Source organism: Oncorhynchus tshawytscha, linkage group LG04, assembly GCF_018296145.1.
Source record: "Oncorhynchus tshawytscha isolate Ot180627B linkage group LG04, Otsh_v2.0, whole genome shotgun sequence".
NCBI classification, from domain to species: domain Eukaryota; kingdom Metazoa; phylum Chordata; class Actinopteri; order Salmoniformes; family Salmonidae; genus Oncorhynchus; species Oncorhynchus tshawytscha.
In genome coordinates this window covers 30,633,033-30,705,121 of record NC_056432.1, presented here as the reverse complement: position 1 = coordinate 30,705,121, position 72,089 = coordinate 30,633,033, and the positions used below count along the sequence as shown (strand labels likewise).

General features: G+C 44.8%; 1 protein-coding gene across 4 annotated transcripts; it reads right to left on the bottom strand.

Annotated features, from left to right (window-relative positions):
• Window positions 1–24,807: 24,807 nt before the first annotated feature.
• Window positions 24,808–62,725, bottom strand: LOC112248501 (transcription factor COE2). Of its 4 annotated transcripts, none has more exons than XM_042320611.1 (16): window positions 62,079–62,725; window positions 58,976–59,132; window positions 56,922–56,985; window positions 55,748–55,803; window positions 55,558–55,631; window positions 53,923–53,991; window positions 34,047–34,128; window positions 32,452–32,593; window positions 32,131–32,261; window positions 31,750–31,876; window positions 31,528–31,616; window positions 29,596–29,661; window positions 27,413–27,587; window positions 27,036–27,221; window positions 26,710–26,877; window positions 24,808–26,514 (listed from the first exon to the last, which is right to left on the bottom strand). In XM_042320611.1, the coding sequence occupies exons 1-16, from the start codon at window positions 62,210–62,212 to the stop codon at window positions 26,489–26,491; spliced, it is 1,746 nt and encodes a 581-aa protein (XP_042176545.1). In that variant the 5' UTR covers window positions 62,213–62,725; the 3' UTR covers window positions 24,808–26,488. The 4 variants fall into 4 exon arrangements, with proteins under 4 accessions (XP_042176545.1, XP_042176543.1, XP_042176544.1 ...); XM_042320609.1 differs by having other exon boundaries at window positions 24,808–26,488; XM_042320610.1 differs by having other exon boundaries at window positions 24,808–26,488; window positions 56,922–56,979.
• Window positions 62,726–72,089: the final 9,364 nt, after the last annotated feature.

Below are 72,089 nucleotides of genomic sequence, written 5' to 3'. Positions count from 1 at the left end.
TCAGATATAGAGTTGAAATGTATTACATTTTGCATCCCAATATTAAACTTTAAATACATCACAGAAAACTGAAATATAACAAAACCTTTTGACATAGAAACAATGGACAATTTTTGTTTTGTTTTATTAATTTTTAAAATTTGTTTAGGTATACCAAACCTTTTTTGATGTACTCAGAGGACTGTTATTTGCATGTTTTAGCCACTACGATAAAATGGTAGATTATCAGACACTCAACAAGGTCTGATTTCATTATTACTGAAACAGAACCCAAGTGGTAAATATAAAGATCCAGTCCATTTAAAGAAATTGGAGGCCCCTTAACTTCAGTGTGTGATGCAAAAATGCAGATATTATTCATCCTAATCAGACAGGTCTTTTACATGGACAATACATGGGAGAGAATAGAACACTATGAAAAAAGAAAGAAAGAAAAAAATACAAAAAAAATACAAAAATAGGCCTGGTATTCATTTCTGATTTTGAAAAGGCTTTTGATACAGTACGACTGGAGTTTATATATAAATGCCTGGAATATTTTGGAGAATCTCTTTTACAATCAGTTAAAGTTATGTACAGTAACGCTAAGTGTAAAATAGTTAATAATGGCTTTAGCTCAGAAAGTATTACTGTCAAGGGGAGTAAAATAAGGTTGTCCACTTTCGGTATATCTATTTATTATGGCCATCAAAGTGTTAGCAATTCTATGATTTATTTGACATGCTATTAGATTGCCAGTGGGGGGGGATTAAAAAAAATATTTATCTGTAAATGTATTGTATGAATCCTATGAATTGAAATAATAAATACTTGAGGTAAAAAAATAAATTTGCTAAATAAATTAGCCTCTTATTGCCAAATTATTGATGCACATTCATGGGTGTAAAGGCCCATTGGTTAAGAGTTCAGAAATGTCCACCGCTGCTTTTTTCCATGTATCCAGAGTGGACACCTTGGCCCTGTGGATCCTGGCCGTGGAGAGTGGACACCTTGGCCCTGTGGATCCTGGCCGTGGAGAGTGGACACCTTGGCCCTGTGGATCCTGGCCGTGGAGAGTGGACACCTTGGCCCTGTGGATCCTGGCCGTGGAGAGTGGACACCTTGGCCCTGTGGATCCTGGCCGTGGAGAGTGGACACCTTGGCCCTGTGGATCCTGGCCGTGGAGAGTGGACACCTTGGCCCTGTGGATCCTGGCCATGGAGAGTGGACACCTTGGCCCTGTGGATCCTGGTCGTGGAGAGTGGACACCTTGGCCCTGTGGATCCTGGCCGTGGAGAGTGGACACCTTGGCCCTGTGGATCCTGGCCGTGGAGAGTGGACACCTTGGCCCTGTGGATCCTGGCCATGGAGAGTGGACACCTTGGCCCTGTGGATCCTGGTCGTGGAGAGTGGACACCTTGGCCCTGTGGATCCTGGCCGTGGAGAGTGGACACCTTGGCCCTGTGGATCCTGGCCGTGGAGAGTGGACACCTTGGCCCTGTGGATCCTGGCCATGGAGAGTGGACACCTTGGCCCTGTGGATCCTGGCCGTGGAGAGTGGACACCTTGGCCCTGTGGATCCTGGCCGTGGAGAGTGGACACCTTGGCCCTGTGGATCCTGGCCGTGGAGAGTGGACACCTTGGCCCTGTGGATCCTGGTCGTGGAGAGTGGACACCTTGGCCCTGTGGATCCTGGCCGTGGAGAGTGGACACCTTGGCCCTGTGGATCCTGGCCGTGGAGAGTGGACACCTTGGCCCTGTGGATCCTGGTCATGGAGAGTGGACACCTTGGCCCTGTGGATCCTGGCCGTGGAGAGTGGACACCTTGGCCCTGTGGATCCTGGCCGTGGAGAGTGGACACCTTGGCCCTGTGGATCCTGGCCGTGGAGAGTGGACACCTTGGCCCTGTGGATCCTGGCCGTGGAGAGTGGACACCTTGGCCCTGTGGATCCTGGCCGTGGAGAGTGGACACCTTGGCCCTGTGGATCCTGGCCGTGGAGAGTGGACACCTTGGCCCTGTGGATCCTGGCCGTGGAGAGTGGACACCTTGGCCCTGTGGATCCTGGCCGTGGAGAGTGGACACCTTGGCCCTGTGGATCCTGGCCGTGGAGAGTGGACACCTTGGCCCTGTGGATCCTGGCCATGGAGAGCTTCACAAGTACAATTTCCTTAAATGTGAGCAGCCATTGTTGCAATGGTAACTGATGAGGTGGAATCCACCTTTGTACAATCATTTTCTCAGCAGCTGTGGTTCCTGCCAACCACACTCTCCGTTGGCGTTCTGACAAGTGCCAATCAGAGTCATCACAGAGCAACATCACTATTGGATCTAATGACGTTATTTTATCTATAAGTACAGAGATGACATTGTTAACTTTCCCCCAGAATTCAACCACCCCCTGGCATTTCCACAGCACATGCTGAAAAGTACCAAGGTCCCCTGTGGTGCAGAACTCACATAATGGCGATGGACTAATGCCCATGTTGTCTTTTTTGAGGTGTTAGATAGGTTCTATGGCAAAGAAATATATTCATTCATTGGTGATTGGGGTTTCTAGATGAGCCACATATATTTTTTCATACTGTCTCCCAATTTATTTGTCTGTCATCAAGTGTAAAATCCATAAAGTGGATAGAGTTAATGGTTTTTGTGCTGCTATAATTAATTGACTACAGTTATCAGAAACAACTATTTTTGAGGGGCGTCTGTCCGTTAGAAGTTTGACCAATGGGTGTACTGCTAGTTCTGCTCCCCAGGGGACCCCATAGGCTTGCATGGATAGGCGGAGTTGAAGGTAAAGACAAAACGATGAACCTGGGACATTAAAACACTTCCTGGAAACTGAGGAGTCCGTTCACATTGAATATGTTGGCTATTAAAATCAGATCCAACAATAATATGAAGGAGCTAGAAATACAGGACCTAGAAACAAAGGTGTCATTCATGTGTTCTTTTAAAACCACAGCCTCATAGAGGATCTAGATGATGTTTCTAACCTCTCTGGATTACAACCAAATTATGATAAGTGTACTGTATAAAGTATTAGATCACGAAGAGATACAACTTTTACATTACTGTGTAGTTTACCAATAAAATGGTCGGACGGTGAAGTGGACATACTCGCTACCATGGAAATAAAAACACCTGTCAATTTGTGAGAAAAAAAATCACCTTGATTAACTATTTAGTCATATCCCAGTTTACATATTTGCTTATGGCCTTGCCTACACCTAGTGACCTGTTTTTTAAATTACATGAGCAAAGATATTACATTTTATTTGGAACGGCAAGCCAGATAAATTTCAAACGAACCTATTTATATAATGAATATGAATTAGAGGGCAGAAATGATTAAATATTAAAGCATTAGACCTCTCACTAAAGGCTTCAGTCATACAAAGGTTATACTTAAATCTGAACTGGTTCTCCAGCAGATTAGTAAAAATGTCTCACCCCATGTTTAAGAATGGCCTTTTTCCCAATATTCACATTACAACCTCACCTTCGGTTATTTGAAAATGAAATAATCTTTAAAAATATTGCTATTTTAAAAACAAGCCATGGAAAGTTGTTTCCACCAGAAAAGACAGAACAAATATTCCATGAACTGGTACACAATGAACTGGTACACAATGAACTGGTACACAATGAACTGGTACACAATGAACTGGTACACAATGAACTGGTACACAATGAACTGACACACAATGAACTGACACACAATGAACTGGTACACAATGAACTGGTACACAATGAACTGGTACACAATGAACTGGTACACAATGAACTGGTACACAATGAACTGACACACAATGAACTGGTACACAATGAACTGGTACACAATGAACTGGTACACAATGAACTGGTACACAATGAACTGGTACACAATGAACTGACACACAAAATAACACTGCATTCAAAACATTCCCAAAAATGATTGCAACCAATAGAATATTGGTATATATATTGGGGATACAACCATACCAGCTCTGCAGATTTCACTGCGAGAATCATTAGATCATTTGTTTTGGTACTGTCCATATGTAGCTTGAATTTGGTCGCAGGTTCAGGAATGGCTGAAGAATTGCAACATTTACCTCAAGCTAACTCCGCATAATAGCACTATTATTTTTTAAATAACAGTAAATGAAAAATATAATAATACTCTTAGCAAAAATGTTTAACTTAAATTTCAAATCTGTAGAAACTATGAAAATAAAGGTTCAGAAGTTTTGTGAAACATCACTGCACAGCAGTTGAAAAATATATAAAATAGAAATCTAAACTGGATGGTGTCAGAGACAGATGGGAGTTTTTATTTTTTACATTTATTTAACTAGGCAAGTCAATTAAGAACAAATTCTTATTTTCAATGACAGCCTAGGAACAGTGGGTTAACTGCCTTGTTCAGGGGCAGAACTTTGTCAGTTCGGGGATTTGATCTTGCAACCTTTCAGTTACGAGTCCAACACTCTAACCACTAGGCTACCTGCCGGCTACCTGCCGGGTTGAGTGGAACTGAAGGGTGGGACTAAAAATAACAACGTCAACAGTGACGTTATATATATATATATATATATATGAAATTAAAAATATTAATAACATTCCACCCATGAGGCCACTTTGGTCATTCGACTGCAGGAAAGGCGTAGATTCATATTTTTTATTGAAGAGACGTTTTGCAATTGCAGCAGTGTCTTGCGTTAATTTCATTGTTGATCACATTAGGAAGGAAAAACAAATGTGGACCAATGGGAGTTTGTGGTTGTGCAAGTCGATTTGGCGCCAGCCGTTTTCTTTGCGACTCCACTAGTAGATAGTTACTCTTTACATTCATGTAACTATGTGCAACTACCAAGTGATCATATTTAAGAATTGAATCTGTATGGTTAAGTGAAATGTAGATCAATTGCTTACCTGTTAATTGTGGAGTGGTTTATCATGATCAGAGTTTGACAGGCCAACAATAGTGTGTTAGCACAATGTAAACTGTGGTTTTACACAACCTGTTGGGGGGAGACGGGATAATTGGTGAACATTGAAATGTACTGTATATAACGGAATGTTCCACGGTAAAATGCATAATTTCTTGTTGTGGCCAGACATGGGAATGTTGGTCTATACTTGTGCTGCTTATGCTAATTGCTATGGTGTTATTGATGCCTGGGTTAGGTCAGTGCTGTGAAATTGATCTCAGTCCAGTTTGTTGCTCCTCGTCCTATTTATTATTTTGAAAATATTGTAAGTACTTTAGCAACCTATTCTTTACTCTCCACGTTGGCAAATAAAAGCCCTCACCTTTGGTAGGAAAATGTACCGTTCTTATCTGCCTCATCACTGCAACATTCACCACAACAACCTACCACACAATGACCTTCGTGCCTTTCCAGCTATGAGAATGCTATGAGAAAGACAGAGAGCTGGCTTAGATAGAGAGGACCTGTGAGTCCACACTTTATTGATGGGGATAGAAACTTAGTGCCATTTTTACACTAATTCATATTCACTCCACAGGGGAAAAGAGACAGAGACAGAGAGAGCATGGGACTTGGGGGAATATCTCATTAACTTACCTAATTTAATCATGTTCTTCATCAAAGGTGATCACATGGCCATAGGGGTCTGTAGAGTATTTTGGGAATAAACACTTTGTTAAGGTCAGAATGAACCAGCCTGATAACAGACGAAACAATAACACCTCTTCCTATCAGTAGCTTCATACATGTTACAGTCTTTGACCTCCTGCACACACTGTATACAGACAGATCAGTGTGATGCGTTTGTTATGCTGCTCATGTGGAGTCCGCCTCACATTTCTATACAGTGTCTCTAGAGTATAGTGGTTGTTCTGGCAGAGGTCCATCAGCCTACAGTACATGGTGCCTGTCATCCTCTCTCTGCACGTTCAGCTGCAGCACTGCTGGATACCACAGTTATTTTTAGGTAGTATTAGTCACCATTAGGCAACCAAAATGTGGCATACAATAGCCCTCGTGTATTTCACAAATACTGACTGACTGAATTGGTTATGAATTGCAGTGAAAACAGCCTTTCATCAAATTATTTCAGTTATGTCCAGTGGATCAAATGATCATAATCCTGCCATTCCTTAGAATAAAATAAATATAGTTGTTCACTGCATTTCCCCTCTCTCCCATTATATTACACTCAGGGACTAACAGTGTGAGCTGTGTAGAGTAACTGGCCCATCTAGTGGTGAGTGTAAGAATTAATGAGACAGGGGGTACAGGACAGAGAGAAGACAGTATTGACAGAGTATACAGTACACCAGCTGACCAGCCCCAACAGAATAAAAGACAGACTGTTTAATGATGCATTTATCTCCATTTGAGTTATCACAGAAAACCTGTAGGCCTACTTCTGATCAAGAAAATATGGCTTTTCAATGAATCTGTGATCTCAGTCTGACTTTGACTGAAAACGTCATTGAAAGAGAAGAGAAAATGTGTGTTGCAGTGGCAGGAGTGTTTTAACCTGCTGTCTGGCTACGACTACTTAACCATTGGCGCCCCCTGTGGACAATACTGGAAGCGTTATCCGATGGTGTATTTTAAACAGCAGGAGGCTCAGCACTGCACTGCACCACACAGCAAACCCAGAGCACAGTTTCAGTAAAGAGCACCGCTTAACCCAGCCAGAAAAATACATACACACCGTGTCCTTCATAAAAACAAACACACAAAGTTCTACTAATCAAACACTATAAAGACAGTACAATATTATGACATTATTAAAACAGAGGTGAAGCCACGCCAGGGCCAGACTGAACACTGGCCCACCAAACTGGGCTGGCTTAAAATATATATTTTTTATAAATAATAAATAAATAATCATTTGATTTGTTGCTTATATTGTCTCTTGACTAATCAGAAATATTGAAATGCCATAGGTTTATGGGATCTAATTGGTCATATCGTAATCATAATCATATGGTACCACTAATCCCCACCACCACACACACAATATGCGCAAATTGTTTTGATCCTCTGCAATTCTTTCCTAATGCAAACTAGCACTAGCTAGCAAGTCACAAGTTATTAAAAAACGAATGACACTTTTCAAAAAGCCACGGATGGATGAAGACACAGCACCTGCTCCACTACCTCTGTCGGCCACCAGAGTCGAGCCACCGGAGTCGAGCCACCGGAGTCGAGCCACCGGAGTCGAGCCACAGGAGTCGAGCCGCCAGAGTCGAGCCACCAGAGTCGAGCCACCAGAGTCGAGCCACCAGAGTCGAGCCACCAGAGTCGAGCCACCAGTCGAGCCACCGGAGTCGAGCCACCGGAGTCGAGCCACCGGAGTCGAGCCACCGGAGTCGAGCCACCGGAGTCGAGCCACCGGAGTCGAGCCACCGGAGTCGAGCCGCCAGAGTCGAGCCACCAGAGTCGAGCCACCAGAGTCGAGCCACCGGAGTCGAGCCGCCGGAGTCGAGCCGCCAGAGTCGAGCCACCAGAGTCGAGCCACCGGAGTCGAGCCACCGGAGTCGAGCCACCGGAGTCGAGCCACAGGAGTCGAGCCGCCAGAGTCGAGCCACCAGAGTCGAGCCACCAGAGTCGAGCCACCAGAGTCGAGCCACCAGAGTCGAGCCACCAGTCGAGCCACCAGAGTCGAGCCACCAGAGTCGAGCCACCAGAGTCGAGCCACCAGAGTCGAGCCACCAGAGTCGAGCCACCAGAGTCGAGCCACCAGAGTCGAGCCACCAGAGTCGAGCCACCAGAGTCGAGCCACCAGAGTCGAGCCACCAGAGTCGAGCCACCAGAGTCGAGCCACCAGAGAGCTCAAGCCACCAGAGATCTCAAGCCACCAGAGTCGTCATCAGCCCATGAGGTGGCTAGCATGTCAGCGGAAGCCCATAGGAGATTAGAATGGCTACTGCTTCGACTTCCACAGCCCAGATCATCACAGTGAGCATGCCATCACGAGTCCACCTGTGGATTTGGCTGCAGTTGCCAAACCACCCACACAATCAAAAATGTGAATGTTCCCCACAAAAGTGATCAATGGAAGTGGTATGGCAGTTTTATTGGCTGGAATACAGTTTGACAGGGGATGATGTTTTCTGTAGAATGTGTAGACATTTCCCCGAGGCCACTATGGAATGTTCATTTGTGAGAGACAGATATAAGGATTGGAAGCACATTCACGAGGCACGCTTCAAACACCAGGATAGCAAACCCCACTCTTTTTTTAGTGGATACTGTACATTTGAAGGATACAGTGCAAGCCATCGTAATCAAAGCCAGGGGTAATATTCTAAATCAACTCAACCGCGAGGACATGGAATATTAATTTGTAGAGAGGAATTGTCAAAGGGGTTCTGGACATTGTTATGCTATGCGCTGAACAGGTCATAGCACTATGTGGAGGCAGGGATAGTGAAGAGGCCCTTAACAAGTGCAACGTTTAGGATTTTTTTTCATTCGTATCCAAATATCATATCCTGACTGAGCTGCACACCCGGTTCCAGGAGGATTAATATGGAAGAATGAGACCAGCAGCGGCCTGTCTTCCTGGATCTAGGACTTTTGAATTGAATTAAACTTGCTTTGGAAAATGGTGTAAGGTCAGGAATTCCCATCCCTTATTGAAATGTTGGATAACTGCAGCCCTGACATTTTCCCTAACATCAATAGACTACTAAGGGCCATCACCCTTCCAATTGACTTCATGTAGTGTTGACAGACACTTCTCCACTACAGTCCATATCATAGCATCCAGACCTTGAATGTTGACTGCACATCTCAACAATCTAACCTGTTGTCCTTTGAAAGCAAACTCAGTGGCTCTTTTGACTATGATGACATAATCTACATCTTCAACACCAAGCCTAGGAGTGGTATTATGTATAATGATTCATGTTTTCATTCCTGAATGCCTATACAGTAGCGTTTGCTTATTCAAGGTGAGCTATTCATTTCATACCCGCCGTACAGTTCAAGATATAGGCCTAAAGCAGTGGTCACGAACCACCCACAACAACATCTGCTAAATATGTGGACGTGAACAGTAAAACTAGATTGGATTTTTCTGAGTCAAGATCACTTTGAGTCAAGATGGGATGGAGACATACTGCTCAGATGTTTTTAAACATGACTTACAAAGCACAAGCCTATACCACATTAACCAATTGTACAATGAGGTTTGTGCAGTAGGACTGGAATATCTGGTCACTTTAATAATGGCTCAATAATGTTTACATACTGTTTTACTATTTCATTATGTATCACTGTAATATTGGCTTTTATGCTTATTTTAATTCTGAATTGTGTGTATGTTGTGATGTTGTTCTTCTGCACTGTTGGAGCTAGGAACACAAGACCATTTAAAAAAAGATGTTTGAGTCAAGATGTATGCTGAGACATACTGCCCAAATTTTTTTAAACATGTAGGTAAAGCAGCTTAACCAATTGTAGAGGTTTGTGCAGTAGGCTATAGGCTCACATGGATCACTATGCTTGAATTGCGCTGTCAATGTTGTTCTTCTCAGACCATTTAAAAAAATGTAAAAACATGTAGGTATGCAGCTAGTGACTGGAACGAGCTGCAAAAAACACTCAAACTGGACCGTTTTATCTCCATCTCTTCTTTCAAAGACTCAATCATGGACACTCTTACTGACAGTTGTGGCTGCTTCACGTGATGTATTGTTCTCTACCTTCTTGCCCTTTGTGCTGTTGTCTGTGCCCAGTAATGTTTGTACCAGGTTTTGTGCTGTTGTCTGTGCCCAGTAATGTTTGTACCAGGTTTTGTGCTGTTGTCTGTGCCCAGTAATGTTTGTACCAGGTTTTGTGCTGTTGTCTGTGTCCAATCATGTTTGTACCAGGTTTTGTGCTGTTGTCTGTGCCCAGTAATGTTTGTACCAGGTTTTGTGCTGTTGTCTGTGTCCAATCATGTTTGTACCAGGTTTTGTGCTGTTGTCTGTGTCCAGTAATGTTTGTACCAGGTTTTGTGCTGTTGTCTGTGTCCAATCATGTTTGTACCAGGTTTTGTGCTGTTGTCTGTGTCCAATCATTTTGTTGTTGTCTGTGTCCAGTCATGTTTGTACCAGGTTTTGTGCTGTTGTCTGTGTCCAATCATGTTTGTACCAGGTTTTGTGCTGTTGTCTGTGTCCAATCATGTTTGTACCAGGTTTTGTGCTGTTGTCTGTGCCCAGTAATGTTTGTACCAGGTTTTGTGCTGTTGTCTGTGCCCAGTAATGTTTGTACCAGGTTTTGTGCTGTTGTCTGTGCCCATGATCACACTGGTAATAGATCATTTGTTGTATTTCTTATGAGGCACGGCTAAGTGAGCATAACAATTAGCTTTTTTTCTGGACTGATGGCCTGCATCTAATGGTCAGTCTGAGGGGATGATGGATAGCAGCGGTTAGGCTGCCTCTCACCCGACTCACCATCGCTCCACTCTCCCTCATTCTGCTGAGAAAAGGGAACGCAGTCTTCCAGCTGATGGCGCAACTCAAGTAACACTGCATTATTTATGCCTCATGCACCAATTCATGTTGTTACTTGTATGAACAGAGAAAGGGAAATATTCATCGACATTAAAAATTGCACAACCCGATAATAATAACTTAACTTAAGCTTATCGGAACACTTTGCTATACTCATTCATTGTAGCTGGTTGTAGAGTGCGTAGAAGAGAATACCAATGTATGGCTTATCAAAGTGTTGACAGTGCTGAATAACAACTTAAACATGAACTTACTCATAAAAACAGCATCTCATTGCTCTATTCGTTGAGTCTCTCTCTAGTCATGGTTTTGAAATCTCACAGTATGCTGTGTTTTCAAGGTTTCTTTTTTACAGTCTATGGCTCTGAAACTACAGACGCGGGTGATCTGAGCTATCTGATTGGCTAGCGGTAGGCCAATAGATGCACTTGATTTGCACTCTGGGCCTGACGGGTAGGCGGAGTTCTACCTTCAGACAGATGAAATGGTTCAAAATGGGAACACTTTGCCTTTCCGGCGCCAGATCTGCTGAATCAAGTGCACCTACAGTCAACAATTTGCAAATCAAACTTCTTTCTGTGAAAACAGTCAGCTACTTATTTTTATTCATATCTTTCATATTAGAAAACTAGACCATTTAATACCCATACAGCCCCTCTGACATGTATTTCCTTTTCTAAAAGCATCTCTGACATTTGTCTGTTTCATGACGGAGCAATCCTGGAGCTCATAGCCTCAGAACCTTGGAGTGTCTCCTCTAGTGAGGCTGGCAGTGCTGGGCAGCCTGGGCCTGGCATAGCATCAATAGAGGGGACTGATTGGGAATGCCATATGGTGGATAACAAACCAAGGGCAGGCTTCGCATCCATGCTCTCACATGGCCCAGGCACTCTGCCATGTAATCTAAAAGGCTGATCAGTCACTAACACGGCAATGCGTGTGTGCGTGTACGAGTATGCTGACCAGTGGCCAGCGCGGGCAGGCCTAAGGGTGTTATGATAACCACAGGATCAGTGGTGGGCATCGTCGCATCACACCAGCTGGGAATGATAACAGCCTGGGGCAGCTTGGCAACAACCACTGTTCTGTTTCATGCCTCTTATGACTGTGGCCTGAGTACCAGTACAGTATGTGGTGCTGCTAAGTGGTGGAGAGAAATATATATCAATAGAGGGTGGGGCTCTACAGGCTTGGGTTGTTACGGCCAGGGCTATTCTACTGCTCTGCCCTCGAGACGCAGTAAGTGCTGCTTAACTCACAATGCCAGAGAAAAATGCCTTATCTCACTATAAACACATGTCCATTTTCTGGTCAAAACAAACAGCTTTATAACATGGTTAGCCTTTGTACATTTTGTTTTAAGCTTAGGGAATGAGTACAAACAAGCTGAGAAATGTTCAATAAAACAGAACTGCTCAATGATTGGTAATGAATGGAAAGATCCAGCTTGGCTTTAGTGAAGAGCTGTAATTGGAGAGCTGAAGCAGTTTGTCTAAACATTCTCTAATCAAGAAGCTTCAGTCGTGTAATAGAGATCTCTGGGGAGATGTTGTTTCCAACACCACTCAAAAACAGACAGTTACAAAGTGATCTGAGACTCTCCGGAGTGCCAGCTATTGACACTAAGGGACAAACGTTGCTATGCAAAAGCCCTGTCTACTAGGCGTTTGCTCCACATTTCGGCCTCTATGTTTGTTCCACCATCAGAATACACTCCATTACCAGCTGACCAATTATAAATGACCAGGGAAAAGGAGAATAAGGCTGATTGGATGAGAGGAAGATCTAGTGGTAGATTTGAGCTCTGATTCTAGAAATGGTAAAGGAGTGTGACAGCAGGGGAAAATGCAGAGCTGAGCTGGTATGGATAAAGATACATCAGCTTGCTCCTGCCACCTAGTGGTATTGCATTGCATGGGTTTAAGTAATGTACTGTAAGACGTCATAGGGGGTAGCAGAGTGGTGCTACTTGTCTCAGAGACTTAGTAAGACTATGTAGACCTCGTGCCCAGGCTCTGTCGTAACCGGCCGCGACCGGGAGGTCCGTGGGGCGACGCACAATTGGCCTAGCGTCGTCCAGGTTAGGGAGGGTTTGGCTGGTAGGGATATCCTTGTTTCATCGCGCACCAGCGACTCCCGTGACGGGCCGGGCGCAGTGCGCGCTAACCAAGGTTGCCAGGTGCACGGTGTTTCCTGCCACATTGGTGCGGCTGGCTTTCGGGTTGGATGCGCGCTGTGTTAAGAAGCAGTGCGGATTGGTTGGGTTGTGTATCGGAGGACGCATGACTTTCAACCTTCGTCTCTCCCGAGCACGGGAGTTGTAGCGATGAGACAAGATAGTAGCTACTAAACAATTGGATACCACGAAATTGGGGAGAACAAAGGGGTAAAAAAAAGACTATGTATTCCCTTCAACTAGCAGAGGCTTCACACAGCATCAACTGCATCACACACAGGAACCTACCCTCCATATTCACACAGGAGTGCCTTACATTGGAAAATATAATTGGTTGTTTTTACAGAGTCATTTCCTTTGGTAGAGGGCATGGCTGTCTGGCGATGTTGAAGAGACCGTGTTGGACGATTCCAAGGAAAAGTCAACCTGAGCATGCCCAAATGAAGTTAGTAACTTCCAAATGAAACCACGCTCATGATTATCCTCAAGGTCAATATGTTGGAGTTCAGGCTTTATTTGAAAAGTAGAAAATTGCATGTATTTTAGCCATTTCAGAGTAGGAGGCAATGGTCTCAACATCCAAAAAGTTCATTTCATGGCTTTATGAACGAGCTCACATAGCTTGTTTCTCCACTCACAGCTGTCCCCCAGGGTTCGTTTTGAAGATGAGATGTTAATGAAGCAATACAAACCAAATGGAAGTGTATTGCGTTTTGTTTGCATGTTCTATAGTTTGTAAATATAGAAGGGTGACTGGGACATGCGATGTACCATCCATAACGTTGTTTTTTTAAACATGCACCTTATACATTGGATCATCTTGAAACGTTCTCTGTAAAAGCTTTCTTTGATCAAGGTTTCATATAGTCTAGGATATGATACCCGTAGCATCCATAATGGTTGTGGATGGGACGGATATTTATGTATCATATTTTAGCTCCAGAAGCTTGTGCATTCGCAACATTTTGTGTGCTTGTTCTGATATGTATTTCTCAGACTTTTACCGAAGCAAATTGCTGTTATCTTGAAATGATGTGCTAAGATTATCGTAGAGAATATATGCTGAAATGCATTTCTCATACATGATAGTACTGTTTTTTTTAGATAGGTAGAAATATGAGAAGAGTGTTTATAAACAATCTGTGAATTGTCCTGGGGTGTCTTTTTCAAATGAAAGCCCCCCGAAATATACCGACTTCATCCAGTGACCAGAAAAGTGGATTGGCAGTATAGGCACATGTGTATTGTCACATTTGCATCTTAAACGGAACTTGTGACAGCAAACGTCCCACTTTAATTCTTATAAGAATGATTTCTGACTTATAGTTATTATTATTTAGAACGCTATTCCTCGGACACTGTTTAAGGTAGAAACGGCATTCAGTATTTAAAACGTGCAGACCTTGTCTGGGATAGTGTGCTATTATACAACTTTTTGGTCAAATTGATATCTTTTAAACAAAAAATCTGAACAGGAACCAATTCTGCCAATCAAGAGGTAGAGCTGTTTTAATAACAGCATCAACTGCTTTTATTAAAGTAACTTCCCACCCTCATGTCATTTCGTTGGTGACACTTCCCTGATTCCAATAGCAACATTTGGTATCGCTGTGTATTAATAGCCCTCTATCTCAATATGTTTTAAGTGCCACAATTATCCTTTTCTACAGGTAAGAAGTCACAAACACTTTGAAACCAGTACACACACATACACTTCTTCCAATGTCATAGTTTAAAGGCACCGAACCGCTCGTCGTCTGTGGCTACATCAACGAGGATCTGCGGTTGAGCAAGCCCATCTTGTTGTTGTTTCACGAGAGAGGACACGTGCAGTTGATACAAGCTGCCTCCACAGAAAATAATACGCTGCTGGATGCAGTGTTCATTTCTCGACCACAACGTTGCATCCATTCAGGTGTGCTACCGACGTACGACAGCTATCACAACCCAGTGTACTGTACATTTTTTTACTTCAGACATCTCTCAGGTATGAATCTTGACCAAAACATTGGTATCACATTTTACTGCTTGCATTAGTTCTGTCTTCATGTTAGTGTAACAAAACAAAAAAACAGACGTGAAAATACGTTGTGAAAGCAGAATAAATGTTAAACATGCTCAGGTAAAAAAAAAAAAATGCATTTCAAATAATGAATATCAGATGTATGCTATGCTCAGTTAACTTATGTGTCCCCCTGGGGGCAGAGGTGCGCCGGGGGAAGGGGTTCCCACTTTCCCGCCAGTGTGTTCCTCTTTCCACTGATCCCCCTCCAGCTCAGAGAGGACTTCATGAACATTCCGCTGTCATCCAAATATGTTGTGGAATAAATATCATTTTTTATTTATTTAAAACTTCAACAATGCCTCATCATCTTCTCTGTCTTATTATTCGTTTGCATATACTACAGTATTCTAGTAGGAGAGTTTTTAGAAGTGTAGTAGTCCGAGTATAGTTATTTCTGATGAAATGTGTGATCTGACTGCCCCACAATTCGAAGTAGTAAGGTGGATATAGTAGTATATCAAAGTAATCAGACCAATTATTTTACTACATTTAACTTAGACTATATTTAAGTGCTTTGTTTAAGTTAAACTTTTCAAACTCCTCAACTACCACAAAATACTTTAAAAGAGGTAAATTTCCAATTTTACTTCATGCACAATTACCATCTAATATTTCAGAAAAGTTGTGACACAAAAACATGTTATATTTGTGTCTGCGTTCCACTGGTAAAGGTACATTTTTACATAAATAAAGTGAAAAAAATGTAATGGTAGGGTATGGTGACTGGCCTGTAATTATTCAATCATCCATAACGGTTGTGTTTTTCCTCTCTAAAGTAATAATTGAAATGACAAACAAAATGGCTATTCGTATTTTGACCTAAGATTTACAAACTCACAGACCTTTTGCTATTATGTTATGTGTCCCCAAAAAGCTTGTCCATTTCATGTAACATCCATAACGCTTCTAATTTGCTTTATTTCTGCAACATGACAATATTTAAAAGTCTGCTTTCTTGGATATACACTCCCCCAAGACACACACATCAACATTTGAATGTATATTTTGTTTGTCCATTCTGTGAGACATTAAAGTAGTGATTTTGCATGCAAATGTAATGTCCATAATGCCGAAATCGCCCTGTTAGTGCTGCTGTGGTTCACTCTGAGGTCCAACTGTAGCTCCTGGCTGCAGACCAGAGCAGAGGGTGCGAGGGTGATTTACGGACCGGGGAAGGTCCGTAAATAAAACAATTAAAAAAGCACAGTTAGGCACACAGGGAGAAGGCCAGAGGATGTCAACGCCCCAGGAGGTTGTCCAGTCAGGGCAAGGGATCAGAACTCCTACAGGTGTGTATATGTGAGGGTGTTTGTGTGTCTATATTGTTGTATAGGTCAGGGCAAGGGATCAGAACTCCTACAGGTGTGTATATGTGAGGGTGTTTGTGTGTCTATATTGTTGTATAAGTCAGGGCAAGAGATCAGAACTCCTACAGGTGTGTATATGTGAGGGTGTTTGTGTGTCTATATTGTTGTATAAGTCAGGGCAAGGGATCAGAACTCCTACAGGTGTGTATATGTGAGGGTGTTTGTGTGTCTATATTGTTGTATAAGTCAGGGCAAGGGATCAGAACTCCTACAGGTGTGTATATGTGAGGGTGTTTGTGTGTCTATATTGTTGTATAAGTCAGGGCAAGGGATCAGAACTCCTACAGGTGTGTATATGTGAGGGTGTTTGTGTGTCTATATTGTTGTATAAGTCAGGGAATGCGTTTAAATTAGTGGGAGTGTATGTTGAGGACAAAACAGAGGGATATGGTTTGTGTCCAGAGAATGAGAACGATAAAGAGGGAGAAAAGGGGTAGCAAAGGAGTGAAAACAGAGAAAGTGGAACAGGAAAGAACAGAGGAAGAGGCCGGAGGTAGGTGCCACTCTGAGGCCCCGTGCAGCTGAGACATGTCCCCCAGAGTCCCATTTCCAAAATGCCCTCCCTCCTTCCCCCTTGTCCCGCTCCCTTTCCTCACCTCCTCTCCTCCACTGCCTCTTTTCCTCTGGGTGTTTTTCTTTCTGCGCTTCCTTCTTCCCCCATCAGAAAATATTCCATCCTTCTCCTGTACCCACCCCCTCTATTCTTTCCCTCCAGGTGGCCATCCTACCCTCTAACCCCTTCCTCTCTACAACCTGGTCAGAACTACCATGCTCCACTGCCCAAACTGACATCTTTGGTCAATTCACTTTTTCATAGATCAGATATTTGAATACATGGAAATGACAACCACTGCCTCTGGTGAGTACAAAACTCTGCAGTGTGGTAAAAAAAAAGTTAACTGATATAAGGTTTACTTCATGATACATGTGGAATACATTCGGAAAATGTAATGAGAACTGTCATTTCAATTGACAGCTAACATAATAATACTCAGTAAAGCTTCAGGAAAGCCCTCAACAGGACATTTTCTGTGACCAGTAAGAGAGAGGATTTATTTTGCTGCATTGTGTGATCCAAGCCATTATAACACCAGCAACAACACACACAATACCACCTGATGCCCCGTGTTCTCACTCTGCCCCAACCTTTTCCTTAAGATTTGCCAGCCCTCCTCTCTCCACCTGTCCCTTTTTCTTCCTTTCTAATCAGGCATCACTGCTAATCAATAGAATTGCTGTAAAAACATCTCCTGCTCCACCCCCATCCACTGAAAAACAACAGCAAAAAAAAATGATGTAATTCTGACAGCTCAGATTGATGAGGGAGAGTCCTGTCAAAGACCTGAGATGAGATTAGGACTGGAACACACCGACACACACACACACACACAAACACACACACACAAACAACATTGAGGTAGCAGGTGCTCCTGGTTAAACCTTAATTACATGATCTCTGATTTCTCTAATTGATATGGTAATGACTATGTAATTAATGCAAAGGAAGAAATACCAGCGGCTCTGTTAATGAATGGATTTGTTTGATTAGATATCCTGCTGCATATTTATACATGTTGGCATTCAGTTGGTGGAGCGGAGATGCACTTGTTGTTTGTGCCACACACAGATGGACACAGACCAAATCATTACTATACACTGAGTGTACCAAACATTAGGAACACCTTTTGCCCTCAGAACAGCCTCAATTCATCGGAGCATGGACTGGTAGACCATTCTTGATACACACGGGAAATTGTTGAGTGTTAAAAAACTTGACACAGTCAAACCGATGTGCCTGGCACCAACTACCATACACCGTTTAAAAGCACTTAAATATTTTGTTTTGCCCATTCACCCTCTGAATGGCACACATACACAATCCTTTTTCTCGATAGACTACCACAGTATTATTCATAATACCCATAAAACCTAGTGGTCTAACAAGGAAATGCTTCCAATCATTTTTTATTTTTCCCATAGAGTATTTTAGAAACACTTAAAATAAGGGCTGTGTTTCGTGCAGGTACACCCTGGCATGACGTTTTGATAACTATGTAAATCTCTCTCGAACAAGGTGACTTTTATCAATATATTTGCCTGTATTTACCCCACAAAAACGAAATGCTAATTAGCTGCTAATGTGCCTATCACAAATAACTACAAATGCCATGATGAGCTGGATGAGACCAAATCGAGCCAAAGGTAAAACTCTCTGGATTAACAATCTAATGTTAGCTGCATTTAGTAATTAATACATTGGCTACATTTCTTTAAATGAACAATTCTGTGAACTGTCTTGTGCAAGGTGTCATATAGAGATGGCGTGCAGGAGCTTGCAGGGATTTGTAGTCTTGCATGATGTCTACTTTGATGCTAATTAGCATTTTCAAATCTGAAAGTAAATAGAGCCAATTTATTGATAAAAGTCACCTTGTCTGAGTGAGATTTACATGGTTATCTAAACGTCACGCCTACACAAAACATAGCCCTTACTTTAGGTTCTAAAATTCCCTATGGGAAAAATGAATGGTGGAAAAAACGATTGGAACCATTTCCCTGTTTGACTGCTAGGTTTTATGGGTATTATGACACCTCCGCTGTGGGGCTCTATTGTCTCAAGGCTTAAAATTCCTTCTTTCACCTGTCTCCTCCCCTTCATCTACACTGATGTGACATCAATAAGGGATCATACCTTCCACCTTGATTCACCTGGTCACTCTATGTCTTGGAAGGAGCAGGTGTTCCTAATATGTTGTACACTCAGAGTATCTTTGACGAGAGAACAAGAAAAACGTTGAACATTTAGCGAGATTGTTTTCTTTTACCAGAAGGTGGCACTCTACTGCTTCTTTGAACAACTTAAAACTACATCAGCATATACATTTTAAACTGTGCAGTGCTGTCCCTTCCTTCAGGCTCTGAATGGCACAGCAGCATAACCCCAGCTCCCACAGTTCAGACTGCCTGCTAGATACCATAGAACAAATGTAGATTGCGAGAATCTTATCATCTATTACCCAGGCCCATTACACCCTCATCGCACTAGTGCTGGCTGTCCAAACATTGCTACAGAAGAGATCTGCTGTGTGTCCACAACACAGATTCCATACAGTAATTTGCGGCCCACTATTAAACATATAGAATATTCAAAGACAGACAGACCGAGACATATAATCTCATTGAACAAGAAGACCTATCTGTATCTACTCCAACTGCTCTCGCTGTGTGCCTCTGTAAACACTGAGCCAGCGTTCTCGGTGGGAGAGAAAGTGGTTATTTTGGGAGAGTTTCTGGTATGGCTGACATACCCTTTGGGGATGAGAAATAATTTGTCCTGCTCAACCCACGGCTCACCATCTCCAATATATCTCTCCCCTCCTCTCCCTTCTTTTCGCTGACTGTCCCTCCGTTTCCTGAGGAGCAAAGCGAAACCACATGTGGGTCCTGACCAGACCAGGTGTGAAGGAGAGAGAACGCAGGCCCTTCCATCTCTCCCTGTCTATCTGCTCTCCTCACCCAGACAGACACATACCGCTCTGCACTGCTGGGATCTTCGACCCTACTGTTGCCTACTATGTACTAAGGACAGGGAGGGAATGATTAAAATCGACAAAAGACTGAAAAGTACAAAGCCAACCAGGCCTCTGATGCAGTATCATTGTATTCACATCAACAGTATGACATGACCTGAGGGGCCCAACTGACTGTAAAAACAGTAACACCTCTTTAATATTTTAGGTTGATTGGAAAATGAATAACAGTTTATGAGGCTTTCTAATGGAAGGTTATAAATACATGTAACCTACTGGGGCTACAAAGGTGTGCACCACTGGGATTCACATAAACCACAATTCCATTTAACTCAAGGCCCCGTTTTACAAAACATTTAACCCAAGGCCCCGTTTTACAAAACATTTAACCCAGGGCCCCGTTTTACAAAACATTTAACCCAGGGCCCCGTTTTACAAAACATTTAACCCAGGACCCGTTTTACAAAACATTTAACCCAGGGCCCCGTTTTACAAAACATTTAACCCAGGGCCCCGTTTTACAAAACATTTAACCCAGGGCTCCGTTTTACAAAACATTGAACCCAGGGCCCCGTTTTACAAAACATTGAACCCAGGGCTCCGTTTTACAAAACATTTAACCCAGGGCTCCGTTTTACAAAACATTGAACCCAGGCCTCCGTTTTACAAAACATTTAACCCAGGGCTCCATATTACAAAACATTGAACCCAGGCCTCCGTTTTACAAAACATTTAACATTTAACCAGGGCTCCGTTTTACAAAACATTTAACCCAGGCCTCCGTTTTACAAAACATTTAACCCAGGGCTCCGTTTTACAAAACATTTAACCCAGGGCTCCGTTTTACAAAACATTTAACCCAGGGCTCCGTTTTACAAAACATTTAACCCAGGGCTCCGTTTTACAAAACATTTAACCCAGGGCCCCGTTTTACAAAACATTTAACCCAGGGCTCCGTTTTACAAAACATTTAACCCAGGACCCCGTTTTACAAAACATTTAACCCAGGGCCCCGTTTTACAAAACATTTAACCCAAGGAGAACTGAGGTAAAAACAGCAAACAGCTTGATAGGCAGAAAGGAATATTTTTAAATGATAGACTATGAATCATCTCATTAGTTAATGCTTGGCTGATGAACAGTGATAGGTAGATATTGAAGGTGTGTAACGGGACTAACAATTGAGCCAAGGAAAACTCCTGTAAACGCAAATAAATGGAAGATGTTTTCGACCGAGAAACTCATGTGTATCCAAACACACTGTTACTGGACCATAGAGAATGATAGAGGACTCTTCTTTGTATCTGTCCATTATGGCATTTTTGAGCGCACGGGCAGTGCCATTGATGCCATTTCCATTTTTAAGTAGTACATTTTCTTCTTCTACTACTCCTATATGAGTTGGTAAGCAAACTGAAAGGGTGCATACTGCCACCTGGAGTGTGTTGTTTGAACAGGTATAAAGCCGACTGCCACCTGTATGTATGGAATGTTTGCTCATGAGCATAATTCATTAGCTGATCCCTCCCGATGACCAGGGTGAAATTATGTGATCCTTCCTTAACCCATAGGAAGTTCCACCCAGGTGACTACTTCAAAATGGTGAAAGTCCTCAATGGAGGGGGGTTATGTCTATTAGCCTACTTAGAATATGCATTCACATTTTGACACTTCCCAGTACACAACATTTCTTTGGGCAAACAACCCAACACAATTTTGTCTAACTAGCCACGTCCATGGAGGAGAAGCACACACACGAGAAAAGCTAATACCATTAATGAAAGGTGGAGCAATAGTTGGTTAACTAACTTATCCCTGAATAATGTGTTTCTTACGGGGGCACTTGGGCCACGGGTGATGGATGGCCTAACAGAAGCCGGGTCAATTAGCCAGGGTGGTTTCCCTCCGTGTCGGTTGGAGGCACCACGTTGAGAGATCCCACCACTGTCACCTGACGTGGGTGTAATTAATCACCGGTACAGGGCCTTCTCACCTCCTCAAACCTCGGCTCTGCAAAAACAGCCAATATGCACAGTTAGGCCAGATTAGATCCTCACTGATTCTACTACACTTTTGCCAATATTAGAATTAGACAGAGTTAAAAATGTTATATTTTTCATAAATGCAAAGTTTGTCCTGTAGGCTAGGCCACCTTGAGGCACCACCTGATGTGGCTCAAAATGTAATAAAATCCTCAACACCATAATTTGTATTTATTTATTTTTATTGAACCTTTATTTAACTAGGCATGTCAGTTAAGAACAAATTCGTATTTACAATGACGGCCTACCCCAGTGAAACCCGGTCGATGCTGGGCCAATTGTGCGCCACCCTATGTGATTCCCAATCACGGCCGAATGTGATACAGCCTGGTTTCGAACCAGGGACTGTAGTGACGCCTCTTGCAGTGAGATGCAGTGCCTTAGACCTCTGCGCCACTCTTAGAAAAGAAGGTGCTATCTAGAAGGGGTGTCCCCATAGGAGAACCCTTTGAAGAGCTCTTTTAAGGTCCAGGTAGAACCTTTTTGGTTCCAAGTAGAACCCTTTTGGGAGAGTTCTACCTAGAACCAAAAAGGGTTCTACCTGGAGCTAAAAAGGGATCTTCAAAGGGTTCTCCTATGGGGACAGCCGAAGAACCCTTTCGGATCCCTTTTTTCTAAGAGTGTATATTTGTATCTGTTGCCAGTATTCACAACTGTCGTTTTCTACTCAGGCTGCAATTACATGTTTGAATGTTTGCCCTAAAAATAACATTTTGTGTCCACACTTTAAACCAACTGTGCATCTTCCCATGTGTTTTTAGGTCAGACATAGTTTCTGAGGTGGCCCGACATAGAACCTGCACATCTGGGTCCTCCACACAGTAGCCACACATCATGAACATCAGAATGAGGTACCATATGGCACCGTGTGTACATGAATTAAGAACATGCAGTTCTGAATATAATGATTGAGTACATCTGGCTTCATCCGAGCATCGTTCACCCCACACTAATACTCTGCAAGTGTCATTCAACACACACACACGCACATACACACAAATTGAGACAGAGGGGCAGAGTCGTCCCTCTGTGTTCACAGAGCGCACTTTTCCAAAGTGAACAAAAGCATAGGACAGACAGATGAGGTCTGTGTCTGTGGAGGAGGGTAGTTTGGGGGGGTTGTCTTATGGGCCAGCTATCTGTCTATCCCATCTGTCACCCCACTCTACTGACACCCAAGGGAATGGGGATGGGGGGGATCATTTTGGAAAACGAAAGGGGTTTCAGTAGTCTAATGCAGGGTTTCCCAAACTCGGTTCTGCCCCCCCCAGCACCCCCTCGGTGCATGTTTAGTTTTTTTGCCCTAGCACTACACAGCTGATTCAAATAATCAAAGCTTGATGTTGAGTTGGTTATTTGAATCAGCTGTGTAGTGCTAGGGCAAAAAAATGAAACATGCACCGAGGGGGGGCCCCAGGACTGGGTTTGGGAAACCCTTGTCTAATGGGCAACAATATAGGATTTGGTGATTGATTGGCCAAAGGCTGCAGATATTGAATGGGTGGGGTGGGTTGGGGTGGGGTGGGGTCGAGCCAATCTACACATCTATTTGACCAAACAATCAGCCTCTCAAGTCCCATTATAGACTGCCTTTAGCTGGTCATCATCTAAGATTCAAATGAGAAGGGGATGAACACACACACACACTGCACAAACTGCACACACTCTGGGATAATGTCAGCTTAATGCCGGGCCATGCTGTGGCCCGAGGGCTAATTGGGTAAATAAACACAAACACGTCCCTTGAAAGGGGGGTGGATGGACTTTTGTCTTATACTCCCTACTTTTCTTTGTCTCATATTTTGTTCTATGCTACCTTGCTACACGACAAGCAAATTCATATTAAAATATCATCCATTTATTTACATTTACATGTAAGGCTTTTGACATGAAAATGGTGACGCTCCTTAAAATAAGAGATTGTGTTAATCTGTGAGAAGTGCTCGATGGCAGGTGGTGTAACATCCTTCCTTAATTGAATGTGTGATCAGAAGACAGTGAAATGGCACCTGTGATACAGCAGCCAAAACAATAACAACTAAACAGTCCTGAGGAAGACGAGCATATGGCTCCTGCACCACTGGGCAGAAGGAGCACTCATTGGGATGAATGCTGAGGTTCTGACAACAAAGCTGACTTAAACTTGTCAAATTAGCAGCATGTTTACAGTGAGAGAGGGAGAGAGAAACAGGGGCAGAGAGTGAGAGACGGTTAGCAGCTTTGACAAGTGCCACTTGATCGTGACAAAGAAATCAAACAAAAGCTAAGACTAAATGGGGGCCAGCGGGTCCTCTCACAGAGCAGCTCTGCCTTTTGTGTTCAAAACCGCTATTACTCCATCCTTGAGCATATTTATCTAAATACCCTACTGTAGTGTACAATCAGACTGTAGAACACAACCACACACATTGACACACACATGGATATGAATACACTCAGCGCTGCCCCACCCCTCCACTGCTTTGAGCGTTGTGTTAATGAAACAGTTGCTGTTTCCTGGCATAACATTAATTACCCCATCAAAAAAAGAGCTGGTAATTAACTGCCCTCCTTTACCAGTGCTAATTACATTAACAGAGAGAAGCCATTACAGAGGGAGAGAGGGAGCAGGAGAGAAAGAATGAAGGGATGAAAGGGGATTGAAACAAAGACTGACAGAAAGAATGGCAGGGTAGCGGAGAGAGAGGGGGAGATGGGAAAGAAAGAGGGCACACGCCAGAGAGAGAGAGGAGGAGAGGCTCATGTGGTTCTCAGTGGGGCCCCCAGAGGCCTGGTCCTTAGAGGAATAAGCAAGGTTGCCGCTGGAGAGGAGAGTGATGGGGGGATGTTGTTTATCTTTAGAGGCAGTAGCTACACAGTCTGCAACACACACTCCACAATTAAGATGCTGCGCCTCATCAGCTATGTATACAAAGCAGTGTCAAAATACACAAGCATACAGGTGAGTCAAAAACTTGTCCTGGTGTATTCCTGAATTATAGTCCCATAATGCTGTAAGTAGCAAAACCTCACTTGCCTAAATAGTTTTTAATTGGTCATATTATGGATATCTGTACATTTTTATTGATGTCTAATTGGCAGAGATGCAAACACAAAGTCAGGTGCACACACACAAAAATAGACCTTGTTTCTTCAACCTTCCTCATGTTTCAGTTATGGATACCAACAGTGAGCTCTTACTGTGATTTTTGCTTTATTTGGGAGGACAAAATATAATTACACCTTATGATATACAAACCACAATTTCAGACAATCATGTTATTCTGTACCATTAAAAAAAAAAGATGGCTTTTGAACAAAAGAAAATGTGTGACCTTACATTTTACTAACTGTTATCAAATAAATAAAACCAGTCAAACACTGGAAACAACTTTGAATAGATGTCAGCTAAAAAACAATAAATGTATTCTGCGTTTTCTAATCCTGAGCATGATGTGTGTATTGTGCTGCAACAGTGAGTAAGAACACTGTTGTATTGGTTTATGACAAATCCCCAATATAACCCTTTGATCTCAGTTTGTGCTTGCTACTGTACTGCATAGTGACCAGAGACTGTGGAATGAAACACATCAAATCAATCAACAATGAAAATCATAATGTTCGACATACAATTTCAAATTGGCCACATGAATGAAATAATACGAGGGAATCAGTGTTGAAATAACATGCATAAAAATGAATAATAATATATGCTAACTAGTTTTCCTTTATAGAGAACAGCAAGGTCATTTGCTTTCTTTGACATTGGACATAATGGTTCCATTTTGTTATGTGACAAACCAGGAAAAGAGTATTGGCCAAGGAATTTATTTCAAATAAACATTGGAGTACTACTTCATTCTCTCTTACATATTAATCAACAGTCATGTCTAATAAAACCCTCAAAGATTTCAATAAAAACAAGAATAATGACAAGATAGAGATAATCATGTATATAACAATTGCAAAAAAAGGAATTAAAACACGTTTATATTATTCCCTAAACTAAATGTAATAATAAGTTAAATTGCTTGTTTTTTTCTTCTTAAATAAATCAATATATGAATTACTTTTTTACTTTTTATAACCAACACTGGAGGACAAAGAATTTGCCCTTGTAAAATCGTGGAGATGAGAACAAAAAATAAAGGGTCTATCATTCTGGAATGTAAATCACCTTCAAAAAGTCTATGACAAAAACCTTGGAGTCTTCAGATGCCTTTGACAGTGTCCTTAGAGACAAATATCACCCTGGTTCATTGAGTTTCGGCACATAGTATCAGAGTTTTCCATTGTCCATTCAGTTCAGTGCTCTAACAACAAATCATCAACAGACATATTCTTCTACCACATCTCCGCTAGCCAAGAGGTTGATCAGTTTGGGGTAGGTGTTGTTGGAAGAACCAAACGCTGCATAAGGCTGTAGCGTTGGGTGGTATGAGTGCTTTTGAAGCTTGTGAAGGCATCTTGACGCTGACTTCTGCTTTCCTTTCAAAATACAGAGACACCCATAGTGCACCCTATAGGGCTCCACTGTGTTGTGCTGTGGCCCAAGAAAGTCTCATGTCTTTGCAGCTACTACAGACGAAGAGGTCTTCTGTCTGCATCTGGAGTGACTGGCTGGTCTTTGGACTCTTTCTGTCCCATCCCTTTCATCCAGATGAATGATACATGGACTCAACTAGTGGCAGGGCATCAGTGAGGATAGTTGTGGGTGGTTGAGAAATCAGTGTGTGTTCCATCATCATCCCTGCCCTGTCAGTGCCTGCAGGGGGGTGGCAGTGTTGGAGCAGTGGTCTGGTCTGGTCTGGTTTGTAGATGGTGGATGGGAGTTGGTGGAGTACTGCTACATCGGGGGAACTACCAGGCCGGTCATCGCTATAGAGAAAGAGAATAGTAATAATCTAATATGTTTTAGATACAAACTTATTTTTGAAAATAGCAATCATTATTATAACCCAAATAACAGCCAGACATATTTGTATTGTCATGCATGCCTAGCCTATGTGCATGTGGGTATGGATTTGCTTTTATACAGAAAAATGTTTGGGGGGGGTTACACAGAAAGGGGTGTTTCTAAGATTGTAGTTTGGTTCTACCTCTGAAGCTGTTGCCTCCTGAGGCGGGGCAGGCAGGAGAGGAGGATCCCTGGGGCCGGAGAACGGGAGCAAAGGCACTCTTCTGTTTGGCTGAGGACGGGAAGGAGGAGAACGGCAGGAGGGAGGAGGAGGAGCTGGAACCCGGGATGGTGGGACTAGATGGCATTACTGTGGAGGAGAGAGAGAGAATAGTTGTTGTTACTTTATAACAGAAGGATTCTATGCACTGGTCAACCTTTGTCAATGGTGGACAATGATGTTTTATTGTAGCAGGGACAGGAAGAAAACACAGGACAGAGTGATTGAGTCAGAGGAGACACACTCACTGCCATAGGGAGAACCAGTGGGGGAGGCACTGCTAAAACCAGGGGATCCTGGCACCCCCAGACTAGTCATGGGCACTGCCCCATACCCGCCACTCATGCCTCCACCTCCCCCATAGCCCGACTGCTGAGGGGTGGAGGCAGAGGGGTATCCCCGTGGGGACAAACTGCTGGAGTTACGAATATAACCTGGAGAGAGAGAGAGAGAAACAAAGAGAGAGACCGATAGAGTGTTAGAACAAAAAAGAGGTAAGGAAAACACAGGATGAAAAGTGATTTTCCCACTGGGGATATCACAGCACCACCTAGAAGAAAATCGCAAAGGGACAGACTCTTGTGAATATCACTATAAATCACATAGTAAGTCAAGTACTGCTCACCCTGGCTGGTTTGTCCTGGCTCTCCAATGCTGACCCCCAGCTGGGAGGGGTATGAGCCTAGGCCCATGACACTGCCGTGGGCTGGGGAACTAGGCAGGGCCTGCAGCTGGTTGTGGGGACGGGGAACACTGTACAGGGCCTCAGCAATGTCCGCTGCACGCTTCAGCAACATGTCCTAAAGAGACAGACAATACAAACTGTTAGCCAGACATCAGAGATTTATAGTAGTTATTGATAAGAGTAACAGTAAAACAGACAAGAACAGCAGAGTTGTTTACTTCAGACTTTAGTCACAAATTTGATGACTTGAGACTTGACTTTGACTTGGAGCCTCATGACTCGGGACTACCCTCTTACTTGAGACTGATGACTTGAAATGATCTGGCTAGGTTTTGTCATGTTTTGTCATGTTTTGTCACTCATTTTGTGGCACAGAGAAGCCATAGACAGTAGCCGCAGCATCGCCCTTGCAACAACAAAAAATGTGCAACAGATTGGCTAGTGAAACGCACACTTGGCCCTCTGATTGGACCAGAAAACTGTCAATCAACACCAGTCAGGTGAGCTAGCCAACAGATTGCTGATTTACTGTACAGCCATAGGATCGGGTGCAGCGCAAACGTCAAATTGTAGGGAGAGAGGACAGCCATAATAAATAAACATGCAGCTCCAAAAATAGTTTGGTGATCAAGAATATTAACTGTTTTCTTTTGCAAGCTCGGCAGCAATGGGGCATCAAGCGACAGTTAGACTACTAGCATAGGCTTACTGGTCTTTTGGCATGCTAAAATGGCTTGACATTTATAATTTACTTATACTTGCATTTGGAATTTGTTGTTAAAATGAATTATTACTGTGGCGAGGATCCCCCACAGGGGCTCTCCAACTCCTTCCAGTGGAGAGCCGCTTTGTTCAACTCTTTAAATATCTGCTGTTGTTTTCACACATTTAAATGCATATGTGGTAAGTCTATATTCCATCTAATCCTCCAATAATTACTAGTGTTTCGTCATTCCATCACCATACCATTTATTGCAACACTTTCTATTTCATGTTTCATATGATACATTTTCATTTAGCCCGGGCGCTGTGTTTATTGTGCACATGAACATTCACAAGACTCATGAGGTAGAAGTTTTGTTCATTTAATTCAATGTATGGTTTTGGGTTATGTCGGAGTTCTGTGTGTCCTATGTCTCTCTCATTCTGGATGTGCGTCAGTGCGCATAGAAATAGGGAATGGGAAAGGGGGATACCTGGTCAGTCGTCCAACTGAATGTATTCAACTAAAATGTGTCTTCCGCATTTAACCCAACCCCTCTGAACCAGAGAGGTGGGGGGGGCTGTGGGGGGCTGCTTTAATCAACATCCACGTCTTTGGCGCCCGGTTAACAGTGGGTTAACTGCCTTGCTCAGGGGCAAAACTATAGATTTTCACCTTGTCAGCTCTGGGATTCGATCCAGCAACCTTGCAGTTACTGGCCCAACGTTCTAAATATAGCAATGTGGCCTGCGTGCCACGCTTTGGAATCAGTATGTTGAATAAGAAGAAATTATTGTTCTATGTATGAATGGTGATGAAATATCGTTAATAATCATTAAGTCTGATTAAGACAAATGTACCAATGGATTTGGAAATTGCCATTTAAATATAGAACCAGTTTGTTTATTGGTTGTAATTGCCAATTGGGTAATTGTATGGTCCTGGGAGGGACTCCTGTTAGACAGATTCCATTTGGCTTCTCAAGGGGAGGATGTGCAGTCTTGCCCTCTACCTGTGTCTGTTCAGATAGGACAGGTTGAGCCTGATACAGAGGCTATGTATTTTGGACCTTCTATATTTATTTGGTCAACCTATTTTGTATGATATGGCCCTTTAACATTGGATCACCAAGACCTGTAAATAAATCAACAAACTGAGCACATCAACCTGCCTTGCCTGCTGCTGATGTCATGACCTCACGACTGCTACAAGGTCATTATTTTACAATGACATCATCAAAATGTGTTGCAGACAAAATAAAGAAAAGGGCTGTCTGGTAGCTTCAATAAATAGACAAAGATTTGAACAAGTTATTGCATGTATAGATTCATGTTTTCCTCGACTTGAGACTTGACTTGAAAACTTGTGACTCGATTTGACTTGTGACTCGGTGCCACCTCTGCTGAACAGCGCTGGTTACCTGATTACTGTGTGGGTTTCCATACAAGGCCTCTACCAGATCAGCTGCTCTCTTCAGTAGCATCTCCTACACACAGACAGAGAGACATGAATTAGCCTCTGGTGTTACATCGTGTGTACTGTATGTAAAGTGGGGTGTGATGACAGAAGTCACCATGTGTGCTGTGGTCTGGTGTGGTGTAATGTTGTGTGGTGTTGTGTGGTGTAGTGTGGTGTGGTGTGGTGTAGTGTAATGTAGTGTGGTGTGGTGTGCTGTGGTCTGGTGTGGTGTAATGTAGTGTGGTGTTGTGTAGTGTGGTGTTGTGTGGTGTAGTGTGGTGTGGTGTAGTGTAATGTAATGTAGTGTGGTGTAGTGTGGTGTAGTGTGATGTAATGTAGTGTGGTGTAATGTAGTGTGGTGTGGTGTAGTGTGGTGTAATGTAATGTAGTTTGGTGTGGTCTGGTGAAGTGTAATGTAGTGTGGTGTAATGTAGTGTGATGTAATGTAGTGTGGTGTAATGTAGTATAGTGTGGTGTAGTGTGGTCTGGTGTAGTGTAATGTAGTGTGGTGTGGTGTAATGTAGTATAGTGTGGTATAGTGTGGTCTGGTGTAATGTAGTATGGTGTGGTGTGGTGTAGTGTGGTGTGGTGTGGTGTGGTATAGTGTGGTGTGGTGTGGTGTAGTGTGGTGTGGTGTCGTGTGGTGTAATGTAGTATAGTGTGGTATAGTGTGGTCTGGTGTAGTGTAGTGTGGTCTGGTGTAGAATGGTCTGGTGTAATGTAGTGTAGTGTAGTGTGGTGTGGTGTAGTGTGGTCTGGTGTAGTGTAATATATTGTGGTGTGGTGTAGTGGTGTGGTGTGGTGTGGTGTGGTGTAGTGTGGTCTGGTGTAGTGTGGTGTAGTGTGGTCTGGTGTAGAGTGGTGTGGTGTAGAGTGGTGTGGTGTAGTGTGGTCTGGTGTAGTGTGGTGTGGTGTGTTGTAGTGTGGTGTGGTGTAGTGTAGTGTGGTCTGGTGTAATGTATTGTGGTGTAGTGTGGTGTGGTGTGTGGTCTGGTGTAGTGTAATGTTGTGTGGTGTAGTGTGGTCTGGTATAGTGTGGTGTGGTGTAATGTAATGTTGTGTGGTGTAGTGTGGTCTGGTATAGTGTGGTCTGGTGTAATGCAATGTTGTGTGGTGTAGTGTGGTCTGGTATAGTGTGGTCTGGTGTAATGTAATGTTGTGTGGTGTAGTGTGGTCTGGTATAGTGTGGTCTGGTGTAATGCAATGTTGTGTGGTGTAGTGTGGTCTGGTGTAATGTAATGTTGTGTGGTGTAATGTGGTCTGGTATAGTGTGGTCTGGTGTAATGTAATGTTGTGTGGTATAGTGTGGTCTGGTATAGTGTGGTCTGGTGTAATGTAGTGTGGTGTAGTGTGATATAGTGTGGTGTGGTGTAGTGTGGTGTGGTGTGGTGTGGTGTGGTCTGGTATAGTGTGGTCTGGTGTAATGTAATGTTGTGTGGTATAGTGTGGTCTGGTATAGTGTGGTCTGGTGTGGTGTAGAGTGGTCTGGTGTAGTGTAATGTAGTGTGGTGTGGTGTAGTGTGGTCTGGTGTAGTGTAATGTAGTGCGGTGTAGTGTAGCGTGGTATAGTGTGGTCTGATGTAGTGTAATGTAGTGTGGTGTGGTGTAGTGTGGTGTAGTGTGGTCTGGTGTGGTGTAGAGTGGTCTGGTGTAGTGTAATGTAGTGTGGTGTGGTGTAGTGTGGTCTGGTGTAGTGTAATGTAGTGCGGTGTAGTGTAGCGTGGTGTAGTGTGGTCTGATGTAGTGTAATGTAGTGTGGTGTAGTGTAGTGTAATGTAGTGTGGTGTAGTGTGGTCTGGTGTAGTGTGGTCTTGTGTAGTGCAATGTAGTGTGGTCTGGTCCAGTGTGGTGTGGTCTGGTGTAGTGTAGTGTAGTGTAGTGTGTTCTCACTCACCTTAGCCAGTTTGTCAGGGTCACCAGGGTGTCTAGGGATGACCTTCTGAAGTCTCTGGAAACCGTAGTCTATGGTGGGCTCATTCAGCGCTAAACACAAACACAGATACATCAGCACTAGGTCCTGACTCATCACATGTAATGTTTCTGTTTGATATGTTGTTGGTGAATGGCTGCTGGCTGGGGTAGGTGTGGCTGTGAGATAAATAAGAGGTGTGTTTACCTGTGTAGATGAAGCGCCCAGGTGTCCCCTTGCAGAACTGTTTGGATTTGTAGGACAGCGTGACCTCCACGACCCCTGGGATGTGGCGAGGGGGCGTCTGGACACGGATGGCGTGGGGCGTGATCAACTAAGAGAAAGAGGGAGAAACAGAGACAAGACAGAAAATTAGCAACAAACAAGACTATTTGATCATCTACAGTATCTGATAGAATAATACAGTCTGCTCTCATAATGCCAACATGTAACAGGCAGCCAACAAATGACTGTGCTAATGAGACAATCCATATGCGTTTGCTAGCTTGTCCCTTATGTTTTCAATCAGTAACAGTCTCGTTAATGAGTTGTTTTAAAGAGACAGTTACAGTGAAGCCACATAGCTACCTCGCTCCACACCAGCATGCTGCCGAACACCACCTGCAGCCCGTCAAAGAAGTTCTCCCCGATCACAATGACCATGGCCCCGCCTGTGGTCCAGCCCTCACTGGGGCTGATGGCTTTGATACAGGGGGTGGCTGTAGAAGAAGAGCAATAAGGTAATTTTAATTGAACTCATTCCACATCCTGGCAATGTATTTAGTGTCTGTTTTAGGGGGTCAGCCCTAGACCTTGAGGTTAGCCATTGTGGAGCACAGTGAAGTGGATAACATGAGTAAGCTACAGTATGCATCAGTACATCAGGGTAGGTAGTGGTGTGTGTCTTACCGTATTCCATGCCGTTCTCCACTGACTCTCCCGGCTCCAGCCTGCGGGCTCTCCGGCCGTGTTTGGAGTTGTTGTGGACAAACATGTTGTCAGACACAGCTAAGACATGTCCGTCTACACTCACAGTGCTGGACAGGACCACCTGAAAGACAGGGGAGGTCAGGAAAGAGGAAAAGATCAACTCACGGTGTATCTGGGTACCTAAAGACATGTTACGTCACTTTATGTGAGATTTGGTTTCCTGCTAAAATAAATCCCTTGGCTACAATCAATTTCAGCATCCAGTTCATATAAATATTTCTCAACGGGTAATGTGACGACCCTACTAGATCATATTTTTACATCACCGACCCTCTCTCTGTGGCCTCTCTCCCTCCTATCCCCTCCTGAGGCTGTGGTTGGAGTTTCAGGCCTCATCCCTCACTGACACCAGACATATGGACTGAATCTCCTCTTTTTACTGGGAGTTCGAGTATGATAAATGGTGGCCATAATTTGATTTCTGGCCAACAGCATGTGTGTCCCTTCCTCTCCACAAAGTACACATGTTCACCATGGAGGACATGCAATCAAAATATGTGGATGTTCTTGTGTGCTTTTGCCTTGGGTCTTCGTGTTTAAGAGTGTCCATGTGTCTATATGTGTACATGCAGGAAGGGGTGGCGGTAGTTCCGTGGTGACTATGAAATGCTGATGGACATTCATTTCTAGATATTTGGAAATAGGCTTTGTCATACGAAAGTGGAGTGTTAAGGACTTATCGGTATTGCAGAGCTGCATATGTAGAGACTGGAGCACAGACGCACAGAAAGAAAGAGAGAGAGAGAGGGAGAGAAAGCAGATGTTCTTGTAGATGGTTGACTAGGAGAGGAAAGTAATCTGAAGGAAAATAACAGTAAATTATCGATCAAGCAGCAGCAACGGGCTCCTGTCCCGCTCTGATCGTCTTTTAACCTGGAGGTGAGGGCCTTGGAGCGGCCACCCGCTCATAACGTCTCAGCATGTGTCACCGCGCGGGAGTTAAAACAAACATGGTGGAAAACAGGGAGAGAGAGAGAGAGAGAGAGAGAGAGAGAGAGAGAGAGAGAGAGAGAGAGAGAGAATAGAGAGAGAGAGAGAGAATGCCAGACAGGGGCTCCGGTGCTGAAAGACAGCAGAGGAAGTGAAGCGGGAGTGTCCCCTGTGACCACTTCCTGGGTCACGGAGCATGACCTCCCCCATCTGGAGCCAATCACTCAATTCTTGACAACTTCCTGAAACACCTCAGCCTATTTCCTGCCTGCCTCCCCCCTTGTGTCTCCCACCCCACTACCCCCTTCCCTTTCTCTTTCCATCTATCCCTCTTTGTTTCTCTATTGATTTTTAACTTTCCCCTCCATTCCAGTGCTTGAGGTTCTGATATGGAGAAATGTGGTCTCACCTATACCTGGGCAGATCCTGGATAACGAAATACCCTCTTTGTGAAAGTAGAGTGGAAAGAAATGCATGTTTTAAAAATCTATGTTTTAGATAACCCCTCCCTCCCTCCCTCCCACACATGGGCCTACATGAATACACACAAACACCCCTCTCTCTCTATCTCCTACACTCCATACCTGAAATCTCCTCATGTCCCTTGGGTTCCCTGCTGTCTTCAGGCAATTTTGGTTACACTTCAGGAAAAACTTCAAGAAGAATCTGCAGGGGAAAAAGAAAAATAGGACATCAATAACTCAATAGACAGGAATATATCACATGGTAGAACAACACATTCATTATTTGTTGGCCTTATTTAGTGGCATTAATCATTTTAAATCAGTCAAGAAGACGCTGATTGGTGTTCTGGTCATAGAGATGCATTATGAACATTGAGTGTGTGCGTGCCTACACGTGTGTGAGTCTGCGTGTGTGTGTTTGCATGTGCGTGTGTGGTTAATGCTGCTTCGTGATATCTGCCCTTGCATTAATCACTGCTGTTTAGTTTAGCATTAGAGTCAATGTTATTACACTTTAAATCAAATGATGAAAATTTGTAATGCAGTCCAGTGAAAACTGCGGCTGTGTTTCAAAGTGAACAGGAGCCCGTGATATATGCCAGGGGACTCTGGGGACCCCATGGTATCCCACTATGCTGCATCTGAACCTACACATGGGAACAGTGGAGGATAAGAGAAAGGCAACTAGAGAGAAAGTGAAAGGAGGACAGAGACAGAGTGTTTGTATGTACGTTTGCATGAGGTTTGTGTGTGTATTTTCTCATGGATGTGTCTCATTAACGTTGTGTGTGTGGGGGGGGGATCAGAGCGTGGAAAGAGAGAGACGGGGTGCTGATAGCCTCCACTAGAGCAGAGAAGAGGAGAGAGATGGAGAGACTGAGATGAAGATGTGGAAAGGAGGGAGAGACTCCAAATCCCAGGTGTACACAGTTCGGCAACATAGCCCGCTGCCATGGCAACGCGGCTCTGCCGCAATCCCAAAGTCCCCACGCTGAGAGGGAAAGACAGAGACGGGAAAGAGAAGGCAACCACAAGGAACACACATTCCATCACAGAGAGCGAGGGAGAGAGGAGGGGGGAGGAAGCGATAGAAAGGGGATAGGCAGGGGAGATAGTTGAGGGAGTAATGAAATGGTCTGAAGAGAAAAAGAGAATTAGAGTGAAATGGGCGTGGTGTAGAGATCAGGACTACTAACTAAACAAACAACAACAGTGATGAGGAGAAATGAGAAAGAGGCAGGAGCTGGGCGGCTAGCTATCCGATCCCACCCACATTGAGCTCACTGCAGATATAAGTCATATTAATGGAGAGACTTTGTTTGGAGAGGGACTTCATATTGGCCCCGCAGCCCAGAACCCTCCCATTCAATGGTAATTTCTCCTTCCCTCTCTCAGCCTCTTTCTCGCTCTTCTTCCATCACTCCCTCCCCACGTCCCTTGTGAACAGGCCCTGGCTCAGAACTAGCGCTTGGTTCCAAGACAGTGTCCAATATTTCTTGATTTGAGCTATTTCAGCGGAGGACAATCAATATTGTTGTTGGCGGAGGGTGATTCTGATTTATCAGTGAGAGCTGGGACCTCCAACCTCACAGCTCCGCTACAGTTGGGCCCGGGGTGGATGTGTGCAAATGGCCACATCGCCTCTCCCTCCCTTTAACCACTTCCTCCTCTTTATATCACTATCCCCATCTCTCTCTCTCCCTCTCTCCATCCTTCCCTCCCTCACTCCCTCTCTCCGTCCTTCCCTCCCTCACTACCTCTCTCCGTCCTTCCCTCCCTCACTCCCTCTCTCCGTCCTTCCCTCCCTCACTCCCTCTCTCCATCCTTCCCTCCATCACTCCCTCTCTCTGTCCTTCCCTCCATCACTCCCTCTCTCTCTTCCGTCCTTCCCTCCCTTCCCTCCACTCCCTCTCTCCATCCTTCCCTCCATCACCTCCCTCTCTCCGTCCTTCCCTCCCTCCTTCCCTCCCTCCCTCTCTCCATCCTTCCCTCCCTCCCTCCCTCCCTCCCTCTGTCCTTCCCTCCATCACTCCCTCTCTCCGTCCTTCCCTCCCTCTCTCCCATCCTTCCCTCCCCTCCCTCCCTCTCTCTCTCTGTCCTTCCCTCCATCACTCCCTCTCTCCGTCCTTCCCTCCCTCCACTCCCTTCCCTCTCCATCCATCACTCCCTCTCTCCGTCCTTCCTCCCTCATCTCCCTCTCTGTCCTTCCCTCCATCACTCCCTCTCTCCGTCCTTCCCTCCCTCCCTCCCTCTCTCCATCCTCCCCCTCCCTCCCTCCGTCCTCCCCCCTCCATCCTTCCCTCCCTCCCTCTCTCCTTCCCTCCATCACTCCTTCCCCTCCATCCATCACTCCCTCTCTCCGTCCTTCCCTCCCTCACTCCCTCCCTGTCCTTCCCTCATCACGTCCTTCCCTCCCTCATCCCTCTCTCCGTCCTCCCCTCCATCACTCCCTCTCTCCGTCCTTCCTTCCCCTCATCCATCCCTCTCTCCGTCCTTCCCCCCTCCCCCTCACCTCCCTCCATCACTCCCTCTCCGTCCTCCCTCCATCACTCCCTCTCTCCCCTCCTTCCCTCCCTCACTCCCTCTCTCCGTCCTCCCCTCCATCACTCCCTCTCTCCGTCCTTCCCTCCATCACTCCCTCTCTCCGTCCTTCCCTCTCTGGTCTCTCTGTATTGTATCCATCATGCTGTCATGATTTATATTTTCTTAGTAGTTTATGCTGTGTTTGAATCCAGTTTGCCTCATAGCCACCGATGAGAGATATATTGGATAATCTTCTGCTGTTTTCATATACTTCTTTTAAACAGTGCACTTGAAGATCCTTCAGTATGTGATTTCTACTCTGGTATATGATGGGGAACATTCTATTAATTTGCTTCAAATTCATGTGGGATCCCCCATAAAGAGACATGGCAGAGTCATTTATAACATTACTGCGGGCTCCTTTGTTGGGCTAAATGACCGTGGCCATGGCCCTGCTCTGTCCCAGACACAGACACGCTCCTTTCCCTGCCCAGCCACCTGCTCTCTGGATCTCTGGCCACTTCAAGTGCACCCAGCCAACAATGACCGCTCACTCCACCCAGTCACATTGGTGACTTCACAGCAGGGATGCGTGACATCCCTTTAAAGACACACTCCAGATGTAGCGACGACCCTCCAGGTTCTAGGCCGACATCCCCATTGGACAGTGTGCATTGGCCTTCCCCTTTCCTCTGACTTTCATTCATCATTCCCTCACTGTGTTTGTTTGTGTGACATTATAAACACTCATACACACTTCCATACAACCCCCCCCACCCCACCCCACCCCACCTCTGTCCTCCCCAAAACCCATTCAGTCAACTTTCAGCCCCCTCAGTTCGGACGCACACAGCTGCAAATGCTGAAATTAAAGCGAGACATTGGTGCATATATTAGCATACATTAGCCGCTTCCCCCTGCCCACTTAACATGCAAATCTCCCAGCCCCGTCGCCTCGCACCTTCTGCCACACATTCATTTGCTGAATTATAATTAGACTAATCTTGCATAATTAATAAGAAGTCGAGGACCCTCTGTTTTTCCCCCGCCTCTGTTGTGGTCGTAAAAGTTTAATATCGGGGTTGTTTGTTTTTGTTTTGGTAATGCAATACGCCCACACACCTCCCCACCCACAGGCTAGAGAGGAGGTGGACTTGTTAAGCATTGGAGGTGATCTGGATGTCAGAAGGAAACTGTGTGGAGAGGAATGTCCATTTTCAAAGGAGAACTCCTTTAGCTACACTGTGGCTTAGAGGTGTGCATTTGCAGCTTTGCCTCTCATATTCAAAGTGGTTATTCCATAATCAACTGTCACTGGAATTCATATTTACCCCACTAATTCAATTAGGAAATTAATTTGGGGGGAGGGGTAACTTTTTGTGACAAGTTGAGATGCAAGTGTAATATTTTATGAGTTGTCCAGTTGTCATTAATGTAAATCATGAAATATCTATGACCCCTCCAACTGGCGTTCCCCACGACCCTCCTCAAAGACCTGATTAGGAAACACAAACAAAAGGTAGGCCCAAGTCTTAAGCCTTGGGATCAATTTCCACACTGGCTCCATGGGGAGTCTGTTTTTTCCCCTCTGTATCTCTGTCAAGGCCTCCAAATCCCCTTTGTCTGCATCTGCTTCAGTTCCCAAGACTAAACACAGGCCTCACAGCATGGGGAGAGCAATCCGCAGTGACAACTTGCTTAACTAAAACTAGTTCAGAAAAAAACGAGAGTAAGTCATGACACTGCAATAACAGCAAAGTTACAAACTTAACTCCATAATTGTTTCATTCTTCCATGTTCACCTAGGCATTGACTGTCAGACAGACCACGTTTAGCCTCAGTCAGTCCTATCTGAGGCAACTGTTAAACATAGCTGAGCCATTACATATGGCCTTAATCATAGTGCTAGCACATAAGCTGCACAGGACCCCTAACAATAACTTTCATTGGCATTTATCAACCTTCATTTCAACTGGCTTAAATTGCCATGTCACAGAGACACAGGACATATCACTATCTATATGCTGATTAGACAGCTGTATCAGTGTCTGTATCCGTCTATTAGATCTGCTATAGTGCATGGATTTAGCTACAATACACACAACTGGACTAGTTCCTGCAGCCTTGTCTTCCTGTGGGACAGTCCCTTTATATCATGTGAGCCTGGTCCTCTGTTTGGGACAGCTGCATTGATGACAATCATCTTTCAATAAAAGACTTGGGAGGGATTTGAACCGTGAGAGACAGAGAGAGGACTAAAATGGAGAGCATTTAGTTTGGCAGGGTGGGAGAGGCTCTGTTCTCTATCTAGGAACACCAACAGACAGAGGAGAGAGAGAGAGAGAGAGAGAGAGAGAGAGAGAGAGAGAGAGAGAGAGAGAGAGAGAGAGAGAGAGAGAGAGAGAGAGAGAGAGAGAGAGAGAGAGAGAGAGAGAGAGAGAGAGAGAGAGAGAGAGAGAGAGAGAGAGAGAGAGAGAGAGAGAGAGAGAGAGAGAGAGAGAGAGAGAGAGAGAGAGAGAGAGAGAGAGAGAGAGAGAGAGAGAGAGAGAGAGAGAGAGAGAGAGAGATTTGGAGTGACAGGTCAGAAGTATTTAGAAGACAGGCAGAGAGAATGAAGGAAGAAGAGAAGGGTGGGGAAGAAAAGGCTGAAAGAGCGAGAGAAGAGAGGGAGAGACAAAAAGAGGAGGGGGAATGTTGACGTCCTGTATTCAGGGCCATCACTCATCAGACATCCCCCCCATCGCCCCCCACCCTGGAAAAACAAAACAGTGTCCTGACATGGTGGGGGGGTAGGGGAAGACAATTAGGAAACCAGATGTGAGGCATTAAAACATACTGACATGCTGAGGACCTTCCTCTGCCACACTCACACACTGAGAACATTAACTTATACACACACACACACATGCACGAAACACAAACATTACATACACCCAACAAACTCTATAATAAAAGTACACATTCAAATAGAAAATCAAATGCATGTAAACGCAACTTGAAATACATGCACAAAATATGAGTATTGGGTCAAGTTTCAAGGCTCCTGTCTATTGGCCGAGTTCTGCATAGGCCAGAGTTGACCTATGAATATGTTACACCGATGCAGAAATCTACAGATGGGTCGTCATGCATCAATGTATGGATATGCATCCAATTAGTATATGGAGTGGGTTGTGGTGAGGGATGGGGGTGTTTTGTTTTCCTCCATGGGGAGATTTGGGGAGGGATGAGGAGGACGGGGAGGAGGGGAACTGGGGAGGAGGTAATAAATACCCCTGGATCCCAGGGTCCCCTGGCAGACTGGAAGCTAGACTGGTCACCAGGGTTAACACCCGGGGCACCTGACCTTTGACACTGCTAATGGGGCATAGAGAACCCTCCACGAACTGATACCCCCTCTGTAGCATACCACCGCGGGACCATTCACACCAGCCTACTAACTTGGACTAGTACTATTTCTGTACTAAAATACATCTCTCACCTTTACTTAACATAATTTATATAACCCTAACCCTCTCTCACTCCCCCTCTCTCTCCAAACTGCCTTGCATGTTTAAAAGTCATCGACAAACCAACCCTTAGCAACTTGTTTTAGCAGGGGTTTCACTTATTTTAGATTTGTTTTATTGGGTGCACAGCTATGGGGGCGGCAGGTAGCTTAGTGTTTAGCACGTTGGGTCAGTAACCGAGAGGTTGCTGGATCAAATCCCTGAGCTGACAAGGTAAAAAATCTGTCGTTCTGCCCCTGAACAAGACAGTTAACCCACTGTTCCCCGGTAGGCTGTCATTGTAAATAAGAATTTGTCCTTAACTGACTTGCCTAGTTAATAAAAATGCACCTCTGTCCTCTCAAATTTCTAGCTCCCCCACCTTTCTTAATCCCACTCTGTCATAATCTATAATATGGCCCATGTTAGTCTCTCATTGATGGCTGTTTTGATCCAGGGATTAATCCTGTCTTCATGGTCTGACAGTCACACTAACAACCACACACTGACAGACAAGACCACTGAGTGATGGTGGAGATAGGTACACCAAATCAATGGAAAGAGAAATTGGTGCGCTTAGCTCAAATGTTTGTAGAGACAAAAGATCTTTGGGTGCTGGCTTCAAAAGGCATAAACGGGAAGGAAAAACCTGCACTTAGTGAAATATTCTTTGTTTTAATGTATCTTTTGAGCAGCAGAGGTCAGAACAAACGGCCACATTTTGGCGGCAGCATTCGTCAGCGTTGGTGGAAGGGAAGCACTCACAGATAGTCCTGTGGTATCAAAAATAGCGGCTAGATTCTTTGGAGAGGTGCCACACAGACTGAAACAGAGGGGAACGAGGACTCCTTTTAAAGTTTGACCGCTGGATTGGATTTGCCCCCATGGCCCCTTCTCCATTTCAGCCCAGCCTCACCCCTGCAGCCCCAGACCAAAACCCAGCCCACCCGTCTCTAAACTTGACAACTGTGTCAAAGCCAAACATTTAAACCACTAGTGCTGATTTATAGAGCTTGGTAGCGCTGTACAACCATCAGGCGCAAAAGTGCCTCAGCTGCGGCGGGGCAGTGAGGTGAGAGAGGGGTGAGAAGGGGGGACAGGGTAATAGAGGGACATGGATGGGGGTTGATGGACCCTTCTGATAAGTGTGAACGTGGACTTTTTGAACATTGCAATACATTGGTCTTAAAATGACCAAACAACATCACTGCTGGCATGATGGTATCGGTTTAATCTTTAAAATAGTTGAATGTTGTTCCAGCGTCCAGCACTTTGCACAATAAGAAAAGCGGGAGAGATAGAAAGAGAGAGAGATGTAGGTATATTTAGTTATATGGATCTATGGCTGGACAGACTGACAGAGACATACACCGAGAGATCCAGGCTGGAGAGAACGTGAATGTTCATCCAGGATAGGGAATAGACCTCCCATCAGTAGCCTGACCTTTCCCAGCATGCTTTGTGAGTCCTATGGGATGAAGATTCTAAATACTCTCTCCAAACTGTCACACTGGAGTCGTTGACCAGCCCATTGTGTATGGGAAGGTCTCATACATACCAATAAGAACCTTTACAATCCCCACACAACACCGATGACCCAAAACTGGTCATTCTAACTGAAGCAGCATGAATAATGTCAAAATGCTCAAATGTACATCAGAAATGTATCAGGTGCTCCCTCCAATACACATAACGATGATTCCTAGATACTGTCCTCCTAACACTGTCAAAACCAATAGGCTTCCATGAGCCGATAATCACCTTTGAGTATTAAATACCCACATACCACAGCACATCCCAAACCCGCCTCAGAGAAGAACAAAGACAGAGAGATGGACGTCAGAGAGAGGAGAGAAACAACAACAGCATGAGAAGAGATGTCTTCTTAATTAGCCAGTAATGATAAGATCTGACAAACAACATCTGTTTCCAGAGAGAGGGAAGGAGAGGGGGAGGGAGGTAGAAAGGAGAGGTGGGAGAGAGTGATCGAAGGGAGGAACAGAGAGGGGCGGCGTGTAAAAGAAAGAATGCTGTGTAGCGTGACACCATAGAAGAACGAAGGAAGGAGTGAAGTAAAATGAAAAAGAGAGAGACAGAGAGACAGGGGGAGAGAATTCTGACAGGGTTGAGGGAATCTAGGAACCAGGACGGAAATGACAGATAGAAGGGAGAAAAACAGATCAGACTGAAGACAGACAGACAGACAGACAGACAGACAGACAGACAGACAGACAGACAGACAGACAGACAGACAGACAGACAGACAGACAGACAGACAGACAGACAGACAGACAGACAGACAGACAGACAGACAGAGCCAGAGAGAGAAACAGACAGACAGACAGACAAAGAGAGAGAGACAGAGGGTAGAACTGGATAATGGCACAAGGGAGAGAAGGAGGGAGGGAGAGGTGGAACGTGTGTAGAGATCGGTATGGAATCACTCAGAGGTCCAGGGTGCTGTAATTTACTGTCCGTAGCTAATCCACAGCAAATGTGTGGAGCCATAGAGAGGAGCGGGAGCGAGTGGGAGGGAGGGCAGGAGGGAATAAGAGAGAGGAAAGGGTTGGAGGGGGATAGAGGAAGGGCAGGGGGACTGTTGGGCGCACAGCATGCCTGCTGGGAGGCTGTCAGCGGCCACATCACCCCCTGCCCTCAGCCCTGACAGATTCATCAAGAATATTTACACACACACACACGCACACACACACACACACACACACACACACACACACACGCGACCATAAAACATCAAAAACGATATCAGGAGAATGCATATACAGACGTGTGTTGCTCTAAGGGCTACTAGATATTTTAGAAACAGCTGCCTCTAACGCACCCATTTCAATAACAGGTTGCTATAATTACTCTATGACCATACTGTAGCATGGCATGCACGTCTAATATTCCATCTCTCTAAATACTTTTATATGCATGTTTTCAGGGTAAATAGGGCTATAGGCCTAATTTAAATGTGGTGCTTTGAGGCGGTAAGGGGGAGTATGTTGAGGACGACTGGGGGGATACAAGGAAAATCTGAGTCCTCCCTGGGAAATCAATTCTGTCCAGATTCCTGACAAACAGACAAACAAACAAACAAACTGGGTCCGGGCCAGCGCCAGGGGGCATCGTTAAATCCTTAGTGAAATTTAAGACCTTTATATGGGGGCTGACTGACCCCCTATCCACCCCCCACACCTCTTTGCCCCACCCCTACGCACCAGCATCCAGCCAAAGATAACAGCCCCTGTTCCTAAATACCACTGCTAACTGGCCTCTGACTCTGGCCTTTGACACACATGCCTGCCTGCTTGGAGTCTCCACACACACATCCATGTACACACAAACTCTGATACACACACATCCATGTACAACACAAACTCTGATACACACACATCCATGTACACACAAACTCTGATACACACACATCCATGTACACACAAACTCTGATACACACACATCCACGTACACACAAACTCTGATACACACACACATCCATGTACAACACAAACTCTGATACACACACATCCATGTACCATGATACACACAATGTACACACAAACTCTGATACACACACATCCATGTACACACAAACTCTGATACACACACATCCATGTACACACAAACTCTGATACACACACATCCATGTACACACAAACTCTGATACACACACATCCATGTACACACAAACTCTGATACACACACATCCATGTACACACAAACTCTGATACACTCACATCCATCCATGTACACACAATGTACACACAAACTCTGATACACACACATCCATGTACACACAAACTCTGATACACACACATCCATGTACACATTAACACACACATCCATGTACACACAAACATACACACACATCCATGTACACACAAACTCTGATACACACACATCCATGTACACATTAACTCTGATACACATCCATGTACACACAAACTCTGATACACACACATCCATGTACACACAAACTCTGATACACACACATCCATGTACACACAAACTCTGATACACACACATCCATGTGCACACAAACTCTGATACACACAAACTCTGATACACACACATCCATGTACACACAAACTCTGATACACACACATCCATGTACACACAAACTCTGATACACACACATCCATGTACACACAAACTCTGATACACACACATCCATGTACACACTAACTCTGATACACACACATCCATGTACACACAAACTCTGATACACACACATCCATGTACACACAAACTCTGATACACACAAACTCTGATACACACACATCCATGTACACACAAACTCTGATACACACACATCCATGTACACACAAACTCTGATACACACACATCCATGTACACACAAACTCTGATACACACACATCCATGTACACACAAACTCTGATACACACACATCCATGTACACACAAACTCTGATACACACACATGCATGTACATGTACACACAAACTCTGATACACACACATCCATGTACACACAAACTCTGATACACACACATCCATGTACACACAAACTCTGATACACACACATCCATGTACACACAAACTCTGATACACACACATCCATGTACACACAAACTCTGATACACACACATCCATGTACACACAAACTCTGATACACACACACATCCATGTACACACAAACTCTGATACACACACACATCCATGTACACACAAACTCTGATACACACACATCCATGTACACATTAACTCTGATACACACACATCCATGTACACACAAACTCTGATACACACACATCCATGTACACACAAACTCTGATACACACACATCCATGTACACACAAACTCTGATACACACACATCCATGTACACACAAACTCTGATACACACACATCCATGTACACACAAACTCTGATACACACACATCCATTTACTCACAAACTCTGATACACACACAGCCATGTACACGCAAACTCTGATACACACACATCCATGTGCACACAAATTTTGATACAAACTCTGATACACACACATCCATGTGCACACAAATTCTGATACACACAAACTCTGATACACACACATCCATGTACACACAAATTATCTCAAGTACTCTAAAATAAATCATGCTAATCTGGCCTCCTGAGAGTGCTGCCCTACCAAAGGTGAAACCCATTAGTGGCCAGACAAATGGGAAGCTGCTTTCCCCTCTCCCTGTCCCAGTAACACAGCACCCAGTCCCAGCCACTCGTGGAGAGTGTGGCCATTTTCAGTGCTATGAGCCCCCTTCCAAACCCCATGTTTACCCCCCTCCCTAAATCACCCACATTAGCCCATTTGCAGTCCATTCCCATTTCCTGTCAAAACATTTCTCTGCTGCGCTCCGTTTCCGACTTCCCCCTCTGTGCGCTCTCCTTAAGAAAACAACATATGCTTGTTCTGAGTGTTAGGGTTCAAGCCACGACACCCAACCCAACGCAGTCCAACGCAGCAAAAGGTGACAGCACAATCCAGTCATCTAATCTGCCACTCATGGTTCACTTCCTTTCTGTATTTGAGTCGTGAGTCTTCCTGGTTCACATGAGACCACATCACAAAATGAATTCTGACTCCTGACTCTGAATAGTGTTCTCTCTCTGTGTTTCTTACAAGCAGTACCTGTCAGTGAGTATTTGATAATTCAGACAGTGGCACCCTCTCCCTCTGTCTGTCTGTCTGTCTGTCATTCTCCTCTTCTCATTGCCTCCTGGGAGGAGATGCCCCCCACTCCTGTGCCAGCTGCTCAGACTGGCCCAGCCTGTGGTGTTGTGTGCAGTGGAGCTGCTGGGCCCCGTCTCTGTCTCCACTCACTGCCAGTCCCCTGTCTGAAGGGCTCCTGACAGAGGTCTGGGGGGACTGGACACTACCAGCCACCAGGGAGACGAGGTGCCTGTGACAGGGAAGTGAAGGGACTGGGGGAGTGAAGGGACTGTGTGTGTGTGTGTGTGTGTGTGTGTGTGTGTGTGTGTGTGTGTGTGTGTGTGTGTGTGTGTGTGTGTGTGTGTGTGTGTGTGTGTGTGTGTGTGTGTGTGTGTGTGTGTGTCTTTAAAGACATTACAGATGTGTAGCTGTAATAATGAGAACGTATAGGATCAGCATGTAGGTAGATTGTGCCTGTAGCTATAGCTGGCTCAGTGAGTGCCTGTGAGGGGGATGTATATGTTTTGGCTAGAAGACATGGCACACTACCAGAGGTAGTGGAGATGAGCCTGTATGGACGGCTTGTCATGCCATTGATCTGTGTATTTCAGATGCAGGATTCCTCCTCCTTCCCCTAAAATCAGGGCTCTCTGGGACATGTAAAAAATGGGTCTGGGAAGGAACCACCATTGTGGAAAGGGTGTCCAGACTACACAGGGGTGGTGGTGGTGTTGGAGGTGGTGGTGGTGGAGTTGGAGGTGGTGGTGGAGGTGCAGGAGGTGGAGGTGGTGGTGGAGGTGGTGGAGGTCTTGGTGGTGGAGGTGGAGGAGGTGGTGGAGGTCTTGGTGGTGGTGGTGGAGGTGGTGGTGGTGGAGGTCTTGGTGGTGGAGGTGGAGGTGGAGGTGGTGGTGGTGGAGGTGGAGGTGGTGGAGGTCTTGGTGGTGGAGGTGGAGGAGGTGGTGGAGGTCTTGGTGGTGGAGGTGGTGGTGGAGGTAGTGGTGGTAGAAGGGGCCAATAGGTCTGTTAACTAGGATCTCCACTCTGACATGCACTGCTGCTGGAGACCATGTCATCCTACTCTGAGCTCCAAGGCTAAAGGAGTTACAGATTCTGTGATCGTGAGAAACAATCTCTAAAACTGACACTGTTCACATCTCCAAGAGGACAAATGATGAGGTAACAGGGCCATTTGGCTTCTACTAGGCATCTGGGAGAGGTGAGGAATTTGACCCCCTGACACAGTCAAAAATGGTTGCTGTTTCCATTTTTTTGGCCAGTTGTTTAATGTTCCTTTCCAAAAGCTCTGCTCCCTGCATGTTCCCGGGGGCTCTGTTGAGAGGGGCGGGTGATGTTCCCCTCCATTAAAATTACAGTGAGAGGCTAAGAGGCAAGCTCGCACAGGGAGCAGGGACCTGCCAACACAGATGTACAGGAGCTCAGAACGCAACAGAGGCAACACACAGAGGCAGCACACAGAGGCAGCACACCGAGGCAGCATAACTAACACACAGATATATCTTACGTATAGGGGAAATGAGAGAGAGAAAGGGATAGAAGGAAGGAAAGAAAGAAAGAAAGAAAGAAAGAAAGAAGGGAGAGACAGGCTGACAGTTAGTCAGTCAGACAGACAGACAGACAGACAGACAGACAGACAGACAGACAGACAGACAGACAGACAGACAGACAGACAGACAGACAGACAGACAGACAGACAGACAGACAGACAGACAGACAGACAGACAGACAGACAGACAGACAGACAGACAGACAGACAGAAAATAAGATCCAGACAGATTGTCAAACAGTCCCTTAGAGATGTGGTTGTTGAAGATTCAGACAGATTGTCAAATAGTCCCTGACATGCTGACCACACTGCTCACGTCACAAAATACATTTACACATACATGTTATTCAGTCATTGCACCCACAATGCTGGTGTGCGTCAATGAGCGTCTGCGTTGCCAGGCGCTAAAATAGATGTGGCTTCTATTTGTGACGTAGAATGCGATGCAAGTCCTGCCTCTCCCATCTCCTCATTGGCTTTTAGAAGCATATACCCACGTGCCATCTCCTCATTGGTTATACCCACGTGGGTGATTGAAAGATGAACTGAGCGGTTGTGGTAATACACCTTATTATGAAAGTTAGTTGCCAATCGACATATAAAGTCCAAAGAAAAAAAAGCCTGGAAGGAGGAGAGATGACTAGACAAATTAGCTAGCAACTGCATGCTAGCTAGCTAAATTGCCATAAATGTTTAACGCTTTTCAAACTGTCCCCAAATTAATATAATTGGTTCAGAGTTTGTTTTGATATTGCAACCTGCGTATCGTGATCGTATTTGGTGTGGGGGGGGACAAAATAATTTTGCGCACGATGGCGCACGCGGAAGCACGAGAAAGCACGCGGAAGCACGCGGAAGCACGCGAAAGCACGCGGAAGCACGCGGAAGCACGCGGAAGCACGCGGAAGCACGCGCGCGTCCGGTTTGGGCATGGTGATAGAGATGTGGTTGTTGAAGAAAGGCATTCAGATACAAATGAACAAATGATATCTGAATGCTATATTGTCAAACTGTCCAGAGGAATCCGTGTGGATTCCAACAGATAGCACGTGCAAAACTTTCACTGAAATAATCCTCATCCAAATGAAGACATTAGAAATTGACCCAAATGATTTTCTAGAAGTAAAAGCAATTTAGTGGAAATTGATTTAAAAGCAACCGTGTGCACACTTTCATTCGCTGCTATGTGGTGGCCAGATAAAACAACCAAACGTGCACATAACTAGAATCAGGGGTAGAAGATCAATACGGCCCATAATACAAGATGAAGAGCAACGGATTCCTCTTAGGGTCAACTAGTCTTCGCAAGGGAGCTCTAATCACATTTCTAAAAGTGGGCTTGACCACAACCATTACTGCTGCCTATAATAAGTCTTTTTTATCATTTAACACATAGGAAAGGATTTATCTGGTCTAATTGATGAGAAGAAAAAAGCTTGCTGAGGAGGATTTTGTATGTTCTCATTGACAGAAAGGAAAACAAATGTATCTCTCTCTTGCATCCAGGCTTTGTGAAATGGCTTGTCGTTTTGAAAAGGGGAAGGGAAAAGCGATATTGACAAAATTGGAAAATTCCCATTGATTATTCCTCTTTCCTCAGAGTGCTGGCTTGTTAAAAAAAGACCCCCCTTGAAAGCACGATCAATTAGTGAGATAGTGCATGCCATTGATCCCCTCTCCGGACTCTCTCCTCCCCTGCCTCCCTTCTCCTCCCTTACAATGGATCTTTCATGCTTTCCTTATGACCATCTATTGATTCCAACCTCCTACCCAAATGTAAAACCACGGTCATACACTCCAACCCTGCCCCCTCCCATTAACCAATCCAAACTTCCCATTCCTACAAACACTAACACTAATACTGAGTGTCTGCCTCTGTTGTAAAGCATGCTCCTCTATAAACACAGAGGCTAGCGCTCATATAGTTCTCTAAAGGTCAGGGGTCATCTGGCAGTAATGCCACTGTTAACTGACCTGTCTGTCTCTGAGTAGAGAGTAGAACTCCGTAGGTTGGAGGAGGGAGGGACACACACAGGGATGTGTTCTGGTATATGTAAGTTAGACAAGCAGTGAGAAAATATCAAAGCCAGACAATGCAAAAGCTGTGACAGCAAGGCCTGTAAAAAAAACACAGAACATATCAGAGAATGGAGTATGGAGTTCTATGCTACAGCCATACAGTCAGTTCTCTTTGAAACAGATCATTTAATCACAAGTGAGTCATTCAGCAACAGGGCACGTGTGAACGTAATCCACAATTTGAAATTGTCAAAACAGAGGAATCAATCAGTCAATTAATCAATCAAAGATAATTTACATCTTCAAAACAAAGAGGTCCCCCTCGATTGCATAAGATAGTCAGTGAGTGAGTGACATATTCAACAGTGACAAGACTAGTAAATGCTGCAAGCAGTATGACCTGATCAGTGCTTTATATGAAGAGGAGTAAGGGTGTCTTAAAGAGTCCTCTCCCCATTCTGACTAACCCCCAACACCTCCAAGCCCCCTACCCCCACTCCTGCATCCCCGCCATCCCTCCCTATGGATCAGCTGTGATCTCCTCTCTCCCCTTTCACTCAAATCAGGATTAGGGAGAAGGAGGGAGCGGAGCAGCAGGAGGGGATTGGGGGGGGGGGACAATATGGAAAGGAGATTAGAAAATAGGGGTTTGGGGAATTGCAAACTCCCTTGTACTTGGGTAGGTGTCCTGATGACACTGCCTAATTATCACAACATTTGATGGGCTAGGATGAGGGGGGAGAGGGATAAGGAAACATGAGGCAGAGGAAGAGAGAAAGACAAGGGCAGAAAGGAAGTGAAAGACAGATAGAAAGAGTGTGGTAGAAACACTGGTATAAGCATGAGAATCCAAGAGAATCCCAAAGAGAAAGAGTAAGAGAGAGAGAGAGAGAGAGCGAGAGAGAGAGAGAGAGAGAAGCACAGAGAGAGAGAGAGAGAGAGAGAGAGAGAGAGAGAGATGCACAGAGATTGAGAGAGAGGGAAAGGGGGAGAAAATTGAAAAAAAAGAGATGAGAGCGATTCAGCGGTAGTAGGGAGGGTGGCAGTAGGGAGGGTGGCAGTAGGGAGGGTGGCAGTAGGGAGGGTGGCAGTAGGGAGGGTGGTAGTAGGGAGGGTGGTAGTAGGGAGGGTGGTAGTAGGGAGGGTGGCAGTAGGGAGGGTGGCAGTAGGGAGGGTGGCAGTAGGGAGGGTGGTAGTAGGGAGGGTGGCAGTAGGGAGGGTGGCAGTAGGGAGGGTGGCAGTAGGGAGGGTGGCAGTAGGGAGGGTGGGCCCCGGCACGCTGCATGTTAATTGGAGAACAGGTGTTGGGGCTGGGAGCAGGAGGATGATTACTGCACCCTCAAAAACAACCCACACCCCCACCCACCACACACACACACAAACAAATAATTTAGGCCCCAAGCAGTGACAGGGGTAAAAGTCAGGCAATGGGTCACATACACACAATTGCACATGCATCCATACACTATAAATGCATAAATAAATAAACATCTGTGCACAACCATGCACAAACACACACAAACAGAAACATACATTAATTTATGTACACACAAACAATGTACATATTCACACAGACACATTCTCCCTCTCTCACACATATACACATACAAACCCATAAGAAATACATTTGGGATTTCTGCAAGGACACAGTGCAACAAATTCCAACAGCTTATCCCAAATTACATAGCTGCTAATAGGCTGCTCCCCAAGGAGAGGGATCCATGAGCCTGTCAAGAGGGAAAAGCTCCTATCAGGTCTGGATGGGCCCAGTGTGATTAGGTCAACGATCCCATTTAAAACCATCCTCACAGCACCACCATCAGCCTGCACAGGCTCACACACTGATACAGATCCTCCAATTCACAAGCCCCCTGCACTACTTATGAACAATCTTTGGAGAGGTTTAGCCATGGAAGATGGAGGAAAAGGATAGTTGGGAAAGTAATGCACTAAATGAGAAAAACAGCTGCTCCTAGGGATTCTGGGAAAATCCAAAAGACAACAGCCCAATTTTTCCGTTATATGAAAACTATCTTCAGCAGAGATCCTCTGAGACACACTGTCAACAGCCAGCCAGCTTGAACAGAGGAGAAAAAGAGAGAGAAATCTTTGACATGTATGAAGTGAGTGTATTTTAGGAGGGAGGGAGGGAGGGAGGGAGGGAGGGGGAGGGAGGGAGGGAGGGAGGGAGGGAGGGAGGGAGGGGGAGGGAGGGAGGGAGGGGGAGGGAGGGAGGGAGGGAGGGAGGGAGGGAGGGAGGGAGGGAGGGAGGGAGGGAGGGAGGGAGGGAGGGAGGGAGGGGTGCGATGAAGGTTGAAGAGATGACATCACAGAAAAACTATTGTACATAGGTCTGCTTAAGAGCATTCATCACAGTGGTTAACTCCATGCAGACCCTGTGTGACTTCCAAAATCCCTGGGACGTGGAAGCCCTCACACATGCCGATTAAGGTAACGCTCTGTCTCCCTAAAGCCTGATAACTGGCTGTCAGTTGGGGAGGCTGCAGACAAGACATATGTGTGAACCCTCACATTGCATGATAGACCCTAACTCTTCATGATTCTGACAGGGATGTTTTTTATTCATACAGTATATATGGCAGGAGTTTAGGACTGTGTACAGAGGGTTTTTTGTAGGACAGTGTGGACTAAGTGCAAGGGGCAGTCACAGGGTTCTGTGTGCTGACCACCAGTGCATAGGAGGCAGACAGAGACAGACAGACAGACAGACAGACAGACAGACAGACAGACAGACAGACAGACAGACAGACAGACAGACAGACAGACAGACAGACAGACAGACAGACAGACAGACAGACAGACAGACAGACAGACAGACAGACAGACAGACAGACAGACAGACAGACAGACAGACAGACAGACAGACAGACAGACAGACAGAGTGTACAGTATCTGCATGTGTTAGCAGCACAGTCACTAACAAACACAGATGCTTACATTAGCAGTGACAGGTATACTGCAGAGACGCTAACTATCACAGACGCATGCCTCAGTGTCATAAACACTCACAGGGTGGGTGCACTCCATTAACCCATTATAGTCTAAGCCCTGTCTAAGCCGGGGGAGGGGTTCTACTAAGCTATATGGAATTGTTTTAAGAAGGTCATACCAAGGATCATTTTGCTATTTGATCTTGAATTTTAAGACCTCTTGAAGTATAAAAAAAATGTATTTGGCCTTACTTCTATTAGCCCATACAAACGCATTGAATAAGAGATTAACTACATGGAACAACAGATAGTCCCCAACAAAAAGGATGTTTGTTCTGAAGTGTCTGTCCTATATCCAAGATATATACTTTTTTACATGTATTCAACCCCTTATTTTTGTCACTAAACAGTCCATATATACTTCCATTAATTTGTTCAACTGGTACCGCGGGACCTTCAGACGAGTCTTGTGAGGCAAAACAACCAACATAGAGCAAAACAACCAACATAGAGCAAAACAACCAACATAGAGCAAAACAACCAACATAGAGCAAAACAACTAACATAGAGCAAAACAACTAACATAGAGCAAAACAACTAACATAGAGCAAAACAACCAACATAGAGCAAAACAACCAACATAGAGCAAAACAACTAACATAGAGCAAAACAACCAACATAGAGCAAAACAACCAACATAGAGCAAAACAACTAACATAGAGCAAAACAACTAACATACAGCAAAACAACCAACATGTACTTGTTCATGAGATTCTCACCCTTCCACAGAGGGGTCATATTACTGTGTAGCCCAAACTGATAAAACTGATATCTCTAGCTTAAAATCTAGCTTATTTTTTACCCCTTTTTCATTATATTGAATTGGTAGTTACAGTCTTGTCCCATCGCTGCAACTCCCGTACAGAGGTCGAGAGCTATGCGTCCTCTGAAACACAACCCTGCCAAGCCACACTGCTCGCTTAACATGGAAGCCAGCCACACCAATGTGTCAGAGGAAACACCATCCAACTAGCGACAGTGTCAGCGTGCATGCACCAGCGAGCATGATGGGACAAGGATATGCTGGACAGCCAAACCCTCCCCTAACCCAGATGACGCTGGGCCAATTATGCATCTCCCAGTCGCGGCCTGCTGTGACACCTCCCAGGATCGAACCGGGATCTGTAGTGACACCTCTAGCACTGAGATGCAGTGCCTTAGACCACTGCACCACTCGGGGGCCCCTAAATACATTTTTTTCATGGGAATGTTTTATTGTGCTAATTAGATTTCCGCGGGGGCGTGGACATCGACTCCATGGGGTTAAAGGCATCTGGCACAGCAACACAGACCTAGAGGGTGAGCTCCCAAATACACACACACCCACAACAACACACACGGACTGTACACACTTGCACACATATTTCACATGCAGACATGTATGCACCTCGCCATCACCTTTACACATCCCCACCCTGCCCTCTGTCCCATTGCCCCCACTAACCATTCCTCTCCCACTAGGCCCTCTGTCCTTACTGGCCATAGAGACAACAGCTTATTTGTGAGATCTCATCACATGGATCTGGGTCTGGGTCTCTCTCTCTCTCTCCCTCTCTGAGTAAATGTTCATGTGCATCCATGAATTGATGTTTGTGTGAGTAGTGAGTATCTCTGCATCTGAGTATGTCTGGACATCTTAGAGGCATGAGAGGGACAGTTGAGGGGGTGACAGTGGAACACAGGCTCAGTTGGGGTGTTTGACGTTGTCAGGGTTGTGTGAGCGGGTGACAGGTGCTGTTACCTGTCAATGATGACTGGGTCAGAGGGCGTCTCGTTGCGGTTTCCACAGCTTTTCTTCTCACAACAGCGACTGTGTTCCAAAAGAACAACCAGAAAACACAACAACACAGTGAGTGAAACAAACCAGCATGACAGGACTGATCTTTCCTTTGGCCCGTCCACCGTTCCAGACTGCACTGATCCAGGGAAACAAAAAGGGTAAAGGAGAGGAGGGGAGAAAGAGACAAAAGAATAAAAGAAAGGGGAGAAAAGGTACAACAACGGACCATACAAACAGGGAGACATTATTCAGAAGTGAAAAGCCAGCCTGGCAATCTGTCACATTGATTTCGAAATCAAACTCAACCCCCACCCAATCACCCACAGACAAACACATCAACACACACACACACCCACACACACGGCATCCTACAATTCGTCAGCAGTCCTGTCTGTGGAGCCTGCTGGCCCCCTGGCCCACCCTCCAAGTCCCCTCCGCTGCATAACAAAAAGTGCCCCCACCCCTAACCATCTGCCACTCCTACACCTCGCTTCACCCCTCTCGTGTCCCAGCTTGGCCCTGCCCCCCTCTGCCCCCTCCCTCCGCCCCCTGTCAGACGGCCTCACTCCCCAGCTGTGACGCTTGCCCTCTGCCTCCCCGGCTCTGTTATTAGCCAGCTGTGAGTCACATTCGGGCATCTGTTGGCTAAACAATGGCAAAGCCCACTCAGTCTTAGCCCCTCTTCCCCTGCCAAACCCCCCTCTCCTTCCCCCTCCTGCCCTGAAACCCTGGGTCACTGCCCCACTTCCCCAGCAGTCACTCGCTCTCTCCCTCTGTCCCTCTCTTCCTACCTCCATACCTCCAAAAACATAACATGCACAGTGAGGAGGCCCAGTCTTACTAAAGCACCATAACGGCAGCCCTCTTCTTTCACCCTGACCCATTGCTGCCACACTGTCTTATGCCTTCTACACATTATGCATAGTTTCCATGCACTCTGTTAGAAACTAAAGCTTTCAGAAATCAGAGAAACTACTCTAATTCGTATGTTTCAACAGGGTACCATTGTGGACCATTGTCCACGTAAAACATAAGGGGCTGGGGTGGTGATGGGGGTTGGGGGTAATTATACCCTGAACAAGTTTCAGTGGAGGTTCAAGGAAGTCTGGCCCCCGTAGCTCCCCATGTCCGTGAGGGATGCTCCAGAGAGAAACAGGAGCTGGTAGGGGACTTGGGGGCTACAGGAGAAGGCGGCAGGGGGCTCACACTGTAACAAGCCTGAAGACAGACAAGCTATACTTTCACTTCAACCCCATTCAACCCCAGTCTTATTTTCAAATGGCATACCACATGTCAGACACATCAAGACAAAACAAAGAGACATGGGTGATGGATATTTTGAAGAATATGATTTCCTCCATCTGTTTGTTTGTTTGTGTGTGTGTGTGTGTGTGTGTGTGTGTGTGTGTGTGTGTGTGTGTGTGCGTGTGTGTGCGTGTGTGTGCGTGTGTGTGTGCGTGTGTGTGCGTGTGTGTGTGTGTGCGTGTGTGTGCGTGTGTGTGTGCGTGTGTGTGTGTATGTGTGTGTGTGTGTGTGTGTGTGCGTGCGTGTGCCTGCGTGTGTGTGCGTGTGTGTGCGTGTGTGTGTGTGGCTCACCTGCACATAACCTCGTGAGTGAGCAGAACACGGCACATTTCAGGATTCTTGTTCTGTCCCTCATATGCTATGGGCTGAGAGAGAGGGAGAGCGAGTGATGGGGGAATTAGATTTCATGTGCAATCAATCAAGCTGTAATCAGGAGTTCCACAGCAGGCTAAATCCAGTCAAGGCAAACAGGGCTCCTTACCTGTTTAGTGACTGAGTCAATAAGTCGTGCATAAAGATCCTGTTCCGTACGAACCCCTGCACACAGACACATACACAATCAGTAAAGGAAACTAAACTGGACTCATCTCACAACGACAACCTTATCCTGAAGGGATGGGATATGACTGTTTTAGACGGGACATTTATTTGATACCCAGAATGGCCATTCCCTGGGTCATCCATACAGGTCAGATGAGGAGCAGTGGAGGGCTTTAGGAGCTATGGGATCTGACAGAGAGCCTCCCAGCATGCTTTTAGAAAACACCTGAACCTTTGGTCTCTGGGTGCTTCAAAACTACTGGTTTTACTTCCTTGAAAGCTGCCGTTGATGTAATGAATTGCGTCTGAAGAGCACCACGTTTTATCATAGGGATTTTATTATGAAGCCTATGCAGAATACTGCTTTTAAAACGGGTTCCTTTCATCAAAGTCTCAATCTGGAGGCCTTTGATATGGCTTGGGGGAAGGGGAAGGGAGGGTGTAGAGGCAGGCATGTGTGTACAGTGTACAGTGTATGTGTATGAGTGTGTATGGTGGGGGTCTTTCTGGTACATGTCTTTTATCTCCTCTCCCATGGGTGCCATGGCGATATCAGAGGAGGGGCAGTGGAGGCTAATGGGAACCAGAAATCTCTTTGCATATCCCTTATCTGATGTTGTAACACCCTGTGGGGCACTGTGTACCTTGTTTCCCTGTTTATGGGCAAGGAAGCAGCTCCACACACAACTAAATCTGGGGCTCAAAAAACGCAGAAATTGGATGAGTGGATAGATATTTAGAAGAAGGATTAGGTGGGATGAGAGGCAGAGGAAGTGGCAGGGAGAAGACCACTGGGAGAGAGAGGGGGGGGGGTTCAAGTGGGCTTTTTGCTCTCATATTTGGAACGCATGAGAAGTGGTTATGTCCATATCATGTCCATTCCATGACCATACCATTAAGAAGCGGAATAGTGTTTGGTCTGTGGTCCGGCTCAGGACAACCTGTTCATCCTCTCACTCTGAAGTGGTCAGACACTAAAATGTCTCTGGGACAAAGAATCAAGAGACATGAAACCACACAGAACATCAATACCCGAGTGGCCACGTTCTCACGCTGACATGAATGGGACATGCTGCTATCTGATGCTATGGCTGATGATTTGAAGGTGCACTCACCATTGCTGTAGAGGAGCTGTATCTTGTAGTGCGTGCCGTTGTTGGTCTTTTCTCCCGTCTGCTCCTTGGAATGAGACGACAAACAGACAAACAGACAAACAGACAAACGCACAGATGCAGTCATGCAGTTATAGCACCGGTGAGGGCACAGTTAAGCACAGTTAAGTACATCTGGGCATCACTAAGCGCAGTTAAGCAGAGTCAGGCTCCTCTAATCCTGCACTTCATCCTTCCCTGGGAGTGGTGTGGGGATCCCAGGGTTGTAGGCTCAAACCCCCAGATGGGACCCTGCACTGGGCTCCAGAGCTGGGTGCTTAACCTTGAGTTAGCTCCTCTTTTTAGAAGTTGAACTGCAGCACATCTGACGTGAAATCCTAAAGCCGTGGGATCTGTATGATCAAATGAAATAGAGTGTACCCATTATCATGTATGCTATGAAACAGTGAACGTGTGCACAAGCTCGCGTGTGTGTGCGTATGTGTGCATGTGCGCAATGTGTCTGTCTGTGTGCATAGGCCTACTCTGGATATTCCAGTGAGTGGAAACGACTGTAGTGCTGCGAGAGTGAGCAGCAGTTCGACCTTGACAGAGAAACTTCCCTTCCTCCATCCTTTCTTTCCCCATCCTTTCTTCCCCCATCCTTTCTTCCCCCATCCTTTCTTCCCCCTGGCTCTACACCACCCTCTTTCATTTTATCCCTCTCTTTCTTTCCCTTTCCAGTCTCTTGCTAACTGGTCTCAAAGGAATCCTCCCTGGTCCAATAACCCAGGGAGCCGTCATCTCTGAGCAAAAAGAGAGGAAGACAGAGATAGGGAGAAAGTAAGAGATAGGAGAGGAAGGAAAGAAATGAACATATTAAGAGAGATGAGCGAAGGTAAGAAAGAGAGAAATATACCATTTACAGTAGAGACTGGAACATAATGTTTAGTAAATATTCACAGAGGAACATTTATATACCCGTATCACCCTTCTACCTCTGAATAACAACAAAACCAGATGCCAGGTTAAACATGCAGAAAATGAACTCCTCTGCAGCCGTCATATCATTCTGCCTTGACATGGCTGTGTGTGTGGCGCTAGGGGAAACACTGACAGCCCTCAGCCCTGGCATTAGCACTGACACTCTCTCTCTCTCTCTGTCTGTAAAACAAAACCATGTTTGAACTTCCTTTGACAGGACAGTGCCCTCTTTTCTCTCTCTCGAGGGGAGAGCTGTTACCAGTTTGGACCACAAGCCTCACACTCCCAGCTCGAGTTTAACCACAAGGCAAAACCATCCATCAACACTGGGCATAAGGCTTCCACCATGCAGTGTACCCCTCCCCTGCCCTGTCGCTCTCTGTCTGTCTCTCTTGTTCTCTCAAAACTCTCTCTCCTTTTCTTTCTCTCTTTCTCTCTCTCCCTCTCAATCTGACTGCCACTCTGCACCTCTTCCTCTCCTTCTTTTGACCTAATGTCTGACCTGAGGAATGTACTTCTCCCCCCTCCGCAGTATTTATAATGTGAGGGTGGGAGGAAAAGAGACTTTGATGATTTGGTCACGGTAAAACTTAACAGAGGCGAGCGTAATTTGCATTTTTACAAGTAGTGATGTCCCACTAATGAGTAAGGCTGTTAATTAGTCATTAGGTATTAGTTTTCAATCGCTCACCATCAGCTCAGCTCATTGGGAGGGAGGCTTGTAACATGGAGCTGTCAGCTGTTCAATAAGCTCAGCTTTATAGGGGACATGGAAGGTCAAGTTAAACGCCTGTACACTACAGGTTGCATAGAAATGTCCTGCTATGGGTTGGGTAAATGTGTAAATGTGGTCAGCTTAAAGTTTTGCTGCATTTGCTGCAATAGCCAGAGAAATCTTCATTCTATTTATATAGTAAGAGCTACCACCTTTTCTTCACTCTCTCTTGTAAACTTATGGAAACTAACTTGAGACGTGTGATTTGATTTCAATAATAGCGAGCACAGAGGACATGCGTAATAAAGAGAAATCCATGGAGAAATATGCACAAATATACTCACACAGTCAACAAACTGAAACAAACAAACACACACACCTTGTCCTGTTCCACAAAGTCAACGAAGGAAGTCCTCTCCACCTCTACAGGCTGTCCGTGTCTGTCATAGAGTGCCAGGACAAAGTGGAAGAAGTTGGACTTGCGCAGGTTAGAGGGGGGCTGCTTCTCAAAGTGGGCCCTGGAGAGAGCTACACCACTGTAGAGAGGAGAGGAGAGGAGAGGAGAGGAGAGGAGAGGAGAGGAGAGGAGAGGAGAGGAGAGGAGAGGAGAGGAGAGGAGAGGAGAGGAGAGGGAGAGGAGAGGAGAGGAGAGGAGAGAGGAGAGGAGAGGAGAGGAGAGGAGAGGAGAGGAGAGGAGAGGAGAGGAGAGGAGAGGGAAATTCACTTACACTACATCACAATCCTCAGTCACACATAGCAAACACTCTTAAAATCTAATCAAAATCACATTTTATTGGTCACGTACACGTGTTTAGCAGATATTATTGCGGGTGTAGCAAAATGCTTGTGTTTCTAGCTCCAACAGTGTAGTAATATCTAACAATTTCACGACATATACCCAATGCACACAAAACTAAGTAAAGGAATGGAATTAAGAATATATAAATATATGGACGAGCAATGTCAGAGCAGCATAGACTAAGATACAGTAGAATAGAATAGAATAGAATAGAATACAGTATATACATATGAGATGAGTAATTCAAAATCAGTCAACATTATTAAAAGTGACTGGTGTTCTATTCATTAAAGAGGCACAGTGATTTCAAGTGCATGTATATAGGCAGCAGCCTCTAATGTGCTAGTGATGGCACATTACAACTCCAATCACTGTTTAGTAAGGTAAACTGTATAGACTACAACAGAATCATTCAGTTCTAGATTTAACATTGCAACATGAATTAGTCAGGAATGGCAAAATGGAGAAAATTTGTTTTGAAAATACTCACTGAACAAACAATGTGGGGAAACCCATTAAAGGAATTATAAACTATTTGATTGAAATGCTTCATTAAGATTGAAAGAATAAACAGCTTATATAGCCTAACTGTATGATGCAATCATCTTATGCTTAATTTTCACAAACGGTCATTTAGATAATTTGTTAGCAACAATTCAAGAATCGCATTGGGTTCAATGACTAACTTTCTATGCATGACCTACCTAGGAAATCGCGAATTATCGATGGTGGAATGAAATCAAAATGTTGACATGTACCAAAAAAATAGCATGAAGTGCTCGCAGTGTTTATGTAATTAATGGGTGGGTCAAAGTTTGTCTTGCTCCAAGCGTGAAGGCCTAGAGCTTAATTAACAATGATTGTTTATTGATGCTTCGCCTCTTACACTGGGTGAGATAAAGGCTGTGTTTCTTTCGACGCTGAAAAATATGAAGAAGTTTAAAACGTTTTTCTTATAGGTCTACAGTGAAAGTTATTTTGGCACTCATGCTGATCTTCATCCTTGACCTTCGAAAAGTGAAAGGAGAAAAGGTCCAAAGTCAGACATAAATTAAAATGTACTTTTGATAGGATAATTGTTTCTAGCCTACATGTGTCCATTATTTTATCGCTGCATAATTTAGGCTTGGAAGAAGACGGAAAATTCTCATTTTCTTACAGGTTAAGAAGCATCAGAGTACATTCAAGGAAAGTTATATTATGTCTGCTATCTGGTGAGTATTATGAAAAGGTGATATTCATGATGTGACCAATTGAAAAGGGTTTCAATCAACAAATGTGTTTCGGTTGCATAAAATACATGTAAAATAGGAAAAGATTGTGATCGGATTAACGCCCATTTGAAACATCAGCCATAACCGTATTTAATCGAATACACCAAATTACGAAGGTTTTCAAATTACTACAAAAGTTTGTTCTGTTGCCAAAAAACTGTTTATTTAGGCAAATACACCTTTGAAAGTAATGTTAAGCTACCTTGTATGCATGCTTACTTTTCTGCATGTTCTCCTTTGAAAAGAAGGCTACATAATTTATACCAAGGCTATCATAACAGCCTGTAGATGTAGCCTACTGGAGTATTTTAACATTAAGAATACACAAAAGTTCATTTTAAACCAGTATGAAAAACACTGTCAAAGTTTAAAAAACTTTTGAATAAGATAATGGTAGACTAATTGATTTTGGGGGAAACAAATGATAATACGAATATGAATTTGTCAAGTGATTCATATTTCAGTAGACAGGCCAACATAATTGTACTATTATTATCATGATTATTGTTATTGTTATTATGATTAGGCCTATTATTATTATTTCTGGGCTATTATCATCAACTTAAATCGTTATTATTGGCTATAGGCCTAATAATATATGGGGATAAGATCATTTCTGGATGGAGATATCACATCTTTAGTAGATAATTCAACATGGATAAAATAACAGATTCCAACCGTCAAAAGCCTTACATGCGCGTCCTATAGGCCAACAAATCAATACTCAAGCGGTGGAATCCTCACTAAATTAACATTATTCCGGCCCGTGCGGTCACTTCCTTGACAGAATCGCTTTTTGTTTTGTTGTTGTGTTTTGTTGTATCTCTTTCATGCTGCTTGTGACACTGCCACCACTCGCGATTGACAGCGCGCGCCCGGGACAATCAGGACTCAGCATACAGAAAGACAGGGATGCTTGAGATAGATTTTTTCTACACAATTGTCCATTTTACGCCCGGGGCCACTTACTCCCAAAGACAACCTGTTGCTTTTTCGTTTCACCTCAAGTCTGGATAAGTTTAGGGTAAATGAGTATCACACAAGAGCCATGAGCATAATCAACAACAATACTTTATATTTGACTGCTTTGCACCACAGGTCACTTGTATAGGCTAGTCTATAGGCTATGTTACGGTGATCTGTGCGCCATCCGGTTGGCTATTTGTCATTTACCGTTATCCTTTTTTTTACCGAGCATAGTATTGTTTATGATATAGAAATGGTTAAAACCATGTGCATAATACATTGACTCATCTTGCATGCTTAAAGAAGTCTAACCTAATCATAATTTAAAGCAATTTCTTATACGTGCGTTATACTGTTTTATGTTGTGCTTAGTTGCCAATAGGAAAGATAAGTGTATTTCGTCAAAATACCACAGGACTTGAGAACATGAAGGTATACATTACCTTTGCGCTGCTACGTTAGCATCCACAACACCGACATTACGCACCCAGGACCGGACCGGATCCATCTCCTCTCCTAGAGTTCTTTCTTTTAATCCGCTGACGTCTCTTATCAGATGCTCCTGGATCCCGTACATTTAATACAAAAATCCAATGTTGTTCTTTTCAGAATAAACGAGAGAGCAATATCAGTTTGGCAAAATAGAACTGGGAGGTACGTTCCAGGATGCTGTTATCGAGCACTTGGATGATGATTGAGGCTTCAGAGCTGCCCAATGGAAATAATAGGCTACTGCGTGTCCACTATTCTGTCTTCAAACGTGCTCTTGGAGGAAAACACGCAATAGATGTATTTTCCCGTGGACTGCAATCATTGTCCACATACAGGGGATATGTAACGTCAAACGTCGGTTCGAACATAAACAAGGGTCACCTGTTTGGTGGACACGCGCGCACTCCTGGACAGTCTCGTGCACACCGTAGTCTATTCCACAGATATGCATGCACACACACTTCCACACGACAGCTCTAAAATCAGGTGGCAAAATCTTTCTCAAACAAAGTAGCAGAGACCTTTTTCGCTTTGAATGTATGGGCTAAAGAGCTGGCAATAATGCTCCACTTCACTGTCCTGGAGCATGTATGAGTTCCTCTGTCGGGATAGGGTCTGGAGGAGGGGCTACACTGCCATATGGGGGACCGATTGTTGAAATGGATGCTCTCATTGGTGTAAAATGTCCCCGTTAGTTGGACTTTTTGAGCATCCAGCTAGCCAAATAGCTCTCTTGTCTGTTCAAACTTTTCTTTGGTGAAGTCGTACGCAAAGTGTGCTTCAGATCTCAGATGAAAGTGCCATAATATGAACAAAAATTAAGGCTAATAACATTATTATTATTTATTTTTTATCCTTTCATTTGAACTTTTAAATATTTGGTCACATATTCAGACAACAGACCTTTATTATTTTCAGCAGAAAGAGTAGATTTTTGTTTTTATAGACTATCGAACTAGGCTACATTGTGTTAATGATTATATTATATTATTATTCTATGTTGAAATCACAAATGGAAGTTTCAGTGAACACAAAACGTTTTATTCAGCCTATAGTGCAGTGACATCAATCACCTGTTTATAATATTGGCCTATTCATTAGGCAACTTAATAAATGATTATTATTCGATGTCTTGTTTATTATCTCTTTGTAATCTCTCAGTGCTGCGTACAATTACCGCTGCAGGGAACAAACCCAAATAAATAACATAGACACAACATTCCATTTGAATAAAGGCCTACTGCTGCCATATTTGTCCCAGACATATGCATGAATGGCCTACAGAAAGACAGCTAGGCCTTCATGTTGCAGCAAAGTTGTCTAAAGAGTGTAAAATTGAGAAAGCATTTAAGTCTAGGTTACTTGAACATGTAAAATGTAACTATTGTAGCCTACGCATACATATTGCATCTCCAGCAAAACTATTGGCCTATTTAGTTTGATATTCAAAATGTGGCCACCGTTTCTGTTCTATTGCTTGCGTTAGGCATTCAATTGTAAATGGTCTTTTAATAGGATAACTGGATTAAAAGTAGAAAAGCAACAAACCTGAATATCTTATTTGGCATTTTCAGTCGCGTCATCAGTAAACACAAGAGTGCACTGCACCTGTCTACTCTCCCTGAACAATGCGCAGTGATTGAAAGCTGTGATTCGATTAAGGATATTAGTGCTAAACAATTGTAGTCTGGTTGTTCTTCACTGCTATACATTCGTGCTGCTCCTCCAAGACAGTGCTGTCAGTCTGAGGAAACACGGTTGGAACTTCTGTCTAAAATTATACAGACACAGTATATGTTAGATATGTTTCAAACGAACACAGGATAAATAATTATATCCGCTATAACAACAGGCAATGCAATGACAACACATCCATGAAAAATCATGTGGATTTATGTGTACATTTTACATTGTAGCCTAGTCTATTTTTTTTCTATTTGCTAAATAGACCATCAATATATATTTGGGGCACAGTTCCAAAATGTGGAGGAATCAGATATCATGCTTAGATAGGATGTGAACCGTGTTCAATTGAGTAAACCACATTTCAGTTATAAATGCGTTCAACCTTATTTAAAAAAATATTCTACAGTTGGAAAGTTAAACCTCAGTTCCCATGTGGGTGTCACGGAAGAGCCTGCGCAGAAAAACCGATACATCTGCACTTGGTCTATTTGCAATAAACACTGTCTGTGTGTATTACGCGTTTTACTCAGGTTATTTGCACCATGAAATGAAAAACGATTTACATAAAAGCTGATGACAAACTGCTGTTTCTATATGCCTTTTGACCGGTGTGCTCGAAAAGCTGGCCGATCATACGTATTTATGCGTTTTAATATACAGAAACTTGTTTTTAATTAATTTCGGTTGTTTCTTTATCCATACTTCTGTATCTGAAAAGGAACGTTTTTCCATCCCTTGCTCCTTGCTGAGGCTATTGTCTCTGGATTGAGCTCGAGCCCCTGAACAATGAATGTAAATCTCCCCCCTTCGATCCCGCCTCAACCGACCATCTGCCAGCGCGACGGAGTCAGATGTTCCCCCAATTATAAGAACAGTCTTGCGGAATCCTCGCCACTGATTCTCCGCCCCTCCCTGAGTTCGTTCCATACTCTTCTGCCCCGCATCCCGACTTGTTTGATTGACAGCTCTGCTTAACCCGAAACCATTAAATCACTACAGATGCTGAAGTAGGTAGGCCTAATACACATCTTGTGAATTCCTCCACAGAACACTTCTAGAGATGACATAGCACCCATAGCTAAAATAACCGCACTTGCTTTTACGGATTTTGGCATTGAGGGCTGTCTAGGGCAGGTTTAGGCTACTTATTGTCAACTGTAGCCTACCTGCTTTATGTACCCACTTCCTCTCAGGTGAATGGAGTCATCTACTGGCAGGAGAAAGACCTTCGTGACTTGAGGACTCATGCAGGAGGACTATTGTCTTTAAAAAAGTAGGTTCCTCAGAAGCGCTTGAAGGACCCTCAGAACATCCTCAGTGCAAGGATTGCGCACTGAGTGTAGGATGGCTATACAGAACACGCAAATAGTTGGATGACATTAACGGACTAGATTTTATTGACATGAGTCCTGTTTGCACGTGGGAAATGAATGGACCAGTCATCGGGCTTTAGAGGGAAACAACCTGTTTAACTGTACAGATGGGTAGGCCTAGCCCATAGCCATGTAGCCATATCGAATGAAAAATGGATTTGCTCGCTTCGTAATATTGGAGCAGATACCCAGGCGAAAATGCGGATTAGTCAAACCACCTTGAGCGACACAAACGGCTTTCTAATCAATTTTACTCGCTGAGACGGTCAGTGAGTGTTTACGGGGTCTGGGGCGAGGAATCAGTGACTGCTAGACCGAACAATGGTGTATCGTGTGCCACTCGCCATCTCCAGGCATTCCCTCGCTCCCACGGGAGTACCAGCCGCCACTTTCTGGGAGGGGGAGGGGGGGGTGGCCCATGACGCAGCAGCTGGCTCTCGTCCCCTCTGTCCACTGCGGAGAGAACAACGGGATAATGCGGCCCACCACGTCCGTATCGACCGCTATATATTGCGCTCATTTATTTGTTTACTTATTTAAGTAAGGTAAGTCTCCGGCGAATATAGACGACAACAATTAAAATGGTGCCCAACCACATCTTATGTTGTCCTCTGCCTTCAGTCTATCATTCTATTGATTTTCTAAATCATAATCTTCACTTCACGAATAAAGCAAACATTTTAATGAAAATGTTTAGGCTAGGAAAGATGTTAGTTTGACTTATTCGTTTGCTTTAATATTGTTGATGATTGGCTATAAGATAAGTAGGCCTATTAAAGTTGACAAAATATTAATGTTCTGTTTTCTGTATCCTATATGCATATTGGTGTTGTTTTTGTAGCCAATATTTCTGTTACTCATTTTCCACAACGAAAACACGCACAGCCTAGCCTAGGCCTATGCACAACAAGTTATGTTGAGTTTATTGTACTGTTTTGGCGCATATTGACTCTTTTAGGCCAATTTTCATAAAACGAACATTAAACATAGATTATTAATTATATGTGTGATAAACCACATACTGCAGTGTAGCCTATAGGCCATAATCTGAGCAATCCAAGTAGATTTTGAGACATTCGTATTCTGTGAAAAGCCCTACATCTGAGAAGAAGGGTGCAAATCGATGTGGAACCCTCACGCCCCCCTTTGGTTGAGCGTGAAGTGAACATGCTGTGTGTTGTGTGTATCGCTACTCCAACAATGTGAGGTGAGGTCTTGACTTGAGGTGACACCGAAGACACAGAGGAGCATGTGCATGTGTCATTTGATTGTATTCATAATGTATCATTTGAAAGATGAATCACAGTCAGAAAATAATTGTTTATCAAAGTATACTCTTCATAATCATTTACATCATCCCGAGTGGCGCAGCGGTCTAAGGCACTGCCTCACAGTGCTAGAGGCGTCACTACAGACCCTCTATTCGATTCCGGGCTGTATCACAACCGGGTGTGAACGGGAGTCCCATAGGGCGGCACACAATTGGACCAGCGTCGTCCGGGTTTGGCCGGGGTAGGCCGTCATTGTGAATACGAATTTGTTCTTAACTGACTTTCCAAGTTAAATTAAAAAACATTCGAAATTTACTGTATAAATGTTGAAACATTAGCTTTAGAATGAATGTTTTGCCGACCCAATGGCAGGTAGGCTCCCTTCTTATTTGTCATCATTTTACCATCACCCCAAAACTCATCATTAGCATATATTAAGTTATTAGGTTTTATTCTAAGTGTTTAATGTGCAAGATCTAACGATATAATTGAATTAGCCAACAAGTTCATAAGAAGGAAAATACATACCAACAATTAGAAGAAAGTCAAATGAAATAAAATACAATTAACAATCATAAAGCTATCCCAATGCATATCCCTGATGTGTTAAGATTAATTGAATCTAACTCTCCCACTCCTCTTTCTCTCCTATCAGTGACTCGCCCACTCCTCTTTCTCTCCTATCAGTGACTCGCCCACTCCTCTTTCTCTCCGATCAGTAACTCTCCCACTCCTCTTTCTCTCCTATCAGTGACTCGCCCACTCCTCTTTCTCTCCTATCAGTGACTCTCCCACTCCTCTTTCTTTCCTATCAGTGACTCGCCCACTCCTCTTTCTCTCCTATCAGTGACTCTAACACTCCTCTTTCTCTCCTATTAGTGACTCTCCCACTCCTCTTTCTCCTATCAGTAACTCTCCCACTCCTCTTTCTCTCCTATCAGTGACTCGCCCACTCCTCTTTCTCCTATCAGTAACTCTCCCACTCCTCTTTCTCCTATCAGTAACTCTCCCACTCCTCTTTCTCTCCTATCAGTAACTCTCCCACTCCTCTTTCTCTCCTATCAGTAACTCTCCCACTCCTCTTTCTCTCCTATCCGTGACTTGCCCACTCCTCTTTCTCCTATCAGTAACTCTCCCACTCCTCTTTCTCTCCTATCAGTGACTCTCCCACTCCTCTTTCTCTCCTATCAGTGACTCGCCCACTCCTCTTTCTCTCCTATCAGTGACTCTCCCACTCCTCTTTCTCTCCTATCAGTGACTCTCCCACTCCTCTTTCTCTCCTATCAGTGACTCGCCCACTCCTCTTTCTCTCCTATCAGTGACTCTCCCACTCCTCTTTCTCTCCTATCAGTGACTCTCCCACTCCTCTTTCTCTCCTATCAGTGACTCGCCCACTCCTCTTTCTCTCCTATCAGTGACTCTCCCACTCCTCTTTCTCTCCTATCAGTGACTCTCCCACTCCTCTTTCTCTCCTATCAGTGACTCGCCCACTCCTCTTTCTCTCCTATCAGTGTCTCTCCCACTCCTCTTTCTCTCCTATCAGTGACTCTCCCACTCCTCTTTCTCTCCTATCAGTGTCTCTCCCACTCCTCTTTCTCTCCTATCAGTGACTCTCCCACTCCTCTTTCTCCTATCAGTGACTCTCCCACTCCTCTTTCTCTCCTATCAGTGACTCGCCCACTCCTCTTTCTCTCCTATCAGTAACTCTCCCACTCCTCTTTCTCTCCTATCAGTGTCTCTCCCACTCCTCTTTCTCTCCTATCAGTGTCTCTCCCACTCCTCTTTCTCTCCTATCAGTGTCTCTCCCACTCCTCTTTCTCTCCTATCAGTGACTCTCCCACTCCTCTTTCTCTCCTATCAGTGTCTCTCCCACTCCTCTTTCTCTCCTATCAGTGTCTCTCCCACTCCTCTTTCTCTCCTATCAGTGTCTCTCCCACTCCTCTTTCTCTCCTATCAGTGTCTCTCCCACTCCTCTTTCTCTCCTATCAGTGACTCTCCCACTCCTCTTTCTCTCCTATCAGTGTCTCTCCCACTCCTCTTTCTCTCCTATCAGTGTCTCTCCCACTCCTCTTTCTCTCCTATCAGTGTCTCTCCCACTCCTCTTTCTCTCCTATCAGTGTCTCTCCCACTCCTCTTTCTCTCCTATCAGTGACTCTCCCACTCCTCTTTCTCTCCTATCAGTGACTCTCCCACTCCTCTTTCTCTCCTATCAGTGACTCGCCCACTCCTCTTTCTCTCCTATCAGTGTCTCTCCCACTCCTCTTTCTCCTATCAGTGACTCTCCCACTCCTCTTTCTCTCCTATCAGTGACTCGCCCACTCCTCTTTCTCTCCTATCAGTGACTCTCCCACTCCTCTTTCTCTCCTATCAGTGTCTCTCCCACTCCTCTTTCTCTCCTATCAGTGTCTCTCCCACTCCTCTTTCTCTCCTATCAGTGTCTCTCCCACTCCTCTTTCTCTCCTATCAGTAACTCTCCCACTCCTCTTTCTCTCCTATCAGTGTCTCTCCCACTCCTCTTTCTCTCCTATCAGTAACTCTCCCACTCCTCTTTCTCTCCTATCAGTGTCTCTCCCACTCCTCTTTCTCTCCTATCAGTGACTCTCCCACTCCTCTTTCTCTCCTATCAGTGTCTCTCCCACTCCTCTTTCTCTCCTATCAGTGTCTCTCCCACTCCTCTTTCTCTCCTATCAGTGACTCGCCCACTCCTCTTTCTCTCCTATCAGTGACTCTCCCACTCCTCTTTCTCTCCTATCAGTGACTCTCCCACTCCTCTTTCTCCTATCAGTGACTCTCCCACTCCTCTTTCTCTCCTATCAGTGACTCTCCCACTCCTCTTTCTTTCCTATCAGTGACTCGCCCACTCCTCTTTCTCTCCTATCAGTGACTCTCCCACTCCTCTTTCTCTCCTATCAGTGTCTCTCCCACTCCTCTTTCTCTCCTATCAGTGTCTCTCCCACTCCTCTTTCTCTCCTATCAGTGACTCTCCCACTCCTCTTTCTCTCCTATCAGTGACTCTCCCACTCCTCTTTCTCTCCTATCAGTGTCTCTCCCACTCCTCTTTCTCTCCTATCAGTGTCTCTCCCACTCCTCTTTCTCTCCTATCAGTGACTCTCCCACTCCTCTTTCTCTCCTATCAGTGACTCTCCCACTCCTCTTTCTCTCCTATCAGTGTCTCTCCCACTCCTCTTTCTCTCCTATCAGTGACTCTCCCACTCCTCTTTCTCTCCTATCAGTGTCTCTCCCACTCCTCTTTCTCTCCTATCAGTGACTCTCCCACTCCTCTTTCTCTCCTATCAGTGACTCTCCCACTCCTCTTTCTCTCCTATCAGTGTCTCTCCCACTCCTCTTTCTCTCCTATCAGTGACTCTCCCACTCCTCTTTCTCTCCTATCAGTGACTCTCCCACTCCTCTTTCTCTCCTATCAGTGACTCTCCCACTCCCTTTTCTCTCCTATCAGTGACTCTCCCACTCCTCTTTCTCTCCTATCAGTGACTCTCCCACTCCTCTTTCTCTCCTATCAGTGACTCTCCCACTCCCTTTTCTCTCCTATCAGTGACTCTCCCACTCCTCTTTCTCTCCTATCAGTGACTCTCCCACTCCTCTTTCTCTCCTATCAGTGACTCTCCCACTCCTCTTTCTCTCCTATCAGTGACTCTCCCACTCCCTTTTCTCTCCTATCAGTGACTCTCCCACTCCTCTTTCTCTCCTATCAGTGTCTCTCCCACTCCTCTTTCTCTCCTATCAGTGACTCTCCCACTCCTCTTTCTCTCCTATCAGTGACTCTCCCACTCCTCTTTCTCTCCTATCAGTGACTCTCCCACTCCCTTTTCTCTCCTATCAGTGTCTCTCCCACTCCTCTTTCTCTCCTATCAGTGACTCTCCCACTCCTCTTTCTCTCCTATCAGTGTCTCTCCCACTCCTCTTTCTCTCCTATCAGTGTCTCTCCCACTCCTCTTTCTCTCCTATCAGTGTCTCTCCCACTCCTCTTTCTCTCCTATCAGTGACTCTCCCACTCCTCTTTCTCTCCTATCAGTGACTCTCCCACTCCTCTTTCTCTCCTATCAGTGTCTCTCCCACTCCTCTTTCTCTCCTATCAGTGACTCTCCCACTCCTCTTTCTCTCCTATCAGTGTCTCTCCCACTCCTCTTTCTCTCCTATCAGTGACTCTCCCACTCCTCTTTCTCTCCTATCAGTGACTCTCCCACTCCTCTTTCTCTCCTATCAGTGTCTCTCCCACTCCTCTTTCTCTCCTATCAGTGACTCTCCCACTCCTCTTTCTCTCCTATCAGTGACTCTCCCACTCCTCTTTCTCTCCTATCAGTGACTCTCCCACTCCCTTTTCTCTCCTATCAGTGACTCTCCCACTCCTCTTTCTCTCCTATCAGTGACTCTCCCACTCCTCTTTCTCTCCTATCAGTGACTCTCCCACTCCTCTTTCTCTCCTATCAGTGACTCTCCCACTCCCTTTTCTCTCCTATCAGTGACTCTCCCACTCCTCTTTCTCTCCTATCAGTGACTCTCCCACTCCTCTTTCTCTCCTATCAGTGACTCTCCCACTCCCTTTTCTCTCCTATCAGTGACTCTCCCACTCCTCTTTCTCTCCTATCAGTGACTCTCCCACTCCTCTTTCTCTCCTATCAGTGTCTCTCCCACTCCTCTTTCTCTCCTATCAGTGACTCTCCCACTCCTCTTTCTCTCCTATCAGTGACTCTCCCACTCCTCTTTCTCTCCTATCAGTGTCTCTCCCACTCCTCTTTCTCTCCTATCAGTGACTCTCCCACTCCTCTTTCTCTCCTATCAGTGTCTCTCCCACTCCTCTTTCTCTCCTATCAGTGTCTCTCCCACTCCTCTTTCTCTCCTATCAGTGTCTCTCCCACTCCTCTTTCTCTCCTATCAGTGTCTCTCCCACTCCTCTTTCTCTCCTATCAGTGTCTCTCCCACTCCTCTTTCTCTCCTATCAGTGTCTCTCCCACTCCTCTTTCTCTCCTATCAGTGTCTCTCCCACTCCTCTTTCTCTCCTATCAGTGTCTCTCCCACTCCTCTTTCTCTCCTATCAGTGTCTCTCCCACTCCTCTTTCTCTCCTATCAGTGACTCTCCCACTCCTCTTTCTCTCCTATCAGTGACTCTCCCACTCCTCTTTCTCTCCTATCAGTGTCTCTCCCACTCCTCTTTCTCTCCTATCAGTGACTCTCCCACTCCTCTTTCTCTCCTATCAGTGTCTCTCCCACTCCTCTTTCTCTCCTATCAGTGTCTCTCCCACTCCTCTTTCTCTCCTATCAGTGTCTCTCCCACTCCTCTTTCTCTCCTATCAGTGTCTCTCCCACTCCTCTTTCTCTCCTATCAGTGACTCTCCCACTCCTCTTTCTCTCCTATCAGTGACTCGCCCACTCCTCTTTCTCTCCTATCAGTGACTCTCCCACTCCTCTTTCTCTCCTATCAGTGTCTCTCCCACTCCTCTTTCTCTCCTATCAGTGTCTCTCCCACTCCTCTTTCTCTCCTATCAGTGTCTCTCCCACTCCTCTTTCTCTCCTATCAGTGTCTCTCCCACTCCTCTTTCTCTCCTATCAGTGACTCTCCCACTCCTCTTTCTCTCCTATCAGTGTCTCTCCCACTCCTCTTTCTCTCCTATCA

What these genes read in the sequence shown, in the direction of transcription:
- LOC112248501 (XM_042320609.1), bottom strand. Translation starts at nt 62,212, where the DNA reads ATGTACGGGATCCAGGAGCATCTGATAAGAGACGTCAGCGGATTAAAA. An exon ending in GGAGAACGGCATGGAATACG is followed by an intron (nt 32,262 to 32,451) that starts GTAAGACACACA and finishes CTTCTTCTACAG; the next exon opens with CCACCCCCTGTATCAAAGCC. An exon ending in GCCAGGACAAACCAGCCAGG is followed by an intron (nt 27,222 to 27,412) that starts GTGAGCAGTACT and finishes CTCTCTCTCCAG; the next exon opens with GTTATATTCGTAACTCCAGC.